Source organism: Canis lupus, chromosome 30 (genome assembly GCF_048164855.1).
Source record: "Canis lupus baileyi chromosome 30, mCanLup2.hap1, whole genome shotgun sequence".
Classification (NCBI taxonomy): Eukaryota; Metazoa; Chordata; class Mammalia; order Carnivora; family Canidae; genus Canis; species Canis lupus.
Genome location: NC_132867.1, coordinates 34,768,546 through 34,829,493, shown reverse-complemented (window position 1 = coordinate 34,829,493; position 60,948 = coordinate 34,768,546). Strand labels below are relative to the sequence as shown.

The following is a 60,948-nucleotide window of genomic DNA, read 5'->3' as shown; positions in this document are numbered from 1 at the left end:
GGTATTATAATAGTGTATGGGAACAGATGGTGGCTACACTTGTGAGCACAGCATGGTCAGGTGTTGAGTCCCCATAGTGTACATACACCTGAAGCTAAGCTAACATTGTGAGTCAACTGTCCTTAAATTAAAAAAAAAAAAAATGGCTGGGGTCCCCGGGTGGCTCAGTGAGTTAAGCATCTACCTTCAGCTCAGGTCATGATCTCAGGGTCCTGGGATTGAGCCCTGTGTTGGGCTCCCTGTTGAGCAGGGAGTCTGCTTCTCCCTCTCTCTCAAATAAATAAAATCTTTTTTTAAAAGATGACAATTTAAAGATTAGGTAAGTAATAGATACCTAGGTAGGTAGAGAGAGAGGTAGATGATAAACGGATGGATGGATAAAAAGCTTTCATGCAACAAGTAATAACCATTAAGTATTAAGATCGGTCAGGATCCAGTTAGCAACACAGAAACTACACCATTATTATAGGAGAGAGTGTTAATATAAGGGGCTAAACGGACATTGGACAACAGGACACTAGAAAAGTGGATGGTAGTAGGTAAAGGAAAGCGCCCATAATTACCCAGAACTTGTACACACATCGGGGTCCCTGGCATGGGGGAATGGAAGTTGCAGATGGATTTAGGGGACCATAAGATAGGGAGAGGATCTTGGAGTACCCCGGTGGGCTCAATGTAATCACAAGCATCTTTATAAGTGGAGGAGGAGGCAGGAGGGGAGAACCAGAGAACAGCTTGAGAGGGGCTTGGCTCGGTGTTGCTGCTGCTTTGAAGAGGAGCAAGGGGCCATGAGCTGAGGAATGCAGGTGGTCCCTTGAAGTTGGAATGGGTAAGAACATGGATTCTCCCCCAGAGCCTACAGAAGGAACCCACTCTACCAACACCTTAATTTTAGCCCAGGGAAACCGGTATTGAACTTCTAACCTCCAGAACTGTAAGATAACATCCTTGTGTTGTTTTAAGCCACTATGTTTGTGATAACTTGTTACAGCAGCCACAGGATGTTGATACAGGGACACTAGGTTAACGGGGAGAAAGTAATTGCATGAAACCGCTGTTCCCTGTTAGGTCTGGAAGCTTAGAGAACAGATCTGCCGAGCTGGGCTCAGACCTCTGCAGTGGGAGCCAGTACTCTAGCACCTCCAGAAGCCTGCGGGGCTGGCTCAGGCAATGCAGCCTGCAAGGGTGAGGGCCTGTAAGCCAATGCCACCAGGAGAGCAAGCCAAGGAAGGTACAAGTCTGCCCTTTTTCAGGCTCACAGTCTTCTCTGTGCCACTGCTAGCAGAAACTAAGTTTTCAAAGCATTAATGTAATAGTGAGCATCCTTGTCTTCTGATCTTGGGGAAAAGCTTTCCACCTTTTTCCATTGAATGTATTAATTGTGGGTTTGTCATATACAGTCTTTATGATGTTAAGTTATGCTCCTTTTAGCCAATCTACTGAGGGTTTTTATCATAAAATGATGTTGTAAAAAAAAATGATGTTGTATTTTGTCAAATGCTTTTCCTGCATCTATTCAGATGATCGTGTGATTTTTATCTTGCATTTTATTAATGTGATGTGTTACATTTATTGATTTCCATTTGTTGAACCATCCTTATGGCCTAGAGATGAATCCTATTTGGTCAATGTGTATAATCCTTCTTATGTGTTCTTGAATTCAGTTTGCTAGTGTTTTTTTGAGCATTTTTACACCTGTATTCATTAGGAATATTGGTCTAGAGTTTTCTTATCTGGCTTTGATAATGCTAGCTTCTTAGAATGAGTTTGGAAGTATTTCTTCCTTAATTTTTTTGGAGGAGTTTGAGAAGGATTGGCCTTAATTCTTCTTTGAATGTTTGGTAAAATTTGCCAGTGAAGCCACTGAGTCCTGGGGTTCCTGGAGTTTTCTGCGTTGAGAGTTTTGATTACTGATTTGGTCTCTTACCACTGCTATTCAATATAGCACTAGAAGTCCTAACTAGAATGATTTGGTAAGGCAAAGAAATAAAAGGCATCCACATTGAGAAGAAAAGAGTAAAACTCACTATATTTGCAGATTATATGATTCTGTATATAGAAAATCTCAAAGACTCAACCAAAAAATTGTTGGAACTGATCGGTGATTTCAGTAAATTTGCAGGATACAAAACGAACATACAGAAATCAATTACATTTCTATACACTTAGGGTGAATAGCCTAAAAAAAATAAAAACTATCCAAATCACAATAGCATCAAAAACAAAATAATAAATTTAAACAAGAAGTGAAAAATCCATACAACAAAAACTACAGGACTTTGCCAAAAGAAATAAACACAAGCAAATGGAAGGACCTCTCCTCACAGATCTTAAGAATTCATATTGTTAAAATGTTTATATTACCCATAGCCCTGTATAGATTCAATAGAATTCCCATCAAAAATACCAAAATACCAAATACCGATACTTCACAAATAGGAAAAACAATCCTAAAATTTGTATGGAATCACAAAATGCTCTGAATGGCCAAAGCCATCTTTAGGAAAAACAATGAAGCCAGAGGTTTCCTACTTTCTGATTTCAAACTATACTACAAAGCTACAGTAAAGAAATTGTGGTGCTGGCACAAAAATAGACACATAAATCAATATAATAGAATAGATCCCAGAAAGCCCATTAAACCCCTACTTATACAGTCAGTTAATATTTGACAAAGAAGCCAAGAGCACCCAGTGGTGAGAGGATAGTCTCTTCAACAACTGGTGTTGGGAAAAGTGGATGAACACACAGAGAGTGATAAAATTGAACCTATTATCTTGCACCACTCACAAAAATTAACTTGAAGTGCATCAAAGACTTAAACATAGGACTTGGTACTATAAAACTCCTAAAAGAAAATGGAGGGGAGGAGCTCCTTGGCATTGGTCTTGGCAATAATTTTTTTTGCCAGATATTTAGCATAAAGAAAAGCAAAAATCAACAAATGGGACACATCAAACTTAAACACTTCTGCACAGCAGAAGAAACAACAAAATTAAAAGGCAACCTACAGAATGGGAGAATTTTTACAAACCATAGATTTGGTTGATATCCAAAATCTAGGAAGAACGCATACAACTCAATAACAATCCACTTTAAAAGTGGGCAAAGGCAGCTCCAGCGGTTTGGCGCCGCCTTTGACCTGGGGTATGATCCTGGAAACCGGGGATCGAGTCCCACATCAGGCTCCCTGCATGGAGCCTGCTTCTCCCTCTGCCTGTGTCTCTGCCTCTCTCTCTCTCTCTCTTTGTCATTAATAAATAAATAAATCTTTTTTTTTTAAAAAGTAGGTAAAAGAATTAAATAGCCATTTTCTTTCCAAAAAGACACCCAAATAGGCAACAGGTACATGAGAAGATGCTCTGCATCATTAATTATGGAAACACAAATCAAAACCACCGTGAGATATTACCTCCCATCAAAAAGACAAGAAATAGCAAGTGCAGGTAAGGATGTAAAGAAAAGAGAACACTTGTGCTCTATTGCTAGAAATGTAAATTAGTGCAACCACTGTGGAAAACAATACGGAAAGTCCTCAAAAAATTAAACATAGAACTATAACATGATCCAGTAGTTCTATTTATGGGTGTTCAAAGAAAATGAACCTATGCACCAGCATGTTCATTGCAGCATCATTTACAAGAGCCAAGATATGGAAACAATCTACGTGATTATCAATGGACAAATGGGTTTTTTTTTTAATTTTTATTTATTTATGATAGTCACACAGAGAGAAAGAGAGAGAGGCAGAGACACAGGCAGAGGGAGAAGCAGGCTCCACGCACCAGGAGCCCGATGTGGGATTCGATCCCGGGTCTCCAGGATCGTGCCCTGGGCCAAAGGCAGGCGCCAAACCCCTGCGCCACCCAGGGATCCCCAAATGGGTTTTTTAAATGTGGTACATGTACACAATGGAATATTATTCAACCATGAGAGAAGAGGACATCCTACCATTTGCAACGACATGGATGGACCTTGAACACATTATGCTAAGTGAACTAAAGCAGACATAAAAAGGTAAATACTGTGTGATATCACTTATATGTGGAATTTCTAAAAACCACACTTATAAAAACAGATAGAATGGTGGTTACCAGTGGTGGACGTAGGGAGGGATGGGACAGATATCCTTTAAAGGTACAATGTTACAAGTAGTAAATAAGCCCTAGAGATATAATGCACAGTACAGTGAATATAGACAACAGTATTGTAGTGCAATCATCCAAGTTCCTAAGGGACTAGAATGTAATTACTTAACTAAAAAGAAAGAATACTTATGTAATGTGATAGAGGTGCTAATTATCACTCCAATGGCAACCATAATATATAAACATATCCAAAAAATGTTTCCAGAATCCCAGCCCCATAACCACAAAGCTCTAGATGCAACTTTTGGAGCAAAGAGACAACGCTGAGTAACTGGCACAGAAACTTAGAAGTGATTACTGAAAATTTACACTTCTGAAACCATCATAAAAATACATTTTTTTAAAATCCCAAGGAATGGATAAACTGTGGTACATGCATACAATGGGATATTATTCAATCATAAAAAGAAATGAGCTATCAAGCCATAAAAAGACATGGAGAAATCTTAAATGCATACCGCTAAGTCAAAGAAGCCAGTCTGAAAAGTCTACATACCGTATGATTCCAAGCATATGGCATTCTGGAAAAGGCAAAACCATAGAAACTGGAAAGCCATCAGTGGTTGCCAGGGACTGGTGTGGAGGGGAGGAGGGATGAATTGATGGAGCACAGGGGACTTTTAAGAGCAGTGACACCACTCTGTAGTGGTGGATACAGAGGATGTACCACACAGAGTGAATCCTAATGTAAACTATAGACTTTAGTTAATGATGTATCAATATTGTTCATCAGTTGTAACAAATGGAGCTCACAAGGGAAGATGTTAATAGTAGGGGAATCTAGACAGAGGGCAGAGGAGAGCAGGGGCTGAGGGTGGTATACCAGGACTCTGTACTTTCTGCACAATTTTTCTGCTAATCTAAAATTTTGGGGGAAAAAATAAAGATTATTAATTAAAAAAACACAAAATCTCAGGGAGTAAACTTGAGAAATCTACAGAATCCATACGAAAAAATTTTTTAACTCTCCTGAGAAAAATTAATGAAAATCTGAGTAAATAGAGAATTACCTCATGTTTTGGGGTGGAATGACTCAATATGGTAAGGATGTCTTTTTTCCTGAGATCATCTATAAATTTAATTCAATCTAATAAAAGCTTTATTTTTTTTAGAACTCGAAAAAACATGTTTTTAAATTCACCTGTAAGAATTAATACATGAGAACAGCCACATAATTTCTGAAGAGAAACAAGGAAGTTCATAACGTACAAGGAATTAAAACTATTTTAACCTATAGGAGACATCTCTTGTTCTTGCCATCCAGCATCCACTCACTCTTATCCTTCTCTTCTGGTGACACTGACCACTTTATTTTTATGCAACCAGGTTCCCTTATCTCAGCCCAAGTCTTTTGAGTGAAGTTGATTCCACCCTTGCATGGACTCATACTTTCTCAGAGATAGGAACATGACCAAGTCAATGCCAACAGGAGGCAAGGGGGCTTATGCTGCAGCCAGAGAGGGGTGTGGTGAACTTGGACGTGAGAAGACATGAGCCTGGTGTGACTGGCCAAACTGAGAACAAAGTCCACTGATGAGGGGGGAAAAAAGCATCTTGGAGACTGCTAGCACTCCTTTGTCTTTTTCAGTTCCTTGAATCGACATATTTCCCAGTCATGCAAACCAGTTTAAGATGGATTTTTCCATCACTGGCCACAGAAACACATCTTAATGTAGAACGCCATAGCAATTAAAACAGTATGGTACTGGCCCAGCAGTAGACAAATTCACAGATGGTTCATGGAACAAGAGAGAATATAGAAAAAGAACAATATATGGAAATGTGTTAATACAACTGGTTTCACATTAATTGGGGAAAGATAAATTACTTAAGCAATGATACTAAAGCAGCTGGGCAACCATTTGGAAAATAAGCTTGGCTTTCACCCTCACTTCTAATTACCAAAATAAGTCTTATATAGATGAAAGATTCCCTCCTTAAAAAAAAAAAGAAAGGCAACTATAAAACCTAGAGGGAAAGGAGTCTTTTTATAATCTTGAGGCAACCAAGGCCTTTCTAAGCAGAAAAGCAAAAAATGTAGTCAACTTTGAATTCTGCATTTATTAGATAAGGAAAAAAAACACTTCAAAAATCAAGGAAAACCATAAACTGGAAAAAATTACATATGTAAAGGAGCTCTGATAAGTCAACAAGAACAAAGAGGTGAAAAGAAAAATGAGGGGGAAGATATGAATACACATGATCAATAAAAGAAGTAATCAATGAAATTCAAATGAAAGCAAGTATGTTTCATCAGCTTACGAAAGATTTACCTTTGTGTTAAACTGGCACATACATGGTTGGCAGGAGTTTGACTCAGGACCATTTAGTAGACCTTTGACAATATGGACTATAATTTAACTCATGCGTGCCTTTTGGCTCCGTAATTTCTAGGCCTTATAAAAAAAAAATACTATCACATGTGAGCAGAACATAGCACAAGATACCCATTGTAGCATTGTTGTCATCAGCAAAACAGAAAAAGGAAGAAAAAGGATGACCCAAGCATATGTGGTTAGGGGAATGGGTAAGTAAAGCACGCTAAATCCACCAGGCAGCCATTAAAAGTTTTTCTCAGGGTCCCACATGGCTTCCACTTTGCCAAAACCATTGGTCAGTTTTCTGTCTTCCTCTAACTGTCCCAGCAGTCGTGTCCCATGGTGGATCACTCCCTCCCGGAGCCCTCTTTCCTAGGCCTGCAGACACCAGGTCACCTTGTCCCTCCCCACGCACAGCTTGCCCTAGTGCAGCCTCCTTGCTCTTCTTCCCTCCCAGACCCAAATCTTTCCTTGACTTTCTTCTCTTCCTTGCCAGGTGATTTCATCCAGTCCATGATTTCAAAATTTCGTTCATATGCCGCCCTCTCTCAAATCTGAATCTCCCTGGAGTTCCAGGTATGCACAATCCACTGCCTCCTCAATTTCTCTATGCAGAAGTCTCCTAGGTGTCTCAAACAACATGGTAGAAAGAGAAGGGATTTACCCCCCAGAAGTGCTGGGCTTGGGGTGGGGGGAATGATGTCTTTATCCTCTTAGTCTCTCAGTCCTAGAACTTACATGTTATTCTTGTTTCTATCTTCTTAAACAATTAGTAAGACACTGGGAAGATGCTACTAGTTGTGGACCTGTTATCCTTTCTACCATTTGTTCTTACTAACAGAGAACTCCAGTTTTGTTTGGGAGTAGTACTCAGATAAAGACATTTCTATTTCCTAGCATCCCTCACACCCAGATTTGGACCAATCAAATATAAGCAGCAGTTTCGAAGGCTTCTAGGAAGTCATTTTAGCAGCTTTTTATCAGTGCCTGAAATACAGATGTGATGCTGAAGGTGTGCAGCCACCTTGTCACCATGAGGCAGCATATATAACGTAGCCGATTTTTATGTTTCAATCTTCCAACTGTCTGCTATTCACTTTGTTATATATAGTGGGGTGTCTTTTTTAAACCCACACTTTGAAGTTCACTTGACCAATTATCGTTTGTCCAAAAGACTGATATTAGCTGTCATCATATTACTGCATTCCAAGTCTGGCTTCTGGCTCCTCCTAAATTGGAAATTAGCTACAAACAGACTTATCGATGTCCCCAAAGCTCCACAAACCATGGGATCCTCTCCTGTTTCCTTCACCTTCCTGAATGCTGGTCTGCTGCAGTGATTTTTTTTAAGGAAAAAAGAAAATTCATAAATCTAAGAGCTGTCCCGACTGTCCAACAGTTGACACCACCTCTGATCCCCAAGATGGAAAATGGGGAGGCAATAACAGACACATGCGGGAGAAACCTGGTTCTGGAGCTCATAAATATGCACGTCCAGGTAACAGTGAAATTAGCTGCAGGGTTTCATGTTTCAGAATGTCATTACAAATGGAGCCCACTTGTAAAAACACTCTTTCCACTGAGTATTAACACTGCCGGGGGAGGTGGGGGTCTCAGTTAATCCCTTGGACTTGTTACAAGTGAGTATGAAAAAGAACCTTTCAAATGGCATTTTATTGACTTTTAACATGCCGGTCACTGCCTTTTGGTTTTTTGCATTTCCATGGTCATTTCCTCTCTTTAACCTACTTTTTATCTCCAAGGTACATTTTTTTTTCTAAATAGACTAAAAAAGTCTGCAAAGGGCTAAATCCATAGCAGGATATAGGGGACATGTTGGCGGCAGAGCGGGAAATGTACTTGCCAGGGAATTGATAAAGCAATCTCTTCTGAGGTGTGATTTTGAGTTTGGAAAACAGCTCAAGTTTGTCTGGCAAGAGGAATAACATTGTGCAGGATGCTTTGATGCAGACACAGTCTCAGCAGGACAGCCTAGAAGGTGTTAGTGATACGCTGAGAGCTGCAGGCGGGGAGAGCCCACGGTTATATTTCACTCTCTCTTACTGGGACTTGTCAGGCCCTTAAACCACCTGGCTAATTCTTAGAAATCTCTCTCCCCTGAACCAGAGCTTTGGTTTCCACTTGATGTGGACACTTCCAAAAGGGGCTACCCATGGATAGCATAAGCCAGCTCAAGTTAAAACCGTAGATGACATTGGTGTGATTTGTTCAACAGATGTCTCTGTCCTTGTTTAAGACACAAAGACAATAGCCCTGTTTGCTCCCAACTGCAGGACATGGATGCATGGTACTCTCTCTAGTTTGAGTGTGGTAGAAGGGAAGCGGAAAGCCCGCAGGCAGCAGAGTCATGTCCTGTCTGCCTGGCAGGGTTCCGAGTCTCAGGCTGGACTCTGGGAACAGTAGCCCCTGGATCAGATGAACATTAAGATGCTAGGGCTTCAGTTTCCTCTTCCATAATGAGAGTCCGACGACAGCAGCTCTGAAGTCCCAGCCGGGTCTCAACCTTCCATCCCGGTGCAAGGGGTGGGGGCCAGGGGGGCTGCAAAGAGAAAAAAAGCAGAAGGGGATGTGGTGCAGGAAGCAGCTCCAGGGGCCCTTTAAGATACCCTGCATCTCTCTCCATGGATGAAAGATTTTCAAGCACAGAATCACTGGATCCAGACAGAGCCTCAGGCAGATCTTTGGAATAACCAAATCTGCACCGGGACCTGGGCCTTCCAGCATCCCCGAATCAGTGAGATCTGGAAGGAAGCCTCAGAAACCTGTTTGAGATACACATAATCTTCACCTTAGAATTCTTCAAGTGGAAAAAAAAAAGAATTCTTCAAATGGGAACCACACTAAGCAAACTGCACGGGTGATAGTGGGAACCAGTAGGGGCCATAAGACCATGCCCAAGCACCAGGGATGGGTGTGTAAGGGGGATGGAGGGGTGCATGGTGGCTGAAGGGTGGGCAGATGGGTTGGTGGTGAGTGGAAGAGGAGAGGTAGATGAATAGGTGAATGCACGGTGGTTATAGGGCAGGTAGATGGTGCTCAGATGGATGGATGTGGGATGGGATGTGGGTAGGTTGATGGTGGCGGGTGGATGAGTGAGAGGCTACTATAAAGAAGCTATTTTCAACAATTGCTTTTAGGGAGAAATGACCAGTGTTTAACAATGATTTACAATGATTCCAACAAACTCTCTGGCTCTAAAATAGAGTGAGAGGCAAGTGCTCCTTGTGGGTTTGATGTTTTCCAGCTTGCAGAGCTCACTCTTCACAGAATGTGGATCTTCAGCCAAGTTTTACCCTTTCCCGGCTGCCATTTGTACAGTCACACAACAGCGCCTGTCTTACCTTAATGGATAATTCACTCATTCAACAGTTGCGTGCTTGGTATCTAGCTTTTGCCAGGCATCGTGCAACATGTTGGTCCTTTTTTTCTTCTTCCTCCAAATAAAAGGGAAATGCTTACAGTCTAGGGAAAGCAGACAAAAGCATACGAATGAATTTATAATCATAAACTGATCAATGCTGTGAAGAAAATAAACATGGAGTAGTGAGGGAGAATGACAGAGAAAGAGGTTGGCGGAGACTACCTGAGGTTGGTGGAGACCACCTGAGGAGGAAAGACTGCTGCCTTCAGGCTGTAGCTTCAGAGAGCCAGTCAGAGGATTTAAAAATGCAAGGTATACAGATGGCCCATAAGCGCATGAAAAGATGCTCAGCACCATTAATCATTGGGAAATGCAAATCAAGATTACAGTGAGATAACACCCCACACCTAGTGGGATGGCTAAAATATGTTTAAAAAGGGAAACAAGTGTTGGTAAAGACATGGAGAAATTGGAACCCCACACACGTTGTGGGTAAGAAGGTAAGATAGTACAGGCTCTGAAGAAAAAGAGCTTGGTAAGCTTCTCAAAAGCTAAACACAGAATCACTATCTGTATTCATTTCTTAGGTCTGCCATACAAAGTACCGCAGAATGGTGGGGCTTAGACAACAAATACTTATTGTCTCTTGGTTCTAGAGGCTGAAAGTCCAAGACCGAGGTGTCGGCAGGGTTGGTTTTCCTGAGAGCTGTGAGGAAGAATCTGTTCCATGCCTTCTGGCTTCTGGAGACCTCTGGCATTCCTTGGCTTATGGATGGCATTGTCCTTGCATCCTCATATCTTCTTTCTGTGCATGACCAAATTACCCTGTTTTAATTTTTTTTTAATTTTTTACTCGATCCCAAGTCTCCAGGATCATGCCCCGGGCTGAAGGCGGTGTTAAACCGCTGAGCCACATGGGCTGCCCTAATTTTTTTTTTTTAATAAGGACATAGTCATGTTAGATTAAGACCCATCCTAATGATCTCATTTAAACTTATTTCTGTAAAAAACCCTATTTCCAAGTAAGATTCCATTTTGAGATACCAGGGGTTAAGTCTTGAACATTATCTTTTCCAGGGGACACAATTCAACCCATTTTACCACAAGACCCAGCAATTGCACTTCCAGAGATCTATCCTCAAAGAATTGAAAACAAGGACTCAAAGAGATGCTGTACACCAACATTCATAGTAGCATTAATCACAATATACAAAAAGTGGAAGCAACCTTATTGTTATCAATAAATGAATAGATACTTTTGGAATGAGGCTAGAGGGATCATGGATTCTCTTCTGGATCTTACAGCAATAGGACCAAACATAAATGATCATCTCTACAAATTAAAGAAATAAAAATAAATAAATGAATAGATAAATGTGGTATATCCAGACATGGGTCATTATTAGAATGGAGCAATAATCCACTCCAATGTGGAAAAACTTCAAAACCATTGTGGTCAGTGAAACAAGCCAGCCACAAAAAGATAGTTATTGTAGGGTTCCAGTTATATGAAATACCCGGAATAGGCAAATTTAGAGCAGAGCTTGGTAGAAATGCCCCTTGGTAGTGAGCCTGGTGGCAGCCTCCACCCCAGAAGAGGGATGGAAGAAGCTCAGTTAAGCCTGGAGACTGCTGGTGGTGATGGGTGGGAGTCCCAGGCCTGGCAGGGGGAAAGACCCAGCTCTTAGAGAAAGCAAGATGATTCTTTTTTTTCCTTTAATCAAAGTATAGTTGACGTATAATATTATACTAGTTTCAGGTGTATAACCTAGTGACTTGACAACTCTATACATCACACAATGCTTACCACAGCAAGTGAGGATACCACCTGTCACCATAGTTATTACAATATTATTGACTATAAAAAAAATAAAAGAAAAAAAAGAAAAAAAGAAAAAAAACAATATTATTGACTGTATTCTTTCTACTGAACCTCTCACCCCTGCAACTTATTTTTCTCATTTTCCTCTCTTTTTCCTTTTTTTTAGTTCAGCTGATACACAGCATTGCATTAGCTTCAGATATACAACATAGTGATTAGATAACTCTATACAGTGTGCTATGTTCACAAGCGTAGCTACCATCTATCCTGTCACATCACTATTACAGTAAGATTGACTGTATTCCTTATGCTGTGCCTTTTATTCTTGAGACTGATTCATTCCATAACTGGAAGGTTCTATCTCCCTCTCTCCTTCACACATTTTGCCTAACACCCCATTCCCTTCCCCTCTGGCAACCATCAGTTAGCTTGTTCTCTGTCATAGGTCTGATTCTGCTTTTTGTTTTATTCTTTTTTAAAAATTTGACTTATGAATGGAATCATATGGTATTTGTCTTTCTCTGTCTGACATATTTCACTTAGCATAATACCCACGAGATCCACCCATGTTGTCTCAAATGGCATGATCTCATCCTTTTATGGCTGTGTAATATTCCACCATATATATTATACCACATCTTCCTTATCCATTTGTCTATTGATGGACACAGGTTGTTTCCATATCCTGGCTGTTACAAATAACAATACAATAAATCTTTTCAAGTTAGTGGTTTTGGGGATCCCTGGGTGGCGCAGTGGTTTGGCGCCTGCCTTTGGCCCAGGACGCGATCCTGGAGACCCGGGATCGAATCCCACGTCGGGCTCCCGGTGCATGGAGCCTGCTTCTCCCTCTGCCTGTGTCTCTGCCTCTCTCTCTCTCTCTCTCTCTGTGTGTGTGATTATCATAAATAAATAAATTTAAAAACATTTTTTTAAAAAGTTAGTGGTTTTGTTTTCTTTGGGTCACAACCCAGCAGTGGAATTATTAGATGATAGTATATTTCAATTTTTTATTTTTTTTCAATTTTTAATTTTTAAAGAAACCTCCATACTGTTTTCCATAGTTGGCTGCGCCATTTTACATTTCCACCAACAATGCACTGTTCCTTTTTCTCCACATCTTCTCCAATACTTTTTATTTCTTATTTTGATTTTAGCCATTCTAACTGGTATAAGGTGATATCTCATTTGGTTTTAATTTGCATTTCCTTGATGATTAATGATGCTGAGCATCTTGTGTCTGTTGGTTATCAGTATGTCTTCTTGGGAAAATGTTTCTACAGGTTCTCTGCCCATTTTTTAATTGAATAATTTGTTCTTTGGTATTGAGTTGTATAAATTCCTTATATATTTTGGATGTTAACCTATTATCAGAGATATTATTTACAAATATCTTCTCCTGGGGCAGCCCGGTGGCTCAGCAGCTTGGCGCCACCTTCAGCCCAGGGCCTGATCCTGGAGACCTGGGATCGAGTCCCATGTCTGGCTCCCTGCATGGAGCCTGTTTCTCCCTCTGCCTGTGTCTCTGCCCCCACCTCTCTCTCTGTCTCTCATAAATAAATAAATAAATAAATAAATAAATAAATAAATAAATAAATAAATCTTTTAAAAAATATATCTTCTCCCATTCAATAGGTTGCCTCTTTGTGTAGCTATTGCCTTTGCTGTGCAAAAGTTCTCATTTTTGCATATTCTATTATTTTTGCCTTTGTTTCCCTTGCCTTGGGGGACCTAACTAGAAAATTGTTGACATTAAAGAAATTACTACTTGTGTCTTCTTTTAGGATTTTTATGGTTTCTGGACTCACATTTAGGTTTTTAATCCATCCCATGTTTGTGTATATGTTAGAAAATGATCTAATTTCATTCTTGTAACTGTCCAGTATGCCCAGTACTGTTTATCAAAGAGACTGTCTTTCCTCCATTATATTCATGTCTCCTTTGTCATAGATTGTCCATTTAAGATTGGGTTTCTTGTCTCTGTTCTGTTCTATTGATCTATGTATCTATTTTTGTGCCAGTACTATACTGCTTTGATTACTACAGCTTTATGGTGCATTTGAGATCTGGGATTGTGTTACCTCCAGATTCGTTCAGTTTTCTCAAGATTGCTTTGACAACTCGGCATCTTTGGTGATTCCATATAACTTAGCAGTATTCATTCTAGTTCTGTGAAAAAATGCTGTTGATGTTTTGATAGGGATTGCATTGTACCTGTAGATTGCTTTGAGTAAGACATTGTAACAATAAGATTTCTTCTACCCCATGATCATGGAATAACTTTCAATTTGTTTATGTCACCTTCATTTTCTTTTAGCAACGTTTCTGGTGGTCAAAGTACAAGCCTTTCGCCTCCTTGGTTAAGTTTATTCCTAGATACTTTATTCTTTTTGGTGCGTTTGTAAGTGAAATTATTTCCTTAGTTTCTCTTTCAGCTACTTTGTTACTAGTGTATAGAAATGCTACTAATTTCTGGGTAATAATTTTGTATCCAACTTAACTGAATTCTTTTATTCTAATCATTTTTTGGTGGAGTTCTTAGAGGTTTTTAAATATATAATATCAGGTCATGTGCAAAAAAAGGATCTCCAGGGACACCTGGGTGGTTCAGTGGTTGAGCTTCTGCCTTTGACTCAGGGCATGATCCTGGGGTCCTGGGATTGAGTCCTGCATTGCGTTCCCCACAGAGGGTCTGCTTCTTCCTCTGCCTGTGTCTCTGCCTCTGTGTGTCTCTCATGAATAAATAAATAAAGTCTTTAAATAAAAAAAAGGGGGATGCCTGAATGGCTCAGGGGTTGAGAGTCTGCCTTTGGCTCAAGTTGTGATCCTGGGGTCCTGGGATCGAGTTCCACATCAGGCTTCCTGTAGGGAGCTTGTTTCTCCCTCTGCCTATGACTCCACCTCTCTCTCTGTGTGTCTCTCATGCATAAATAAATAAAATCTTTTTAAAAAGTGAGTGATTTCTTCCTTAACAATTTGATTGGCTTTTTTTCTTATTTTTCTTTTTTTTTTTCTTATCTAATTGCTGTGGCTAGGACTTCCGATACTATGTTGAATAAATATGATGACAATCAACATCTTTGTCTAATTCCCGATCTTAAAGGAAAAGCTCTCAGGTTTTTTTTTAACCATTCAGTATAATGTTAGCTGTGAGTTTGTTGTATATGGTCTTTATTATGTTAAGGTATGTTCCCTCTAATCCCACTTTGTTTAAAGTTTTTTTATCATGAACAGATACTCAATTTTATCAAATGCTTTTTCTGCATCTATGGAGATGATCATATGATTTCGTCCTTTGTTTTATTAATGTAGTGTAGGACACTCATGATTGGTGAATACTGAACCATGCTTGTGTGCTAGAAATAGATTCCACTTGATCGTGATGTGAATAATCCTTTTAATGTATTGTTGAATGCATTTTGCTAATATTTTCTTGAGGATTTTTGCATCTATGTTCATCAGGGATATTGTCTGTGATTTTGCAGCATGGGAAGGGGAATTTTGTTTTGTTTTGTTTTGTTTTGTTTTGTTGGTAGTGTCTTTGTCTGGTTTTGATACTGGGTAATTCTGTCCTTGTAGAATATGTGTGGAAGCTTTTCTTGCTTCCTTTATTTTTTAAATGTATTTCTTAAAGATTTTGTTTATATATTTGATAGAGAGAGTGCGTAAGCAGGGGAGTAGCAGGCAGAGGGAGATGGAGAAGCAGGCTCCCTGCCAAGCAGAGAGCCCGATGCAGGTGTCCAGTCCCAGGACCCTGGAACCATGACCTGAGCCCAAGGCAGACGCATAACTGAGCTACTCAGGTGCCCCTCAATCTTCTTCAGTTTATTGAGATTTGTCTTGTGACCTAATGTGATGTATCCTGGAGACTATTCCATATCCACCTGAAAATAATGTGTATTCTGTTGGTTTGGGATGGAGTGTTCTATGTCTATCTGTTAAGTCATTCTGGTCTGATGTTTCATTCAAGGACACTACTTGTTTATCCGAAGAAGATGATCTACCTATCGGTGTAAGTGGGGTGTTAAAATCCCCTACTATTAATGCATCACCATCAATTTCTCCTTCTTTATCTGTTGATGTTTGCTTTAGGTGCTCCAGTATTGGATGCATATTTACAATTAATGTATCCTCTTGTTGGATTAATTCCTTTATCATTACATAATGTTCTTCTTTGTCTCTTATTACAATTTTTGCTTTAAAGTCTAATTTGTCTAATATAAATATTGCTACCCCAGGTGTTTTTTCCACTTCCACTTGCATGCAATGTCTTTTTCTATCCATTTACTTTCAGTCTGTATGTGTCTGTAGATCCTAAGGGCATCTTGTAGGCAACATATAGAAAGTTTTTTTTTTTTTAAGATTTCATTTCTTTATTCATGAGAAACACAGAGAGCTGAGAGAAAGAGTGGCAGAGACACAGGCAGAGGGAGAAGCAGGCTCCATGCAGGGAGCCCAACATGGGACTCGATCCCCAGTCTCCAGGATCACGCCCTGGGCCAAAGGCAGGTACTAAACCGCTGAGCCACCCAGGCTGCCCGAAAGTTTATTTTTTTAAACCAATTTTTCCAATCTATATATTTTTTGGAGCGTTTAGACCAGTTACATATAATTATTGATATTTATGTACTTATTGCCATTTTGTTCATTTTTGTCTGGTGGTTTTGTAGTTCTTCTTGTTCCTTTCTTCTCTTGTTCTCTTTTCTTGTGATTGAAGACTTTCTATAGTATTATGCTTGGCTTTCTTCTCTTTGTTATCTGCTATAGGTTTTGGTTTCTGGTGACCACGAGGTGCATATGTAACATCCTTATTACATAGCAGGTTACATTAAGTTGACAGTCACGTAAGTTCAAACATATTCTAAAACTATTTTTTACTCCCCCTTCCATATATATGTATGTATGCTGTCATATTTTATATATTTTATCCATAATTTTCTTCTAATTATGGCCCTTTTTACCACTTAAGGAAGTCCCTTTAACATTTCTTGTAATGCTGGTTTAGTGGTGATCCACTTTTTATTTTTTTATTTTTTTTAAATATTTTTTTAAATTTTTATTTATTTGTGATAGTCACAGAGAGAGAGAGAGAGAATGAGGCAGAGACACAAGCAGAGGGAGAAGCAGGCCCCATGCACCGGGAGCCCGACGTGGGATTCGATCCCGGGTCTCCAGGATCGCGCCCTGGGCCAAAGGCAGGCGCCAAACCGCTGCGCCACCCAGGGATCCCAGTGATCCACTTTTTAAATTTTTGTTTGGGAAGTTCTTTTTGTTTTAGATGATTCTCTTGGGTAGTTCTTTAAGGGTCATTAAGGTTGCTGAACTCAAATGCAGTTCTTTTTGTTTTGTTTGTTTTTATTAAACTCCAAAGATGCAATAGCTTCAGGAGTCATTGAATCAATTATTTTTTTCACCTATTTAAACCTTCTCCCACCCACCTCCCCTCTGGTAACCATCAGTTTGTCTCTATAGTTAAGAGTCTGTTTCTTGGCACCTCTCTTTTCCTTTGCTCATTTGTTTCATAAATTCCACATTATGAGTGAAATGATATGGTATTTCTTTCTCTGACTTATTTCACTTAACATAATACCTTCTAGGTCTTTCCATGTTGTTGCAAATAGCAAGATCCTATTCTTTTTATGGCTGAGTAGTATAATATATACTATCTCTTCTTTATCCATTCATCTATCAATGGACACTTGGGCTGCTTCTATAGTTTGACTATTGTAAACAATGCTGCAATAAACATAGGAGTGCATATATCCATTTAAATTAGTGTTTTTATATCTGGCAGGGGGAACACCCAGTAGTGCAATTACTGGATCATATGGTAGATCTATTTTTAATTTTTTGAGGAATCTCCATACTGTCTTCCACAGGGGCTGTACCAGTTTGCATTCCCACCAACTGTGCATTGAGGGTTCCTTTTTCTCCACATCCTCACCAACAATTGTTGTTTGTTAAAATACCTATACTACTATACCAAATACTACACTCTATACTATACTATCTACTATCTACTATATACTATATTAAAATTTTTATTTTAGCCATTCTTGTGTGAGATAATCTCATTGTGGTTTTGATTTGCATTTCCCTGATGATGAATGGTGCTGAGCATCTTTTCATGTGTCTGTTGATCATGGATGTCTTCTCTGGAGAAAAGTATCTGTTCATGTCTTCTGCCTATTTTGTAATTGATTATTTGTTGTTTGGGTATTGAGTTGTATAAGTTCTTCATATACTTTTGATACTAACCCTTTTTTGGGTGTGTCATTTGCAAACATCTCCCATTCAGTAGGTTGTCTTTTAGTTTGGTTGTTTCCTTTGCTGTGCAGAAGCTTTTTATTCTGATGTAGTCTCAACAGTTTATTTTTGCCTTTGTTTCCCTTGTCTTAAGAGACATACCTAGAAAGATGTTGTTATGGCTGATGTCAGGGAAACTACCTGTTTCTTTCTTCAAGGATTTTTATGGTTTCACGTCTCACATTTAGGTCTTTAATCCATTCTGAGTTTTTGTATAGAAGTGGTGCAATTTCATTCTTTTACTTGTAATTGTCCAGTTTCCCCAGAACCATTTATTGAAGAGATTGTATCTCCCCATTGAATAGTCATGTCTCCTTTGTTATAGATTAATTGATTATATAGGTGTGGGTTTATTTCTTGGCTCTCCATTCTGTTTTATTGATCTCTATTCTTGTGCCTGTACCATACTGTTTTGGTTACTACAGCTTTGTAATGAAATCTGAGATTATGACATCTTAGGTTTGTTCTTTCTCAGGATCACTTTGGCTGACCAGGGTCTTCTGTGGTTCCATACAAATTCAAGTATTATTTGTTCTAATTTTGTGAAAAATGCTATTGGTATTTGATAGGGATTACATTAAATTTGTAGATTGCTTAGGGTAGTATAGATATTTTAACAATATTTGTTCTGCTAACCTATAAGCATGGACTGTCTTTCCATTTCTTCAAGTTATCTTGAATTTCTTTCATCAGTGTCTTATAGTTTTCGGAGTAAAGGTCTTTCACTTCTTTGGTTAAGTTTATTTCTAGATATGCTATTGTTTTTTAGTGCAATTGTAAATGAGATTTTTTCTTCATTTCACTTTCTGCTGGTATGCCTGGGTGGCTCAGTGGTTGAGTGTCTACCTTTGGCTCAGGTTGTGATCCTGGGGTCCTGGGATCGAGTCTTACATTGGGCTCCCCACAGGGAGCCTGCTTCTCCTTCTGCCTGTGTCTCTGCCTCTCTCTGTGTGTCTCTCATGAATAAATAAAATCTTTAAAATATAAAAAAATTCACTTTCTGCTGCTTCATTATTAGTGTATAGGAATGCAAGATTTCTGTACATTGATTTTGTATCCAGCAACTTTACTGAGTTCATTTATCAGTTCTAGTAGTTTTTTGGTAGAGTCTTTGGGTTTTCTAGTAGTTTTTTGGTAGAGTCTTTGGGTTTTCTATATATAGTATGTCATCCACAAATGGTGAGAATTTTTCTTCTTCCTTTCCAATATGGATGCCTTTAATTTCTTTTTGTTGTCTAATTGCTATGGCTAGAGCATCCAGTATCATGTGGAATAACAGCGGTGAAAGTGAACATCTCTCTGTTTCAGGCCTTAGGGGAAAAGTTCTCAATTTTTCACCATGGAGTATGATGTTGCCTGTGGGTTTTTCACATAAGGCCTTTATCATGTTGAGGTATGTTCCCTCTAAACCTACTTTGTAGAGGGTTTTATCATGAATGGATGTTGTATTTTGTCAAATGCTTTTCCTGCACCTTTTGAAATGATCATACAGATTTTATCCTTTCTCTTATTGATGTGGCATATCATGTTGATTGTTTTGTGAATATTGAACCATGCTTACATCCTGGGGAAAAAATCCCACTTGTTTATGGTGCATGATTTTTTAAATGTATCATTGGATTTGGTTTGCTAATGTTTTGCTGAGGATTTTGCATCTATGTTCATCAGGGATATTGGCCTGTAGTTCTCTCTCTCCCTCTCTCTCTCTCTCTCTTTGTGGTGACTTAGTTTTTGGTATCAGGATGATACTGGCCTCATAGAATGAATTTGGAAAATTTCCTTCCTCTTCCATTTTTTGGAATAGTTCAAGAAGGGTGAGTATTAACTCTTCTTTAAATGTTTGGTAGACATCCCCTGAGAAGCTATCTGCTCCTGAGCTTTTGTTTGTTGGGAGTTTTTTTTTATTTTTTTAAGCAGTCTCTACACCCAATGTGGGGCCCAAACTCATGGCCCTGAGATCAAGGGTTGCATGCTCCAACTGAGCCAGTCAGGTGCCCCTGTTTGTTGGTAAATTTTTGATGACTGACTCAATTTTATTGCTGGTAATTGGCCTGTTCAAATTTTCTATTTTCTCCTGCTTTCGTTCTAGAAGGTTATATGCTTCTAGGAATTTATCTATTTCTTCTAAGTTGTTGAATTTATTGGCATATAGGTTTTCATAATATTCTTTTACAATTGTTTGTATTTCTCTGGTGTTGGTGGTTATTTCTCCTCTTTCATTAGTGATTTTACTTGGATCTTAAAACTTTTTTTTTTTAAGACTTTATTTATTTATTCATGATAGTCACACAGAGAGAGACGGAGAGGCAGAGACACAGACAGAGGGAGAAGCAGGCTCCATGCAGGGACCCCGACGTGGGATTCGATCCCAGGTCTCCAGGGATCCATGGCCCAGGGCATGGGCCAAAGGCAGGCGCCAAACCGCTGCGCCACCCAGAGATCCCATTGGATCTTCTTCCTTCTTCTCTTCCCCCTCCTCCTCCTTCTCTTCCCCTTTCCCTCCTTTGATGAGTCTGGCTCAATATTGTTAATCTTTTCAAAGAACTATCTCCTGGTTTCATTAATCTGTTCTATTGTGTTTCTGTTTCTGTATCATTTATTTGTGCTCTAATCTTTATTATATACTTCCTTTTGTGAGGTTTGGGTTTTGTTTGTTCTTTTTCTACCTCCTTTAAGTGTAAGATAGGTGGTTTGAGATTTTTTTCTTGCTTTTTGAGGTAGGCCTGTGTTGCCATAAACTTCTCTCTTAGAACCACTTTTGCTGCATCCCAAAGATTTTGGACCGTGTGTCTTCATTTTCATTTTTTCCCCATGTACCTTTTCATTTCTTTGATTTCTTGGTTGATTGAGAAATCTTCTCTCTCCTTTAATCCTGAATTGTAACCTTGCTAAGTAGTGTATTCTTAGCTGTTGGGTTTTTTGCCTTTTAGTACTTTCAGGCCAGAAGGAAGTGCAACGATCTATCCAAAGTTTCTTTTTTTTTTTTTTTTTTTTTTTAGGAGATCTATCCAAAGTTTCTGCGGAAAAATCAGTTGATAGCCTTCTAGGTTTTCACTTATACATAACTTTTTGCTTCTCTCTTGCTGCTTTTATTTTTTTTTCTCTTGCTGCTTTTAAAATTCTCTATCTTCAAACTTTGTTACGCATTGTGACATCTTAATTACTATGCTCAATTTTTAATGTAGTTTTATTATTTCTGTTCAGCTTGGGTGAGTTCTTCCAGATGTTGATTCATTCTTCCATATCCCCTAATTTACTGTTAATATGCTACAAGGAATTTTTTGTTTTAATTATCATATTCATCAACGCTGGTTATTTTTCATATTTATTATCTCTTTGTTGAAATTATGAGTTCTTCCACTCTTCTCTCCAGTCTTTGTCTTTATTATCATTGGTGAGCATCTTTATTATCATTACTTTGAACTCATTATCAAGAATATTGTTTTTCTCCATTTAATTTAGGGTTTTTTTTTGAAGTTTTTGTCTTGTTCTTTTATTTTTAGTATATTCCTCTCATTTCGTTTGACTGTATTCACGCCTGTGAATTGGGTAGAACAGCTACTTATCCTAACTTAAGGAATGGTCTTCTGTGTGGTCTTTCCCTGTGTAGACTACATGTGCCTGGTGACTTTGGCTGCCTGGTTAGAGCTGTGGCTTGTATGGGCTTGGACCTGGGGCATTCCATGCTGGGGCTTCCCTGGTGGGATGGCCCAGCTGAAGTGGGCTTGGGGCACGGTGGCCCTGGGGCTCTCTGTGCAGAAAGCACCCTGGAAGAGCAGCTAAAGTGCAAGCCAAGGGGTTGCAGGGCTCTCTTCATAGAAGGTGCACTGGTGCGGTAGCCAAAGCTATGGTGAGGCATAGGTCAGTGGGTCCTAGGACTCTCAGTGCAGGGCACATCCTGCTGTGGTAGCTGGATCCAAAGAAGGCATGAGCTAGGAGGTATTGGCACTCTGTGCCAGGAGTGCCCTAGTAAACTGTCTGGAGTCAAAGCTGTGTGCGCCTAGAGTGTTCTGGGGCACTTGGCACCTATGTCATTTTGGCACAATGGCTAGAGCTGTAGTGAGTGCTGACCTTGGGTGTCCCACACTGAGACCACATTGGTGGGATGGCTAGGGCTGATGTGGGCTGGGGCCTCAGGGCTCACTGAAGTGGTAGGCAGGCTAGTGCACCCAGACTCTGCTCCCATCCATGCTATTAAGTTGAAGGGGAAACAAACCATTATGCTCGCCAGTCCCTCTGATCCAGAGAGAGTTCCAGCAGCTCCCCTGCTGTTTGGCAGAGTTCTAGAGCTGGTTCCTCTTTATTCTAGTTGACCTTTTAAGCCATGACTTTTTTTTTTCTGAGCCTGGGTGCAGATGAAGGTCACTGCTCAAGGTCACTCTACTATCGGCTTCTCGGTGGTTTCTCGGATTCGCAATCCCTACCCTCTGCAATTCACAGGTTGGGGTGGGCTTGCCCTCCATTGCTGTGTCTCTGTCTTTTTTGCTGTTCTCTATGGTCTTTCTATCTTTTGTTGTGCAGAAACTATTCAGTCAGCCCTCAGTTCTTTTTCAGAGGAATTGCCATATAAATCAGTATAATTTTGGTGTGCCCATGGAAGAGTGAGTTCAAGATCTTCCTACATCACCATCTTGGACCAGAACTCCACAGGTGGGTCTTGTTTTTTTAATCCATTCTGTCACCTTATGTCTTTGAATTGGAGCATTTAGATCACTTACATTTAAAGTAATTATTGGAAGTATGTACTTACTGTCATTTTGTTGTTTTCTGGTTGTCTTTGTATGTTTTTTCTCTTTCTTCTCTTGCTCTCTTTCCTTGTGATTGAAGACTTTACCATAATGCTTAGATTCTTCTTTTTTTGTGTGTATGTGTTATAGATTTTAGTTTGTTGTTACCATGAGGTTCATATATAAAGTCCTAGGTGTATAACAGTTATTAAGTCAGCGGTCACTGAAGTTCAAATACATTCTAAAAGCACTATATTTTTCTTCCTTCTTCCCCTTCCATGTTTTATGTATACAACATCCTATTTTACTTATTTTGTGGATTCCTTAACTAACTTCTGCATCCTCTAATCTACTGCTGATTCCTTATGCATATTTTTTCATTTCAGTTATTGCGTTCTTCAACTCTGGTGGTTCTCTTTCATATTTCCATCTCTTTTTTGAAGTTCTCATTGAGTTCTTCCACTCTTCTCTCCAGTCTGGTGAGCATCTTTATAACCATGATTTTGAACTCTTTATAAGGTACATTGCTTACCTCTATTTTTTAGAAAAGATTTTACTTATTTATTTGAAGGAGAGAGAGTGCATAAACAGGGGTAGAATGAGAGGGAGAAGCAGACTCCCCACTGAGCAGGGAGCCCAAATGGGGGCTCGATCCCAGGACACCAAGATCATGACCTGAGCTGAAGGCAGATGCTTACCTGACTGAGTCACTCAGGCATCCCTACTTACCTCTATTTCATTGAATTCATTTTCTGGAGTTTGGTCTTATTTTGGAGCATATTATTCTGTGTCCTCATTTTGTTTGACTTTGTGTTTCTATGAATGAGGTAAAAGAACTACCTCTTTCTCTTGAAGGAGTTGGCCTTATGTAGGAACATCACCTGTGTAGATTGCATGTGTCAGCTGACTCTGCCTGGCTGGCTGGAGCTGTAGCAGACATGGGCTGGGAGTCCTGAGGCACTCTGCCCTGGGGCCACTGTGGTGATATGGCTGAAGCTGAAGCAGGTGCAGGCCAAGTCCCCAGATGCTCTGTATAGCAGGCACCCTGGCAGGATGGCTGGAGCGGAAGCAGGCACTGGTGGAAGGTGTCCTAGAGTATTCCATGCTGGGGCCACATTGGTGGGATCGCTGGAGATTGCACAGACACAGATGGAGAGGACCCTTGGGGGCCAACTGGAGCTGGTGTGGGCTAGGGGCCTGGGCTTCACTGAAGCAACAGACTGGCTAAAGTGCCCACATCCTGTGGACGTAGAGGTAGAATGTAAACATTTGGACTTGCAAGTACCTCTGACCCAGAGAGAGTTCCAACAGGTCTCCCACTTGGTGGATACCCTAGAGTTAGTGAATTCTTTTCCTTCATTTCTAGTCTCATTTCCCTTTAAGCTACTTTTTACCCCTGTCCCAGGGCAGGAAAATCTGCATGCAGGTCCCTCAGGTCTCTCCCTCCCCACTGTAGTTTTCAGCAACAGGGCTGGTGTTATTGTTAGTGTTTCCTGCCTCTCCTGCCTTTCTGTGAGGTCCTTCTATCCTCTGTTGTGCAGAGAAGCTGTAGAATCAGCTCTCAGGTTTCCTTCAGGAGGAATTGCTCTAAATGTAGTTGTAGATTCAGTGTGTCCATAGGATGAGCTGAGTTCAGGATCTTCCTCTGTCACCATCTTGGACACTCCCCAAATCTTAGATTTCCTAATCTTAGATTTCCTATCAGTGGTTTCCAAATTTAAAAACAAAACACTGAGATCCACTGAGTGGCTACTATATAGAAAGCTCTGCAATTCTCATTTCATCCTCACAGGGCTGAGGAGATAAGAGTTATCAGTCCTCTCACCTTTCCCAAGAGAGAAACTAAGGCACAGAGAGGCCACATCATTTGTCCAAGTCCACAGTTGTTCAGTGGCAGGGCCAGGACTCCAGTCCAGCTCTCTGGCCCATGGGTGCCCTCTTTTCAACAATGGAAACCCAGAAGATCCATCACAGCAGCGAGGGTGGAGGTCTTTGGCCAAACCAGGCAGCGCGATGGTGAGCTCAATCTCCCCCTTGACATCCACAATGTTCAAGGCCCTCCATGGGACATTCTCGGCTCCACGGAGCTACCCCAGGCCCTTCAATGAACAGTCCACCAGCTCTAAGTTCTGAAGGCCAATCCTAATTCCTCTAGCATCACGGAGCTGAACCCTGAAGACGGAATGCCCAGAGACATTTGTTTAGGAGTGTTTAGGAGTGTCTCGACCAAGGCTCTGTTTAGGAGTGTCTCAACCAAGGCTCTGTTTTCAATGATCCCATTTAGTTAAGTACAATATGACAACCCCACGCCACATCAGAAAATAAAACTGGTTGCACGGTTCCCCACCCTACTGATCAGATAAGCACAAGAAAGCAACCAGAAGGACAAAGGCAAATGCCATGTGTTGACCAGGCATGAGCCTGGTACATGAGCACACAGAAGTGGCTTCCAGGCCCGCCCTGTGAAGCTCTCAGCCAGCTTCCTCTGACACTCAGCTTGGTCTTGCATTTTGCACAGGCCTCTGGACGGCAGCTCATGTTTCTTCCATCTGCTTCATCATTGAGGAAACAGGAGCTCCTGAGTAGGTGAGAGTGCCGGCCTTGAAATAAGGCCAGTGACTCACAGTTGGAGCTGATACCAGACAGACCCGGTTTTGTCACTCGAGCCAGGCTTTTCTATGAAGCTGAAGCTGTCTTTACCTTCTCTGTTGAAGCAACTTCTACCACCAGGACAGCAGGGTGGTTTGGCAACTTATAGCTTGGGAGGTCCCACTGTTCATGAAGTATGTTTAGCCTAGAAAAGAAGACCCCAAATGGGGAGGTGGAAATTCTGAAATTCTGGGAAGAGGGAATGGGCTACTCTGTGGCTCATAGAACATAACCAGAGCTGGGGTTGAGGCCATAGATGAGCGATCTGGCTCCCCCACATAGATGAGCTCTCCATTGCTGGAAGAGTTCAAGCTGAGACTGGGTGAGGTGAAGCAGCAATGGGTGGTATCCCTGCATTAGGAAGAGAGTGGCTTAGATAAGCAGAACTGGGGGTGGTGGTAAAAGAGCTTGCACCTGGGGCTCTGTTTCCCTGGAAGTAGATTTGGTATCTACCATCTGTATAGATATCTACCCTTCTCAGGCTTCAGACCCTCTTCCTTCTGTAGGAAAGGTAAAGGGAAATCGGAGAGAGAGGACCAATCCTACCAGTCTGTGTGCCTCCAGCTCTGAAACTCAAATCCCTGAGGCTCCACCAACAATGGAGTTCTAGAATTTCCATCATCAGTAACTATAGTTACTAGAGACAGAGTCACTACAGTCCCCCCTCCATTTTATTGAGATATAACTGACCTATGACATTGTATTACTTTTAGGTGCACAACATAAGGATCTGGTAGATGAATGTATCATGGAATTTATTACCTCAGTGAGTTTTGTTAGCATCTATCATCACACATAGTTGGAATTTTTTTCTTATGATAACTTTTAAGATCTGTTCTCTTAGCAACTTTGAAATAAACAATACAGTGTTGTTAACTGTAGTCACCATGCTGTACATTAGTGCATCCCCAGGGCTTATTTAACAAGTAGGAGTATTTTCCTTTCAACCTACTTGCTTTATCTCCAACACGTTCAAGTGGGCCTGCCCCTCTGCTTCCCCTGTGTCAGTGTTCTGGTCCAGGGCCCCAAACCCTGCCTGGACTATTGCAGTAGTATCCTGATGGCAGTTCCCTCCACAATCCATCCTCCACATGGCACATAGAGGGCTCTTCCTAGAATGCAGGGAATCAGGTCACTGTAAAGCACCCCCTTTGCATTATGAATGCATTCAGACTCCTTTCCACGCTCCCCATCACATACCATCTCCTCACTGTGGGTCCACAAAGCTCTAGCCACAGGAGTGTCTATCTGTCCGCCCACTCCTCAATCTGCCTGGGCCTTCCCACCTCAGGGCTTCTCCAGCAGTTTCCTTCACCTGAAATGTGCATCCCACTGCTCCTCATATTTCAACTCTTGGCTTCAATATCATCCCTCATGTCAGTCAGTGTGAACATGCTTTGAAAAATATGTCTTCCTTCCCTTTACTCTGACCCTGTTTTTCTCCACTGCTGCTCCTTAGACCACCTCCATGGGGCAGGAACCAAGATCAAGCCAAGAAATCTTTCTTTCACTTTAGACCTTGGCCACACATCCCCTCACCCTCCTGTCTACTTTAGACCCCTCTCATGGGCTGTCTCCATCATCCCTGTGGGTTAGACATGACCCTGACCAACTCTCCTTACACAGGTGAGGCTCAGAAAAGCAAAGCTATGATCCAAGCCTGCCATGCTGACTGGGTTGCCAGGTGGAGAGTCTTCCTTTTCTTTACTAGTGAAAGGGAAGCCAGTGTTGATGATAGATGAACTCCACTTGACCTCCTGGAGTTTCTTCTTTGCCCAGATAACCCAGGTTGTGGTGATAGTTGTGTGGTCACATTCTCTAGGTAAAGATAGGATCCTGACACTGTAGTCAGGGAGTTTGAGCACAGACTTCAGAGCCAGATGGCTCCTCGCCAGCTCCTAGATGTATCTTCAAGCCCTGAGCAAATGTTTCCTGCTCTCTGTGCCTGTTTCCTCATGCCTCCTAGACCTAGTGTGAGGGTCCAGTGACCTACCACCCAGTCCCTTCGGGTGCCCACAGGCCATCGCCACACTGCCAGCACTCCACAAGTTCACACGTCCCAAAACATGAGGAAATCTGGGAGGGGGCCCCACTAGGCAGCTGTGGACAGCTCACAGGACTTGACATATTCCAACAATTTAAGGTAGCTTCTTCCTGGTTTGGGTTTAATCACCGTCCACTGTGAAACTGGTTTCCATTTCCCAGCCAAGCTTCCTCCCAGCGCCATCTCATGGAGTAGTACAGTGAGTTGAACTATGTCCCTCCACATTCCGTGCCCAGCTGGGACCTCAGAATGTGACTTTATTTGGAAATCTCCAGGTGGGACCATTCTGGATGAAGGCGTGACCTTCACAGGGACCACGTGAAGATGGAGGCAGGGGCTGGACTGGTGTGGTCCCAAGCCAAGAAATGCCTGAAGCCATGAGAAGCTGGACGACACAGGAAGGATCCTGTTCCAGACCCTTTGAGGGAACCAACTTCTTGATTCTGGATTTCTGGCCTTCACAACTGCGATAGTATACATTTCAGTTGTCTTAAGCCACCTTTAGAATTTGTGATGTCAGCCCTAGTGGACCAATACAACCGAGCTTCCAGTATTTTGTTTCATGCCTCAGCTTTGTGGATAGAATATTACTCTTCTGGGACCCCTGGATGGCTCAGCAGTTGAGTGTCTGCCTTTGGTTCAGGTTGTGATCCCGGAGTCCTGGGATCAGGCTTCCTGTGGGGTGCCTGCTTCTCCCTCTGTCTATATCTCTGTGTCTCTTGTGAATAAATGAATAAAATCTTTTTTTAAAAAAGAATATTACTCTTTTGTTATTGCTGTCAACATTAACTTCTAAGTACTGGCTGTCCTTTTTTTTTTAGGTTCATTTATTTATTTGAGAGAGAGAGAGCACAAGCAGGTGGGGCAAAGGGAGAGAATCTTAAGCAGAATCCCTGTTGAGCATGGGGCCCAATACGGGGCTCAATCTCATGACCCTGAGATCATGACCTGAACTGCAATCAAGAGTCAGACACTCAACTGACTGCACCACTCAGGTGTTGTACCTTTTAAAAATCTTGATTTAAATGTAATTTAGTTAACATATACTGTATTATTAGTTCCAGGGGTAGAATTTAGTGGTTCATCAGTTGTATATAACACTCAGGACTCTTTATATCACCCAATTACCCCAAACCCCTCCACCCACCCCCCCCTCCAGCAACCCTCAGTTTGTTTCCTAGAGTTTAGCATCGCTTATGGTTTGCTCCCCTCTCTATTTTCATCTTATTTTAGTCTTCCTTCCCTTCCCCTATGTTCATCGGTTTTGGTTCTTAAATTCTACATGTAAGTGAGATCACATGGTAATTTGTCTTTCCCTGATTGACCTATTTTGTTTAGCATAATACCCTCTAGTTCCAGCCATGTCATTGCAAATGGCAAGATTTCATTCGTTTTGATGGCTGAGTAATATTCCATTGTATTATATATATACCGCACCTTCTTTATCCATTCATCAGTCGATGGACATCCGGGCCCTTTCCACGGTCTGGCTATTGTGGGCAATGCTGCTATAAACATTTGGGTGCAGGTGTCCTTTTGAATCACTATGTTTATATCCTCTGGATAAATACCCAATAGTGTAATTGCTGAGTTGGAGGGTAGCTCTATTTTTAACTTTTGAGGAACCTCCTCCATACTGTTTTCCAGAGGGATTGCCCCAGTTTGCATTCCCACCAACAGTGTAAGAGGCTTCCCCTTTCTCCAAATCCTCACCAACATCTGTGGTTTCCTGAGTTGTTCGTTTTAGCCGTTCTGACTGGTGTGAGGTGGTATCTCATTGTGGTTTTGATGTGTATTTATACCAAGTGATGAGCATTTTTTCATGTGTCTGTGGTACATCTTCTTTGGAGAAATGTCTGTTCACGTCTTCTACCCATTTTTTGACTGGATTTTTTTGGGTTTGGGGTGTTGAGTTTGATAAGTTATTTCTAGATTTTGGATACTGGCCCTTTATTTGATATGTCATTTGCAAATGTCTTCTCCCACTCCATAGGTTGCCTTTTAGTTTTATTAACTGTTTCCTTCCTTTTTATCTTGATGAAGCCCCAATAGTTTATTTTTGCCTTTGTTTCTCTTGCTTTTGGAGATGTGTCTAGCAAGAAAGTACTGGCTGTCTTAAATGCTTGTTGGTAATCGTGTGTGTGTGAGAGAAAGCACCAGGGCATGCATGCACACCTCACTCAGCATCTCGTCATAGCTCTAGATGCAGTGTCACACGTAGGAGTCTTGTCAGTCTGGAAGAAGTGAATGACTTTCTCATTTGAAGTTTCTGCAGCTGTCACAGGCTCACTCACAGCTCGTATGCCCTATCCGAGGTTGGCTCCTCTGGACATCAGCCACGTCACGTTGGCCTGGCCTTCCCTAGGAGGTATCCCTAAGCCCATCTCCTGGGGAGCAAGGACTATAGCTCAAGGATCAGCTCATTTCCAGCCCATCCTACATGGCAGGTGCTCCTTTCTTGGAATTCAGTTTGAATTCTTCCACCCCAGAAAGGGAACTCCCTCCCCAGTTTAATGCGAGTTCTATGACACCTGCTTCTTATGGCAAAGTATCCAATTGTCAAGAAAGCTATTCGAGATGTTAATTTTATAGATTCCAGCATCAAAGGTCAACTAGGATGAGCAATGCAAGTTGGGGCCTCAGAGCTTTGGTTTTGGACCCAAACCCCCATAGCATACTCACCCACAGACAAGAGGTCTTATTTAGTGGCAAGAGGGATGGAGATTTGGAAAGAAGCGATAGTGGCTGATGTGTTTTGAGGCTCACCATGGGGAGGGTTACCCTGCATGCATTCCACCCATGGCTTCTCATTTAACTCGTGCTGCAGGTCCATCAGGCAGGGGGCTGGCATCTCATTTTACAGGTGAGAAAAACAAGGCTGAGAGAGATCAAGCAACCAACCCTTGGCCACAGAGCAAGTGGCATAGCCAGGATTCAAGCCCAGGCTGCCTGACCCCAGGGCCTGGGACCTTCAAACTGTACGATTACTGGGGATCCCCAGGTGGCTCAGGGGTTTATCACCTGCCTTTGACCGAGGGCGCGATCCTGGAGTCCTGGGATCGAGTCCCGCGTCAGGCTCCCTGCATGGAGCCTGCTTCTCCCTCTGCCTGTATCTCTGCCTCTCTCTCTGTGTCTATCATGAATTAAAAAAAAAACTCTACAATTACTGAGAACCTACATTCTGCTGGGTTTAGTTGCAACAAGTTAACTCACAAGTGACTGTGGTTGTTCCTGCTCACAGGAAAGCACTTCAATGCTGCTTCAGCAATTCCTGAATCGCTCTTTTAGAGGTCCTCAGAGTACCGTGTATTCTCATTTGTGGATTATGATGTTCTGATGGAGGGGAGCATCCCTCTAAATGTCTAGGAGATCAAATTAGCCATTGATAAGGGATCCAGACTCACCGCCATTCAGACTGCTGTAGTTGGTCAGTTGGCCAGGCCACATGTGTTCCCAGTTCCCAAATTTGGCTTGAGTGGTGGTTGTGATGGTTAATTTTATGTGTCAATTTGTAGGGTGGTTTTGGTTGAGATGAACAAATCAATAAACTTTCAGTGAACAGATTGCCCTCCATAAGGTGGGTGGGCCTCGTTCAATCAGTTGACGGCCTGAACAGCACAAAAAGACCAGTCTCCCCAAGCACACGGGAATTCTGCAGCAAAGTACCATCAGCTCCCCTGGATCTCCACCTGAGTGCCTTTGGAATGGAGCTGTAGCAACAGCTTTCCTGGCTCTCCAAACTCTTGGCTCCCCAAAATTTCCTGTGAGAAGGTAGAGCTCTCAGCTAAAGAGGAAGTTCTATATCTCACTCACTCAGTCCTGTCTTTTTTTTTTTTAGATTTTATTTATTTATTCATGAGAGAGGCAGAGACACAGGCAGAGGGAGAAGCAGGCTCCATGCAGGGAGGCTGATGTAACTCGATCCCAGGACTCCAGGATCACGCCCTGGGCCGAAGGCAGATGCTCAACCACTGAGCCACCCAGGTGTCCCCACTTAGTCCTTTCAACCACTAAATGGGGCAGACCCCTATTTTACAGATGAGACTGAGGTCAGGAAGAGGTGCAGAATGTGCCGAGTCATACAGCAATTTAGCAGCTTAGCAGAATCGAAACCCCACTTTTTCTGGCTCCAAAGTCCATGTCCTTCCTACCTCCTTGGCGACTCTCCTGCTGCTACACCCCTGCTTCACACCATCCCACACATCTGTAGAGAGAACCCTACACGATCATTGGCTTCCTGGCCTAAGTTCCCTTGCCACCATCAAGGACAACATCCTCCCTGGTTTTCCAAGCACCAGCATGTGACATAAGGCCTAGCATTAATATTATGTGCTGGTCTGTGACCTAAAACTGGAAGGGCCTTGGAGACACCTGGGTGGCTCAAGGTGTGATCCCAGGGTCCTGGGTTCGAGTCCTGCATTGGGCTCCCTGCAGGGAGCCTGCTTCTCCCTCTGCCTGTGCCTCTGCCTCTCTCTGTGCGTCTCTCATTAATAGATAGATGATGATAGATAGATAGATAGATAGATAGATAGATAGATAGATGATAGATAGATGATAAATAGATAGATGATAGATAAATCTTTAAAAAAACACAAAACCTGGAAGAGCCTTGAATGGCCTAAGTATAAGTACCCCCCACTCTGCTCCTGAGATTACATCCTGGAGCCAGACCACCCTCCTATCACCGCACGCCCCTGCACATCCCTGAGGCAGGCTCACAGGGAAGAGGAGGGTATATACACCAGGCTTCCCCTGCTGCGCTTCTCCTGGGTTTTGTACTTGAGCCTTTTCCACACTAGAACACACAGCTCCAGCGAACATGCCACTGTACAGTTGCGCTGCAGTTTAATGGGTCCCCTGTTGGTAGATGCTTAGATGATTTCCAGTCTTGTTTTCCATCTCAAAATCCTGCAAAAACTCCATGTGCATGCATCTTTGTATAGTTGTAAGGCACAGTGGATATTAGGTTTGTTGCTAATGTAGAAAAATGTCACCAAGACAGTATTTTTTTTTTTGGCTTAAAAATTTTTAAAAAGGAACCTTTTAAGCTTAGCTTCTTCAAGCTTATTATACTTGTGGCTGCATTTAACATAAACACCTTTTAAATCTAGCTATTTGTATATGAAGTTCTCACAGTGGGGTGGGGGCGCTCCGATTCAGTATATGATGTGGGTTTATAGAACTCTTTGCAATAACAAAATAGCATGTAATTAAATAAAAGTAATAAGCATGAAAAATGAATTGCAATAGATAATATTCTATAACAATGGGATTAAAAATCTTTTCATTAAAAATACATTAGTTCCGGGGCACCTGGGTGGCTCAGGGGTTGAGCATCTGCCTTCGGCTCAGGTCATGATCCCAGGGTCCTGGTATCGAGTCCCCACATCAGGGATCCCTGCAGGGAGCCTGCTTCTCCCTCTGCCTGTGTCTCTGCCTTCCTCTGTGTCTCTGATGAATAGATAAATTTTTAAAAATCTAAAAATAAAAACGCATTAGTGTCTAAATTTGACAGTGGAGAGAAGCACTAGCAATATCGCCCCCCCGTGGCATGTTCAAGTACTCAGTCATTAGGAACCCAAATTCATGGACCCCTGTTCAAAATGAGCCGGGCAGCCATGTGGCCCGCTAGCTTGGAGGTGGCTTCAATGGCATCAGTGCATTCCTGTGACCTCTGGTAGAAGCAGGTGACGCTGGAGTCGGGTGGCAAAGTCTTCTTTAAGCTTTGGCCTCCAGTTGAATAGCTGAACCCATAGTTTCTTTATAAAAATTCTCGAGTTCAAAGAGTCTCCACTGCCCTTCCCTGGGCGTCTCAGAGGTCACAGGCCTCCCCGCCGTAGCTCTCACCGCCCGTTGCATCTCCCCGGACAGTTTTTAAAAATGCAAGTGCCTGGCTGGGTGTCTCCCCAACCTGTGGAAGCCAATTCTGGGGTCTGGACAAAGCCTCGGTTTGAGTCAGTTTGGTTTGGTTTTGTAAAGCCCCACCGGTGCCTCGGTGCAGGGCCGGGAAGCACTGGTGGTGGTGGGTCCTTGACCTTGGCGGGGATGGGGCCAGAAGAGGGACCTTGTAGGGGAAAGAAGGTCTGGGGGGGGCTGCTGCCGACACCAACATGCTGCCAAGCATGCCTTCCTCCAGGGACCTGACCCAGGGCAGGGCAACCCGATGTGCTTCAAAGTCATGATCTGACACTAGAAATGCCCTTCCCAGCCCCCGTGCAATGACAGGAGGGGACATCAGGTCCTGTGGGGTATTAAGACACGAGGCCAGGGGTTCGCCCCCCACACAACCGCTACTAAGCACCTGCTACCACGGTTTTCAAAGGGGCAAGACCTCTGGCTTCCCAGGGTCTCTGAGCTACTCTAAGGGAGGGCAGCCCGGGGGCCCAGCGGTTTAGCGCCACCTTCGGCCCAGGGTGGGATCCTGGGGACCCGGGATCGAGTCCAGGTCAGGCTCCCTGCATGGAGCCTGCTCCTCCCTCTGCCTATGTCTCTGCCTCTCTCTGTGTGTGTCTCTCATGAATAAATAGATAAAATCTTAAAAAAAAAAAAAAAAAACTCTAAGGGAATAAACCAGGACACAGGTAGGGGCAGAGTATTCCGCTCCCCGAGCTGCCCTTGTTTGCTCTGAGGAAGGCAGGACTTGGGGGGCAGCGGCCGAGCCGAAGGAAGCACCTTCCCGGGCCACCAGCTCTGACAACTTTTTGTCCCAAGGGCCCAGGATGGGCTGAAAAGCAGGAAGTGGAAGACGAGGCTGCGTGACATGTGGCTCTGGCCTGGAGCTGGAGTCAGAGACCCCCTGGAACACAGCTGGCACCTCCCTTGTGACAAGCGGGCCGGGGTCCTGTCCCCCTCTGGGCCGGGCCACCCGAACCCCATCCCCAGGGCTCCAGGAGGAGCCCGAGACCCCCAGCTTGTCCGCGCGGCACACGGGTCCCGGCGCCGAGGTGACCCGGCTGCTGGAGGAGCTGGAAGGCCCGACTCGCCCGCTCCTTCCCCTGCCGAGCGGTCCCCACCCTGTCGCCCCCCCACCCCCCACCCCCGTCCTGTTTCATGCGCAGCCGCTCCACCCAGCTCTGCTCTTTCCCATAGTCCTCTCCTCTCACATGGACTTTCTGGTTGACGTGGGTCTGCCCCGACCGGATGGCGAGCTCCAGGAGGGGCTTTGTGTCTTTTGTCCCTCACGTTTGCTCTGCTACCTACCTGGGTGTTGGGGAGACGTTTCTTGAATGAACGCACGGACGGATGAGGGATGGCTGGACAGATGGACCCCCACGTGTCACCTTCTTCACCGTCTCCCGCCCCGATCTGCTGAGCCGTGCCCCCCAGGACCAGCTGTCAGGGGCTGAGGCCTGCGTCCAGGGCGCTCCGGCCAAGTCGGCGCCGAGCCCGGCCGGGACCTGGCCCACCCGAGGCAGGTGGAGCCCGGGAGCCGGGGCACATCGGCGGGGACAGCGCCTCCAGGGGCCCCAAATGGGAGCCCAGGTACCTGTTAACTTCAACCTGGGGGGGAGAGGGGCTGACCCCGCGTACCCTCCTGCCTCCCCTCCTCACCTTCTCCCCTCCCCAGGGGGGCAGAGTGAAAGTTTGTGGAGCTGTAAGGACCCTGCCTTAGGTGGGGTCATTTGTCCCAGGTCCGTCCCCCCTTAGAGGTGTCCGCGCAGCAGGGGGAGGCAGTGCTCTGAACTCTGGTGAGGTCACAAAGGGACCTTGCAGGCTCTTGAGACTGCAGGTGGGGGAGGGCCGGGTTGGTCATCCTCTGCCCTCCCCTCTCCCCACTTGGAAGGTTCCAGAACCAAGGACTCGGGACCCACTTGTTAAAATAGACACAACTGTGTTGCTAAGAAGCGTCCACGGAACCGTGAATGTGCGGGTGTGAGTGCTTCTGGCAAGGACCACAGATGTGGCCGCAGGACAAAAATGAGGGAGGGGACCCGATGTGACAGCTGCACCTGCCCCTGGGGGCACACGCTTCGTCTCCCTGCTGCAGCGCCCTTGCCCTGGTGGGCGCCCTGCGGGAGGCAGCTCCCCCACAACGGCGTGGGCTCAGGGGGCCACCAGACAGTCAGTGGCACTGAGGAACAGGCAGCTGCAGGGCCCCGGCGAGGAGGCCGGTTTGACAGGGACATGTCATGAGGGGATACCGCCTGGCCCTCAGGCCAGGCTCCTTTTGCACAGGCTTCCCTACTAAACTACCCGGATGGAAGCAGACCTTTTTAAAAAGATCAGGACCCGGAGGTAACATCACCTGGGTTTTTTTTTTTTTTCCCCAACGACTTATTTATTCAGGAGACAGAGACACAGGCAGAGGGAGAAGCAGGCTCTCCGCAGGGAGCCCAATGCAGGACTCGATCCCGGGACTCCAGGATTATACCCCGGGCTGCCGGCAGGCTGCGCCACCTGGGCATCCCCATCACATGGGCTTTTATGGATGATTCTGTGATTTATATTCAGTGACAGCTGACCGACAACTAGTGATGTCTATACCGCATACTCCAGGCTGAAGGTGCTCCCCACAGGATCACACCCTGGGCCAAAGGCAGACGCTCAACCGTTGAGCCACCCAGGGATCCCGAGAGCAGAGCTTCCTTATCAGGCTGCCAATCCACGATGATGATGAGAACAAGCAAGAAAAAGCTTTCCGTGGAAGTGATTTAACCAGAAAACATCATATGCAGGGAAAGCTCTTCGCACGATTTCCCAGGCTTGGCTGGGCATCTGAATTACGTGGAGCTGTAATTACGTGGAGACCATGCCCCAGTCCCTTTAGGCCGTCCCTCCGGGGGCGGGGGTGGAGGGTACCCAGGCACCAAGACTCAGCAGACAGCGAAGGCTGAGAATCACTGGTCAAAACAGATACCGTCTGACATTTTCAAGTATCTTCACACTGAACGTGACCCACCCCCGTATCCTCACGGCTGCGCATCCGTTCACCTTCTAGTTCTCTACACTGTAAATTAACCCCCGTGTGACACCTTCGCATCTAAAAGGGAGGCAAACTCTCTTCCTGGTTAACCAGGTTATGGACCGAGTGACACATTGATCCTTTTTCCAATTTCTTCCTTTGTTGCTGCCCAGAGTTCAAAGGGGGCACATTCATTCACTCCTCAGTCACTTCCCGTCGGATCTGACCAGGGCTCCTGAAAGCTGTGATCTCTCCGAGACTGGAGAGAAATCTAGGCTTGGGAGGGTCTCACTTGCAGGACTCACGGTGTTCATTATCCCAAAGTGACTGGCATCGAGCATCACGACATTCCTCGGTGGCACCCCCTCTCCGTGAGCAGCAGCCGCGGCGCTGCACGCGACCCCGTGGGGGCCTCCTGCAGCCAGCTGCCCTGTGTGCGCCCCGGCCCATGACGCTGCTTTACTCCCCGCAGGAAGGGAGACAGAAAAGGCACAGACAGAAATTGCTATGGAAAGTTCTTTTACTCTGAAAAATCAATCTGAAAAATAAATCTATTTGGATACCAAACTGTATCTCAACTCTCTCTCCCTAAGAGGAAAAAAAAAAAAAGGTCAAGGAAATAAATATGCCCAACAGCAACCAGGCTCCTCCTGATGGTAACAGGAGGGCGGAGGCTCACCCTGACCCGGTTTTCCTGCCTTATTCTCACTAAACTTTCCAGAACAAGCATTATTACCTTTAAAATCAGAAAGCAAAAGAACTCCTAAAAATCGACTACGGGGAAATAGACCTTCTCTGACACTGTTCTCCTCTTTCTATTCCTGCCTTAGAAGCGTCCACTTGCAACCTGTCTGTACTTCCGTGTATTTTCAAGGGAGAAGTCACTGCTTCATGCAAAATAAGGTTGAACTGCTCGTTTCAGAAACTCATCAAAAAAGAGGATTTAGTCCATGAAAATGTTCACATCTCCGAGGTAAAAATGTATGTTGAATGCAAGAGCAAACACAGTTCTGGAGAAAACCTGGTCCATGCGTATCTTTAGTTACAGAGATCAATTCACGAGTGTCTGTCGGGCTCCACCTAACGCCCCTGGTCTCCAGTGTGTCCGGCCCAGCCCCCCTCTCTGTGCACACGGGGCCCCTAGATGGGTCTCCTCAGGGGTCCAGCCCTTGGGCACTGCCTTCGTGTTCGTGGAGTCGAGGCCGCTTGAGCTCCGGAGGGCTGCCGCGAGGGTCTCTGGGCATCTCTGGAATGTGAACACACACACAGGCTGGCAAGTAAGCGAACACTTCTTTAAAATTAAGAGCTGATGTTTACAGGGCGCCTGGACGGTGCACCCGGGTAAGCGTCTGACTTTTGGTTTCGGCTCAGGCTGTGAGTTCAGGGTTGTGAGATCAAACCCTGTGTTCAGCGAGGGAGTCTGCTTAAGACTCACTCTGCCCCTCCAACTGCACACACACTCAAATAAATATTTTTTAAAGATTTTATATATTTATTCATGAGAGAGGCAGAGACACAGGAAGAGGGAAAAGCAGGCTCCCTGCAGGGACCCTGATGCGAGACTCGATCCCAGGACCCCAGGATCACACTGAGCCAGAGGCAGACGATCAACCACTGAGATACCCAGGCATCCCTCAAAAAATAATTTTTTTTTTTTTAAAAAAGAACTGATGTTGACAGAATGAACTGGACAAGAAGTGAACAGCCTGGCGATCTCACCTCTCACAGGGAACAGTGGGAACTGTCTGGTGACCTTTGAGAATGTCCCAAGTTGGTGGGTGGGGGACAGTGGGTGCCGCCATCCTACAATCCCAGGACAGCCCCACAACAAAGAACTCTGCAGCCCAGGTTGTCAGCAGTGCCCAGGGGGCTGAGCCCTGACCTACAGCACCTCCTGAACCCCCATACCCCTTTACCGTAGGTGCATGGGAAGGTGGCCTCCTCCTGAGTGCACATAGGCAGCCAGAGGGGCTGAATGAGGGTCTAGTAATATGCATCCCTGCTTTCTCAGAACAGACTTAAAAGTAGATAGTTAATTTCCAAAAAACACAAAAAAGATACTAGTAACAATATATTAAACTAGTAACAGTATATTAAACTAGTAACAGTATCACTCACCTGACTGAGTTTCTTCTGCCGAAGGGGTGGAAACTACACTGGTTGGTATAGAATTCGGTGGAGTATCTGTCTTTAAGGGTATTAAGTTTATCCTCCTTGATTAAAAAAAAAAAAAAAGTAAAGGGGTACAGGGCTCATTAGTGTCACAGGAATCATTTATGAGGATACTAAGTTTCACAACTACCCAAAGGAAACATTTCAAATTTCCAGCTGATCAGACCACGCAAGGTACTGATGTGCCCACTTACCTGGCAGCCCAAGACGATGTTCACGTACTAGGTTCAATCATCACATTTACAATAGTCAAACCTTAACTAGCCATCCAAAAGATTCAAGACCGGGGCAGCCCCGGTGGTGCAGCGGTTTAGCACCACCTTCAGTCCAGGGCATGATCCTGGAGACCTGGGATCGAGTCCCACGTCGGGCTCCCTGCATGGAGCCTGCTTCTCTCTCTGCCTGTGTCTCTGCCTCTCTCTCTCTCTCTCTCTTTCTGTGTCTCTCATGAATAAATAAATAAAATCTTTATAAATAAATAAATAAATAAATAAATAAATAAATAAATAAATAAATAAATAAATAAATAAAAGTTTCAAGACCTGTGTTAATCTCCAGTGGTATGCTGAAAAGCCATGGATGCTCCATCTATACAGCGAGCAGATGTGGTTCCTACTATGGAAAGCTCCAAAACAAATAGTTATTGAAAATTAAGATTCGTGGGGCACAAACACAAAAAATTAAGATTCGGGGATTCCTGGGTGGCGCAGTGGTTTGGCGCCTGCCTTTGGCCCAGGGCGCGATCCTGGAGACCCGGGATCGAATCCCACATCGGGCTCCCGGTGCATGGAGCCTGCTTCTCTCTCTGCCTATGTCTCTGCCTCTCTCTCTCTCTGTGACTATCATAAATAAAAAATTTTTTAAAAAATTAAGATTCGATTTTAAAGTTACAGATGCAAGACGACTGCAAGAAATTAAGAGGAGGGGCAGCCCAGGTGGCCCAGTGGTTTAGCACCTGCCTTCGGCCCAGGGCATGATCCTGGAGACCTGGGATCGAGTCCCATGTCGGGCTCCCTGCATGGAGCCTGCTTCTCCCTCTGCCTGTGTCTCTGCCTGTCTCTCTCTCTCTCATGAATAAATAAATAAAATCTTAAAAAAAAAAAAAAGAATTAAGAGGGAAAGACCTTCATACCGTAAGTATTTCAAAGAACACCTTCCCACTCCCTTCACCCACCAAAACAACAACAAAAGAAAAAGGTTGCTAATCTGCAGCACTCAGATTCCAGAAGAGCCTACCATGACCAGCACTGTCAGCTTCTGCTCCCTCCCCAGGCCACCTCCTCGGGTGGTCCAGCAGAAGGGTTAGGAGGAAGGAGGACTGGGGACAGGGCTGAGCAGGGCTTAGGAGGGAGGGGGCCTGGGGACAGGGCTGGGCAGGGGTTAGAAGGGAGGGGGCCTGGGGACAGGGCTGGGCAGGGGTTAGGAGGGAGGGGGCCTGGGGACAGGGCTGAGCAGAGTCTGTGGGGTGAGGTCCCCCAACACCCCCCAGCTCAGGGAAGAGCGCTGGTGGCAGCAGCCAACAAGGGCTGTGCTGGCAGCAGGGGCCACCGTGAGGTGAGGTCTCCATGTCACCTGGAGCCCAGTATCAGGCCAGACTTCCCATGAGCCAGTCAATGGATGTCATAAAAACCAAGAGGCTACTCTGGTTTCTTACTTATTGCTCAGTGCTTGAGACGATTCTGGGCAGGAGAATGTGGGTTGGGGGGGTGGGGGATGTGCTTCCTGCCTTAAGGGGTCTCTAAATCTAACACAAAACCAAACCAAACTCCTGCAACTGAATGTGACATCTTAGGACAGAAGAAGGGCTAAAGGGACGTCCAAGGAGGACCCCAGTGTCACCAAGAACACAGATGGCTAAGGCTTTACAGCGGAAGGGAACAGCACAGGGGTGCCAAGGGCCCTGACCTCCAGGGCTGGGCTAGGGATCAGGGCTCCCAGGGCAAGGCAGGGCCTGTGGGAAAGGCCCTGGGTGGGGGGGTGAGGGGGGTAGAATCAAGTGTGTGGTGCACAGGGCTCTGGACCCTGCCCAAGAGGTGGAAATGGGACCCACCAGAGGGCTTATAAGCAGGGAGCTGGCGCTCAGGTCCCATGTTTCCGAATCTCTCTGGCAGCAAGACGGGGTACCTGTCCCGTTACAGGTTGGGGGCTTCCCACTTCTATTTTGTTTTTTAATTGCAACGACGATTTCTTCTTCCGCCCAAAGTTCTTACCGGGGTGTGGTCTTGCTCCAGGCCTGCAGTGTGTTCAGGGTGACCCTCCGGGATGGGGGTGCTTTGGGGTTCTGAGTGCTGGGCTGCAGGGCCGCCTTCTCCTCGGAAGGTGCCGCTGGGGCTGGAGGCGGTCTTGCCTGAGGCGGGGGTGTGCAGGGACTGCTGGGGTCTTGGACTTTGCTGGTGGGGGTCCCCTCTGCCAGCCTGGGTCCTGGGGAGGACCCCTGGTGCGGCTGACTCTTGGTTTTCTTTGCCGTGTCGGGAGTTCTCATGCTTAAAACCGGCTTCTCTTTCAGAGGTATTCCAAGTTCATCCTTCTCAAATGTCACAAAAGAACAGTAGCCATCGGTGGAAGAAATGGCCAGGAAGGCGCCGTCGCTGGACCTTTGTTCCCCAAACAGGAGGAAAGGTTAGAAACGGTGCTAAGTCCAGGGGCCCATCTTCTGGCTCTTTATTAGTTGGAATGTGGAAGTTCACGCTTTGTGTGCTGCTCACTCCCACCCTTTCCTTCCCAGCCCCCAGCTCGACTTTCTCAGGCACTGGCACGTCTCGGGACTGTCCTCAAAGTCACCAAATTGAAGGTGCGAGGCCCCTTTTTCCACTAACATAAGAAGAAAATTAAAGGAAGATAAAAAGTTACAAAGAACAAGAAAGAGGGGATGGGTGGGCAGGCCCAGGCTGGGGGTGGGCAGGCCCCGGCCAGAGCTGGGCGCGAGCAGGTGGCGACCAGGGAATACCCAGGGGCAAAGAGGACTGCCGGCAGAAGGGCACGGGTCTGGACGGCAGGAGCTTGCGGATGGGGGCTTCCTGCCAGAGCGCCTGGCAAGCCCCCAGCAACCAGGGAACCCAGCGGGCACCTCCCAGCTTGAGAACCAGAGGAAACCCGAGGGCCTCTGAATGGCACCCTTTAGCTATTACTGTTACAATAGGAAGTGGTATCCTAGCAAACTAGAAATGCCTTTCCCTCTCACATTAATTCCTTTCAGAAGAAATTGGTAGGGGCCCTGGGGGGGTAGCTCAGTCGGTTAAGTGACCCTTGCTTTCTGCGCAGGTCACAATCTTAGGGTCCTCGGATCAAGGCCTGCACCAGGCTCCGTGCTCAGCAGGGAATCTGCTTGAGATTCTCCCTCTCTCTCTGCCACTCCCCCCACCTGTGCTCGCACACATTCTCTCAAATAAATATTTTTAAAAAAATTTTTTTAATTTGACATAGAGCACACAAGCCCGGGGGGGAGGGGCAGGGGGAGCAGGGGGAGCCTGCTTCTTCCCACTGAGCAGGGAGCCCAACACAGGGCTTGATCCCAGGACCCTGAGATCATGACCTGAGCTGAAGGCAGATGCTGAACCAACTGAGCCAACCAGGTGCCCCTCAAATAAATCTTAAAAAAAAAAAAAAAAAAAAAAAGAAAAGAAAAGAAAGAAAGAAATTGGTAAACACGGGCCACAAAAGCCATCCATAGCACTGAAATGCTCCCTGACTCAAGGGTCTACTCCAGGACACCACACACTGTGCCTCCTGCACCCTCAACACTGGCCACTCACCAAGAAACGTCACTCAGCGTGTGGTAATGTATGTTAGACACGTAGCCAAAAGGGAACGGCTGCTGGGTGTCGTACAAGAGCACCGAGTCTTCGGAAGCCACAGCAAACACTAAGCGGTAGGGCAGGTGCACCAGCTCCACACCCGGCTCCTGTGACGGTCTGTCTGCCCGGAGGCGGAAACAAAGGTCAGAAAACAAGAAGCAAATGCAAAGGTCCCAATGGAAACAAATTCCCCCCAAAAGTCCTCTCTTGGGAGACATAAATGACATCACGTTACTGAAGGCCACTTTGGTGCATGCTTCACTAGAGTCCAGTTCTAAGGAGAACCACACATGAATCAACAAGGGTATTGGGTCTTGATCCGAGAATCGTGGGAACCAGAAGGTCCCACAAGACAGGACGTGTGACACAGGTCAGGCTAAGGAGCTGCTTTCTGATAAGGAAAAACAAGGGTCACCGAGAAAAATGTCAAATGACATTTTAATGGTCCTTCACTTAACTATATACATTCACATAAAGGATGAAGAGGTTAAAAACTGCTGCTTCCAGCCATGGAGTCACAGGGACTGGATTTACCCTCCCACCTGAAGCAAAGGAAACACCAAACAGAATATGCCAAATGATGGTTTTCAAGGCCTCAGCCATCAGGCTCTGAGGACAGTGATCCCCGAGGGAGGGGAAGTAAAGAGGAAGTCCTCCATCTGCCTCAGCTTACTGCCTGAGCTTCTAGGCCTGGGAAAGGTAGAGGAAGCCCGGCAGCCCGCAGCAGCCAGACTGAGCTGACAGGATGGAGCTGGGAGCCGGAGGGCCCAGGTGGCTGGGGTTCACAGGCAGGTCTCCAGCGGAGCACTGATGGGTGCGAGCATGTGCGGAAACCACCAGGGCAGAGCAAGAACTACAGGAAAGGGAAAGCCATTCCTGAAGCTCGCTCCAGCGTGTGAAGCTCGCACAGCCTGAAGCTGTGCCCCAGGAGAGCAGGAAACCTAGCTCTCCTGGGGCACAGATTAGAGTACTTCAGGCTGCTTTGCTTCAGTAGTGGGGAAATGAGCTGTAGACCAAATGCTGCTGGTCCGGCCGAATGAAAGGCAGCAGCATGGTGCCTCCAAGGCACTTCACTGCATCTCACAATAAGCTCAAGAACATCTGTAGAAATATATCCAGCATCCACGAAAGGCACCGTCACGATGTCTGGCATCTAACAGAAAATTACCAGGCAAGCAAAGAAGAAAATGTGACCCATACGAGAGGGGAAGAAAAATCAGAGCCAATCCTTTGTACACAAAGACATTAAGAGTCATTACAAAAACTGTATTCCAGGGTGCCTGGGGGGCTCAGTTGGTTGAGCAACTGCCTTCAGCTCAGGTCATAATCCTGGGGCCCTGGGATCGAGTCCTGCATCGGTTCCCTGCTCAGTGGGGACTCTGCTTCTCCCTCTGCCTCTGCACTCCCACTGCTCATGCCCCGTCTCTCTCAAATAAAATCTTAAACTGTATTCTATCTACTCAAGAAACAAGAGGAAAGATGGAGCATGTTTAATAGAGACGCGGAATATGTAATGCAGAAAACTGAGGTACCAAGAGGGGAAAAAGCAAGCAGACAGATCACCAGCAAGCCAGGGAGTAACGTCAAATGGCCTAATGCAAGTGTAGGTGGCATCCTTGGTGAAGAAAAAAAATATTTGAAGCTATAATGGTAAAAATTCCCCAAATGTGATAACTGTAAACCTATAGGTCTAAGAGTTCAACAAACTCCGTGCACAAGAAATCAGAGGAAACCACACCAAGATGCATCATAATCCGACTGCTTAAAGCCATGGACAAGATCTATTTAGATGGAGGGGGAAAAAGAAACCCTAAAAAATGAAAATCCAATTCATATATAATTTTACAGCATAGGAAAAATGAATGGCATTCGACCTGCTTCGGTAGAAGAATAAAAGTACTTTTATTCCTTTAAAGTTTAAGTGAAAAAAGGGTATTCTGGACAAGGCAAAAAAAAATGGACACGTTTTTGATAACACTGTCTTTGCTCCAGCTTTTCCAAGTTAACTAAACTGAACCAAACCCACATACCTTTCCCCACAAGATAAAACCCCAATCACGACCCCACACCCCGGTGACCTACCTCAGAGAAAACAGAACACGACTACTGTGGTTCTGACGTACCTGTTTCCACCACTGGCCTCAACTCAAAGTAGACGGGACAGCAGCGAACAGCGAGCGTCGCCTTGCCAGGGCATGGAAGGTGAGCAATAGGCCTGCAAGATTGGTCATGACCTTCTTAGAAAGGGCACTGTTACTCACCACAAAGCAAAAAAGAAAGGGCAAACATCTCAACTCTTTCTTCAATTGCGTACCTTTTAAGATTTTTCCTGGAGAAAACATAAGTCGTATTTGTTACGTTTTCGCCAGATTCCACACACCCAGCTGGGGAAGCAGGGACAGGGAGAAAAGGCAAGATTTTATTAGACTGAAGAAGATAAACTCACGAGCATGCAACCCTGGCTTGTAAAATCTTTTCCCCGCTCGCTGTATGCCCTGGACAATGTTTTTGTGACTGAGGACAAATACAAATGGTCCCAGTCTGGGCTCAGCTCTTACTCCAGCTCTACCCACCTGTCACCTCCCCGCCCCACCCCCAGGTGACCCCACCACTCGGCATGGCTCCAGGCCTGGGGAGGAAGAACGGGAGCAGGGGGGCCTTGCTATGGGAGACCTCTGCCCTCTGCTCGGGAGGCCGGCCACTTCCTGCTGGAGAAACGCTCTCATTAGATCCCCAGGCTCTGTCCCTTGGATTTGAGTGTGGCTGCCAGCCAGAGCCTGTGACTCGTTTTTCCCACCTGCCTGGTGGAGCCAGGAGGCTGCAGGGGGGGACCCAGGCCTCTGCCACAGCCCCAGCCCCCTGCAGCGGCTCACCTTCCTCTAGAGAGAACCAACATTCGAGCTCTTCTACACGCACCCTGGGTTCGTCCTTAAAACCAGGCCAGACCCAGCCAGAGAAGGACCGTCAACCACAGCTGCCCTTGGACACCTCTTTCTTGATCCACACACACATGTAGCCTCACAAGTGACCTCCTCATCTCCACCAGATGGGGGCACGGGGCAGAGACCCCATCAGCACTCTTTCTACTCTCTCCCCACCCAGCCCACCCTCCCATCCCCACGTGACCCATTTGAACAAACCAGGGATCCTCTCCCCCATTCTTCCACACTCACACAACCATTGCAACCAGTTACAACTCAACTGCACATCGATTCATACAGTAGAGTCTCCCCGAGTAGACAGACTGTCTCCCTGAGACGGGGTCTTGTTTACGCCTCTCCTGATGTTGCTCGGCCCAGGTGCCTACTCACGAAAGCTAACCTGGGTGATGCATCCTCTTCCTGGCTGCCTGACAGTCACATGAAAATACCATAATCCATTCACCCGTCTTTCCATCAGTACTGTCTTTCCACAACCACAAACAACACTTGCAGTAAGCATGGTTGACAATGTACTTTTTCTATTACATTTTCATAAAGACCGAGTCTAGGATGAGGGGCAGATGGGCTGACGGGAATGTGCCTTTAATGGTGACCAGACTGTTTCCTGAAAAGGCTGTGAACAATTCACATTCCCACCAGCAGTACCCACACTCTGCTTGCCCATCAGCAGTAGATATTTTCATTTTTCTAGTCTGAAAAGAACAGAGAGGTACCTAATCGTAGGTCACTTTACTTTCTATTTCTCTATCATTGAGTCTCCGAACCTTTTCCTGTGTGTGAACACGCAGATCTGCTCTTCCACAAACTGCCTTTTTGTATATACATATTTTTTCTTCTGGATTTTTCTTTTTTTTTTTTCTCATCAATTTGGAAGAGCCCCTGTATATATATATACATAAGCTCTCTCTTGCCTATACAGTAAACAGTATTTTCCAGTTATTTTTCGGCAGGTTGTGCTTCCTGGGTCTTCACCATACGAAGATTCCCTAGTCTAACGCACTCAAAAAGGCCTATCGTTTAAGAGCTTCCGGGTTTCCAGTCTTAAGCTGGTCCCTGTCCTAGGACGTCCTCCTATGTTTTCACCTTTTATATTTAAGTATTAAATAACATGGAATTGATCTTTATACGTAAGTGAAGGATCCAATATCATTTTCTTCCAGGTAGCTGGACATTCCAGCACCATTCACTCAATAATTCATTCTTCCCACCGAAATACCACCCAAGTCAGACAGTAAATTCCTTTGATCTCAGGACTGATTCTGAATTTTCTGTTCTGGCCCACCCATTTGTTTATTCCTGTACTAATAACCATATTGATTTGCTAATAGTAGCGCCACAGGATCTGCTGACATTTGGTCAGGCAGACGGCTGCTCAAGTATTATTATTTTTCAGACTTTCAAAACTATTCTTGGAGTGCCTGGGTGGTTCAGTCGCTTAAGTGTCCGACTCTTGATGTTGGCTCAGGTCGTGATCTCAGGGTCGTGAGATTGAGCCCCACATGGGGCTCTGTGCTCAGCGAGGAGTCTGCCTGAAGATTCTCTCCTTCTGCCTCTCCCCCAGCTCACGCTGTCTCTAGCACTCTGAATCTCTAAACGGATAAATAAAATCTTAAAAAAAAAAAAGGGCAGCGGGGTGGCTCAGCAGTTTAGTGCCACCGTTGGCCCAGGGCATGATCCTGGAGACTTGGGATCCAGTCCCGCATCAGGCTCCCTGCATGGAGCCTGCTTCTCCCTCTGCCTGTGTCTCTGCCTCTCTCTCTCTCTGTGTCTCTCACAAATAAATGAACAAATTCTTAAAAAAATAATAAAAAAATTAAAATAATTTTTAAAAATAAAAATCTTAAAAAAAAAAAAAAAGGCACCCACCTGGTGTGAGAAGCAAAGATCCATCAGGGGTGAAACTAAGTCTACGAAAGAATGACTTCATGCTGTCGTCATGAAACATCCGGTAACTTCTTGCCTGCACCACACAAGTTTAAACATTAGTCCAAATCTTTACACTCACAAGAAAAGCTTACCAATTCCTTTTTATCTTACATAGTATCATTTACTACTCACATAATAATAGATTAAATAGATCACAAATCGAACAACCACTTAAGACTACAAGAGCAGGGCTGCCTGGGCGGCTCAGTCAGATAAGGGTTCATAAGGGTTCGACTCTTGATGTTGGCTCCGGTCATGATCTCAGGGTGGGGAGATCGAGCCCCGTATCTGGCTCTGTGTGCAGTGGGGAGTCTGCTGGAGATTCTCTCTCTCTCTGCCCCTCCCCACCCTCCCCAACTCTGTAAAATAAAAAAATCCTTAAAAAAAAATTATTCATGAGAGACAGAGAGGCAGAGACATAGGCAGAGGGAGAAGCAGGCTCCCTGCAGGGAGCCCGATGTGGGACTCAATCCCCATACCCTGGGATCATGAGCTGATCATGAGCCGAAGGCAGATGCTCAACAACTGAACCACCCAGGCATCCCATAAATAAATCTTTAAAAAAAAAAAAAAAGGCCTGCAAGAGTAATCCCTCATAAAGACCAACTGCCATTGTGTTAAAGAAAGCTGTGTGTGCTTACGAGTCTACGTGTGTGTGGAGGGCTCTACAGTTATCTTTGTAAAAAGCCTCTGTGACAACACAGCACACTGTCAACAGCGGTTTGTCTAGAGAATGAGACTGGGGGGGAAAGCCAGACGATGACTGGGCGCCCTTTGCTATCTGTGTCCATTTAGAACCTCCAAGCTAATGAACACTTCGTCTAGAGAAAACAGTCCGCTACTGAACTGATAATCCTCTTCTCAAACATGTCTTGAACACCTGTGTGGGACAGTTCTTGCTCCCACTCGCTTACACGTGATAAACGTTAAGCATTTAGGTCTCCAGGACCCAAAGACCCAGCATCACCGTCCTTACTGTGGGTGAGCTCTCCCGTGTGGCCAGCTCACGGCCCACCTGGCCTTGGCCGGCTGCCTGAGGACTGGGTTTGCACCGTATCCCTTCTTTGTTCCCTTCTGCCTAAGTGCCTGCGTCTGTCATCTTGATTCCTCTACGACCACTGGCCGGGTCTCTGCTGTCTGCTAGCAACATTCTCTCCATACCGGCCAAGATGGCATACTGCCTCCCACCAGGCAACCCGATGCTTGACCCACCTGCCTTCCTGTGGCACAGTGCCGGGGTCCCCCGAGGTCAGAAGTTCTCGACCCTCACTACACCTCAGAATCCCAGACACCCTGCCCACTTCAAGTCAAGTGAATCACATCTAGGGGGACGGGGACCTATGTGTCTTCATGCTTCCGGGTGACTCCACAGTGAGCCAGGGTTGAACAAACACCTCCATCCACCATCAGTGGCTCTCCCCTGGCCCCCAGATGTCCCCAGTTCCACACAGATCAGCCCAACGGCCTAACCGAGCCTCGACTGGATCTGAGGAAGCACTTGGTAGCTCAAGGGTCATGGGCCTGAGACCAGTGGTTCAGCCGTAAGATGCAGAGGTGCTCGTGACTTTCTAAGTCTCAACTGAAGCACAGCTTAAAGTAGCTCAAATATTTGATACCTCTCCTTCAGCCCCTACTCCAGACAGCATTTTTGAGACGTTAAAAGCCACACGTTTCTTCTGGGTGCTGTATACCCTCAGGATCCTAAAGGAAGAAGAAGAATCTGAGTGACCTCTTCTGGTGAATGAAGTGTTCCACACAGAAGCAATCTAGCATCAAAACCGAAGACCCACTAAACAGTGTCAGCCTGTAAGACCACTTACAGTGACTGTCACACTGTCACACGTTAACTAATTATGACAGAAGCAAACCACCCAAGGGAGGTCACTAGTGAAAGTGAGGAAAGAGGTCATAACTTCATTTTTTTAGTGAATATTCCAATTTGTCAAGGAAGATGTACTTTAGGCCTGGCCTTTTCAGGCCTCGGACACTGGGCCCAGGGACAATTTGTAGGACCGCAGTGACTTTTATTTTGTGTCAAATGGTCTCGCCTCCAGGGATTTGCAAGAGTAAGGTAAACAGCAGCAGATAAATTTGGTTGTTGCTAATTCATATTATTCCCACTTAGCTAATCAGATCGTTTCAACTCCTGATTGCCTGAATAAAACACACAGATCAGAAAATAAGTGCACATACAATTTAGCAGTGTTTATTTTCCATAGCATCTCCTAACTCTTCCACATTGCTGGGCCATCTGAAATCAGAGGTGATTAAAAGTAGTCGGATAAATACTCAAAAGGGCTACTTCAACTGATGAATAAAATATCTAGCACCTCTGATTTTTAGTTCTTTGTTCCAAGAACACAATGAAATACATGACACCAGTAAACACAGCAGTAAAACCTCCTTTCAAAAAAGGCAAAACAGGGGCGCCTGGGTGGTTTAGTCCATTAGGTGTCTCTTCAGCTCAGGTCATGATCTCAAGGTTGGGATTGAGCCCCACATCGGGCTCCCTGTTCAGTGGGGAGTCTGCTTCTCCCTCTGCCCTTCCCTCTGCTCATGCTCCTGCTCTCGCTCTCTCTCTCTCAAGTAAAGAAATTTTTAAAAATATATATGTCTTTTTTTTAAAAGAAAATATTCTATGTCTACATTAATATAAGTAGAGTCATTAAAATCACTGCAGTAGTGAATTATAATCAGAAAACGAAACGGGAGTGTTTCGCTGGCTGGCTCATCCAGTGGAGCATACGACTCGATCTCAGGGTTTGTGAGTTTCAACCTAGCGCAGGGTGTAGACATTACTTAAAAATAATTCTTGGGATCCCTGGGTGGCGCAGCGGTTTGGCGCCTGCCTTTGGCCCAGGGCGCGATCCTGGAGACCCGGGATCGAATCCCATGTCGGGCTCCCGGTGCATGGAGCCTGCTTCTCCCTCTGCCTGTGTCTCTGCCTCTCTCTCTCTCTCTCTGTGTGTGTGTGACTATCATAAATAAATAAAAATTAAAAAAAAAAGAAGTCTTTAAAAAAATAATAATAATAATTCTTAAAAAAGAAAGAAGAAAAAAAAAAAAAAAGAAAGAAAGAAGAAAAAAATATCGAACCCTACTGCTAAGTACCCCTTCTTGCATAAGTCATATTTACAAAACACCTTTTCTTTAAAAACTGCCCACGAAATTCAAATGTAATTCAAAGCTCTCTATGCATTCATTCACCCATTCAATAAAGATTTACTAAGCACTGAATATAAGGCGCCTACCCTAGTTAGTTTCCAATTTCTTGTTATGGCCTAAGAATAATAGTAAAAACCAAATGCTTTATATGAAACCAAGAACACAGATAGATGGATGGATAGATGAATCAAACCTAGACTTTGCCTTATTATTAGTTAAATGGTGATGAAAACAGCTTTGCAGAAAATTTCAAGCCAACAGAGAAGACGACAGACGCACCTGTCACAGCTCAGGGTAGCAACATACTGACCCAAGGGGTCCCAGGTTACTCCTTGGACATAACTTTTATGTTCATTAAAGATGGAGAGCTTTTGTCCTGTGAACAAAGCACACAACAGCATTGCCAGAACCTACTCAAGCACAAGTGGAGTAAACGAAGCATTGCGCCCTTTATACCACTGCACTGTGTTGCAGCCGGTGACGGAGCCTCTGCTCTGCAGTCTGTGTCAGGCTCTGGGAAGAGAGAGAGGACCCCACACAGTCCCTACCCTCAAGGAGCCCGCAGCTTCGGGGGAGACACACACCCATCAGCGGGCAGCACAGTATACAGACGGGCGGCTGGTGAGGGTCAAGAAGGGGACCGGCCGAGTTGAGCTATCCGGGTGGGCAGGATGCAGGGGATCATGAAGCAGCAGGTACTGTAAGCAGATCTGGGGGGCCAGCAGCTTAGGCACGTGGAGCAATGTGTCAGGGAGACTTCTAGAGGGTTACAAACAAGGCCAAAATGGCAAGACATGGAGGACAGGAGGTATATGACCGCGAGCCTTGTGTACAAGGAAAAGGTTCTAGGAATTCATGGTGTGGCCGAGACAGACACCCAGATGGAAAGGAACTGGCATGATGAAGATGAAACTGAGGTTCAGGGCACCTGGGTGGCTCAGTGGTTGTGCATCTGCCTTCGGTTCAGGGCGTGATCCCAGGGTCCCTGGGATCGAGTCCCACATCAGGCTCCCTGCAGGGTGCCTGCTTCTTCCTCTGCCTGTGTCTTTGCCTCTCTCTGTGTCTCTTGTGAATAAATAATTAAAATCTTTAAGTAAAAAAATAAAAATAAAAAAAAAATAAAAAAAAATAAAATCTTTAAGTAAAATAAAATAAACCAGTAATGCACAAAGATTACCTGGATAAAAAGAGGAGGGAGGCATGAAGCCCTGGCCATTCAAAAAAACAAAAACAAAAAAAGCCCCCTAAACCCTCTCCTCTGAAAAGGGATCTACACTCGCTCACTCACCTCCCCCTATTTCTCCTCCTCCTCTCAGCCCTCTGCAGTCTGGTTCTGCTCCCCTCCAAGAGTTGCCCCTGACCCTGTGACCCACCCGATGTCCATGATGTGCAGTAGGTGTGCTTTGGGCTAACTTCCCCCCACCCCCAGCCTTCCTGCAAGTCTTTTTGGGGAGTCTGGGATATTAAGGTGGGTGATGACATCTCTCCAAACATCCTCTGAGATTTACCAGAGAGGCTTTTAACCCACAACTGCAGTCACCCAGCCGGTGCGTGAGTGTGTGGGGGTCTCTGAAGGACTTCGTAATCGACCTGCCCGGGGACTCTAGCGGCTATGTGCAGGGCCCTTGCACCTGCTGCTCCCACTGGCCTGAGCCTCTTCCCCAGAGTAACCCCCATGCCTTGCTTCCCTGAGTCGTGCTCCTTGAGCTTGGAGATGCCTCCCAGCGCTATCCTACTGACGCCACACTGGTCTGGGTCACAGAGTGGATAACCAGAGGTGCAGCCAGCACAGGGGGAGGCCTACTCCACCCCGACTCCCTCCCAGGGCTCTCGAGCTGGGGAGGATCAGCAGCCTGCACACCACACAGGAGCAGGGCAAGCCTCTTGCCTGGGAGGAAACATCAAGGTCGAGTAATGGTCTGTAGAGGGGCAAAAACAGGCTGGCATTAGCCACTAACTTGCTTTTGGCCTTTTGCTGCCATTTTTAGAACTTTCCACATGTCTACTATCTTCCTAATCAGAGAATAAGTTCTGTGAATGAGGGAGGCACCTTGGCCATCCTTGATCTCAGACAGGCACCTGATCCTACCTATCCCAACATGGAGCATTCAAGGGCCCATCGATTACGACAACGTGCTAAATGTGCAAGATCCTGAGTTCCACGAAGGCAGGCATGAGCCCTGCCCCCAGCATGTCTGCACCCCCACGCAGACGGGATGGACCTTGCTTGGGCACCAGGGCTAAGCCGCTTCCACTCTGACTGGGACCCTAAAATAGAGTTGGATCCACAACACATGGGCATCCTCAAGTGCTGAGCCAGACACCTTATTCCAATTCACTAGGAAACTCTTCCTATGTCTTTAAAGATAAAGCATGTTAGACTTTTTAGCCACGTGGAATATTCCTTCCCCCTGACAATAAGAGAAACGTGTCAGCTACCTTTACTGACGTCCCATATGATGGCCGTGTTATCCACAGAGGCAGAAGCCATTAAATTCCCGTCAGCTGCCCAGCAAATGTCATACACATCTTCTAAGTGGCCCCTGGAATCCGAAGAGGAGGGGAAAAGCAAATCTCGTCTTAATGAGAGAAAAAGGCATAAAAAGTCTACAGGCAACCTCAGAGACCATGGATTAGGATTTCAGAAATTTCCACTGGAACTACATTACCCGCAGCTACGATCTGCTACACCTTCAGGGGGTAGTCGTATCTTTATAATGAATTCAATCTAAGGAAAATTTTACAGCAGAAATAAAACCCATTTTGGGGCACTTGGGTGGCTCAGTGGGTTAAGTGTCAGACTCTGGGGTTTGGGCTCAGGTCAGGATCTCAGGGTCGTGAGATCGAGCCCTGCGCTGGGCTCCAAGCTGGGTGTGCAGCCTGCTTGAGATTCTCCTTCTCTTTTACCACCCACTCCCTCTCTAAAAAAAGAAAGATAAGTAAAGAAAAGAAAAAAGAACTCTTGTGAGTTCAAGACCCAATGCATGTAGTTGAATCCATTTAGAGATGTCAGATAAAGCACTCGTCTAGCCCCTCCCCAAGTTACCTCAGGGTTTTCACAACAGTCCAATTCTCCTTATTCAGCTGAGCCTCATCCTCATCCTGGAAAGCAACCTGTTCTGGCTCCTTGTTGTCATTCACCTTCCACAACAGAATGACAGCATCTGCGGAGCAATTTGGTTACAGATGAGCCATGGTTTTTGCAGGCTCCCTCCTTTCTGGGCTGCTACGGTGTTAAAACCCTAGTTACGGGCAGCCCGGGTGGCTCAGCAGTTTAGCACCGCCTTCAGTCCAGGGCGTGATCCTGGAGACCCGGGATCGAGTCCCATGTCGGGTTCCTTGCAGGGAACCTACTTTTCCCTCTCCCTGTGTCTCTGCCTCTCTCTCTCTCTCTCTCTCTCATGAATGAATAAATAAAATCTTAAAAAAAAAAAAACCAAACCCTAGTTACATTGTCCAACAGATACTGTGGTCACAATGAGTGACTTGTAAGAATCTGGACAATCTGCCTTCTAATCTAAAACTCCAAAATCAAACTGATACCCGATCAGAGCTATACAAAGGCCTATTAAACAGAAGGGTCCCCAGGCCAGCAAAATACCGCTGCAGAGCAGCTGACTATGTTAACACATCCTAAGGCATAACCCAGGAGCAGCTGAATAGGCGGAAACAAAGAGCCACCAAGCAAGGACTGGCAAATCGTTCCCAGCTATGTCCGCAGGCCTTAGCATCTAGACTCCTCAGCTACCCCATCTGTAAAATGCATACCTACCTCACGGACTATCTAGAGTCTAGAGTATTGTCTACTCTGTCTAGAGTATTCGATAAGTTAATATGTATGAAGCACAACATGATGCCTAGCACACAGTGAGCCCACGGACACATCAGATATCTCAGCCTGTTGTCATCAATTGTCTGGGGGCTCTAACTCCCTGTGCTGGGACCCCAACTCACCACACAAGTCGGAGCCCCGTGCAGCTTCGCTCTGAGTGCCAGCAGGACAGTGACTGAGCTGGCTGTATGGGCACAAGTGTGCTCACGCTAAGCTGTAATCCTGGGAGCTGGGTGAAGAGATCAGCCTCGACATTGACAGGTGGACACTCTCCACTGCTAACAGCAGGTTTCTGACCCTCTAGGGCCAAAGGACTTGGCAAAACGAGAGCTCCCCTGTGCAACCTCACAGAAGATAGCCTGCCAGCCTCCCCCAGTGACGCTCCCCACCTTCCATCTCTCTGTGCCACACACTCTGGACATTGTGGCACTGGACTTAACCAGATCTCTTTCTTCCTTCTGCAAACAAAAACCTGTGATGTGTTTTATTTTGTACTAACTTCTAGACTGTTTCGGTGTCAAAACACAGTAAAAAAGATTTACTTTTTTTTGTAGTAGTTTAATGCCATTTAAACACAAGCAGAAAATATGAATCATTCTACTTCCACCAAGCAAACATAAATTAGAGGGCCATTCAGATAATACTCCGTCAGGTGAATTAATTAATTACACAGAGGGGATCCCTGGGTGGCTCAGCAGTTTAGCCCCTGCCTTCAGGCCAGGCTGTGATCCTGGGGTCCCAGGATCGAGTCCCACATCAGGCTCCCTGCATGGAGCCTGCTTCTCCCTCTGCCTGTGTCCCTGCCTCTCTCTTTCTCTCTCTCTCTCTAGACAATACTCTAGACTCTGTGTCTCTCATGAATAAATAAGTAAAATCTGTAAAGAAATTAATCACACAAAGACATGGGAAAGACTATGATCACTTGGATACTAAACCAGCAATCAAACAAGGCCAGGAGGGCTGCATTGGGACTTTGACAAAATGGTAAGCACCTTCCTACTGGTCCCTACGAGTGGGGTGGAGGAGCGGCCATTTATAAACAGCTCTGCTCAGGTTAAGCTTTTGGTCCTCCATCCCCTCAAGCTCCTCAGAACGCTATTTTACTGAACTATCTAAATGATGGATTGAGGGTGCCTGGATAGCTTAGTCTGTTAAGTGTCTGCTTTCAGCTTAGGTCATGACCCCAGAGTCCTGGGATCCAGTCCGACATCATCCGGAAACTTGCTTCTTCTTCTACCCCTCCCCCCTGCTCATCAACTCCCTCTCTCTCTCTCAAAAATTTTTTTTAAAAAAATAAATAAATGACGGATCAAGAGGTCAAGTGACCTCAAAAATCAAAAAGCGTACCTAGCTCAGATCTCACTATTTAACACGAGACAGAACGGTATCTGGTTTCTAAGGAATTGTGAAGGATAATACTAATACTCACCATCTCCTCCTGATGCTAAAATTTCCCCATTTGGAGAAAAACGCACGACATTGACAGCTTTGGTATGGCGAGCAAGGTTGGACAAAAATTCAACAATGGCCTTTCCATCGGGTCCTTTTTCCACCTTCCAGATCTGTTGATAACCAAAACGTTCATTCCGAGACACACAGAGTGAACACCTACCACACTGTTAAACACTATAAACACTTACCAAAACAATACCAGGCTAGTTTTTGGGAAGGAAATAGCTTTTCTTTGGATACACGTAAAATGGAATTTCCATCTGATATGTCGACAGTCCCACGACTTGCTACCCTCCCTCCTACCTCTTTCTGGGGCCAAGTGTTCCCACTAGGAACTGGCTCAGGATTTTTTTTTTATATATATATACAAAATTTATTTATTTATTTATTTATTTATTATAGTCACACAGAGAGAGAGAGAGGCAGACACATAGGCAGAGGGAGAAGCAGGCTCCATGCACCGGGAGCCCGATGTGGGATTCAATCCCGGGTCTCCAGGATCGCGCCCTGGGCCAAAGGCAGGCGCTAAACCGCTGCGCCACCCGGGGGATCCCTGGCTCTGGATTCTAAACCGATCTGCATCGGAGGCACCTGGGTGGCTCAGTTGGTTGAGCACCTGCCTTTGGCTCAGGTTGTGATCCCAGCCTGCTTCTCCCTCTCTCTCTGCGTCTCTCATGAATAAATACATAAAATCTTTAAAAAAAAAATAAAAATAAAAATAGGGCAGCCCGGGTGGCTCAGCGGTTTAGCGCTGCCTTGAGCCCAGGGCCTGACCCTGGAGTCCCAGGATCGAGTCCCACGTCGGGCTCCTTGCATGGAGCCTCCCTCTCCCTCTCTCCCTCTCTCATGAATAATTAAATAAAATCTTAAAAAATAATAATAATAATCAAATAAGGAGCATGCAGTGTATCCATCTAGGAAGCACTGGCCAAGGAATAAAGCTTTCTTGTGCCCTCACGGTTCAGTCGCGGGCCTGAGAACCGGTCTGCAGCCTGGGCTCGGGGGCAGGGCGGCCTGAGTCTGCAGACACAGGTTTTGAGCACAGGAAGGGAGGCCCTAGGGCGCTTCAGCGGGGCCTCCCCGGCCCGCCCCGGCCGCTCACCCTGACGGCGGTGTCCACGCCCGCCGACGCCAGCCTGTGGATCCTGCCCGCCGCGCCGTGCTGGAAGTCCAGGCTGTACACCGGCTCCTTGTTGTGCCAGGCTATTTCGCAAGTGATGACTTTCATGCTGCCGGGTCTGGAAGGGGCCGAAACAAATCCGCCCCCGAAGGCGGAGGAAACGCTGAAAGCCGTCGGGGATGAAGGGAGTGTTAGCGGGGGGCAGGCGCGGGGGGCCCGCTCGGCAGTCAGGGCGCCGGGGACCGGGACGGGGACGGGTGGCAGCGTCGCCCTCTCCCCGAACCCCTCCGCAAGGGCACCTGGGCCGGGGAGCCGGGGAGCCGGGGAGCCGGGCCGAGGGAATCCCGGGCCCCGCCCTGCTGCGCAGCCGCCCCGCTCCGTGGGCCCGGGGCGCTCCCGGGGAGCCAGGCGCCGCCCGGGCAGGGGCTGGGGCTGCGGCCGCCGCGGGGAGGGGCTCCCGGAGCGCTCGGGAAGCCGAGACCGGGCCCGGCCGGGAGGAGGCCGCACGGCGCCGCCCGAACGCGCGCCGCCCCGCAGCTCCGCCCGGCCCCCGCCGCCCGCCCTCAGCGAGACCCTCTCGCCGCCCGTGCGGCCCCAACGGGAGGCCGGGGGCCGCGGGAGCCAGCGCCCGGGAGCAGTACCTGCAGGGCCGCGGTCGCTCGGCTGCGCCTCCAGCTCCCGCCGCCGCTTGCGCTTCTTCCCGCGCGCCACAGGCCCCGCCTCCGCGAGGGCGGGACTTGCGCGGGGCCCGCCCCTTTGTGGGAGGGGCTATCCTCCCGCCCCGCCCCCTTGTGGGCGGGGTCACTCGGCGCTCCGCCCCCTGCCCCGGCCCGCGGGTGCTCGGAATCCCCGCCGACTCCCGCCGATATAATTACGTGCACGACCGAGGCCTCGCGGGGAGGAGTGGATGAGTTCATCGACCCATTCATTCAATCATTTCTTCCCTTCTCCATGAGTTCTTTCAGCAGACATTTACTGGGCATCTGCAGGATGCTGGACCCTATTCCGGTGCTGGATAATAGGGTTTTTTTTAATTTATTATTATTTTTTTTAATAGGGTTTTTTTTTAAAGATTTTTTTTTTTATTCATTCAGGATGAGACACACACACACACACACACACACACACAGAGGACACAGGCAGAGGGAGAAGGAGAAGCAGGCTCCCTGCAAGGATGCCTGATGTGGGACTCGATCCTGGGTCCCCAGGATCACGCCCTGGGCCAAAGGCAGGTGCTAAACCGCTGAGCCACCCGGGCTGCCCTCCGGTGCTGGATATGCAGTGAGACTTACCCTCCGGGAGTTCACAATCCAGTAGAAGGAAGAGTGGTCCTATCACCCAGGTGGGGAGGCTGGAACTCTGAGACCCGCCGATGACCATCCCTTCTGTCACAGGTGCTCTTTCACAGCGAGTGTCTGTGACCTGCATCAGGCCCCGTCGCCCTCTCTGGAGTTCCAAGCATCAGTAAAACACAGAGAGTGTTTACGGGCCTCCTGTAGTCAGGTACATTTTTTAAATGTAACTTTAAAAAAAAAAGTGTGGAGGGAAAAAGGGAGTGTGGAAGGAACAACGTGCTCTCTACAGTTCCGAGGGCGCGCTTATTTTGGATTTGAAGGCTCAAGGCAAGTTTGAAGAGAAGAGGGCATTTAAAATGGGCTTGGGGGGTATCTGGGTGGCTCAGTGGTTGAGTGTCTGCCTTCGGCTCAGGTCGTGATCCCAGGGTCCTGGAATCAAGTCCCGCATCAGATTTCCCACAAGAAGCCTGCTTCTCCCTCTGCTTATGTCTCTGCCTCTCTGTGTTTCTCATGAATAAATAAAATCTTTTTTTTTTTTTTAAGGGGCTTCGGGTAATAGAGTTTTGGATGAGCAGCTCTGGGAAATGGGAATTTAAGCTAAAGAAACTCACAATTGACAACAGAGGCACAAAGGGGGAGCAGTGGGATCCGTGATGGGAAAGGGTGGATGGGGGCAAAAGCCCAGAAGCATTCAGATGTGAATGAGCAGGTCCAATGGATATATGTGTCTCAAAGGCAATTTTCTCATTCTAAATTAACTGGAATCCAGTATATGTTAATCTGAGAGCTTGGTTAAGACAAAATGACAGATGGACTCTCTTCTTGTGCTAACAGCAGGTTTCTGGGGCTTCAAGACCAAGGGACTTTGTAAAACAAGTGCTGCTCTGTGCAACCTTGAAGAAGAGAGCCTGCCAGCCTCCCTGGTGGCTCTCCCACTTCCCACCTCTCCCCTCTTCTCCCTCCCTCCCTCCCCTTCCGCCCCCCTCCCTGGGCATCACTGACCTTGAATTTAACCAGGTTTATTCTTCCTTTTGCAAACAAAAATTGAGAATTTTGTTTCTTATATATACTGGCTTTTAGAACGTTTTGGAAAGTTCATGCTATGGGGTCATTCTATACCTGGATTGCTTACATTATACTGCAATGAGCAGATAGGGTCATAAACACTTGTTAGAAACACAATTTAACATTTTCAAGTAAGGTTGTAAATCAGAAGGCAGAACTAGATGCAACAGGATTTTAGAAGTGGGATAATTTTCCAAATGGGACAATTTATCTGTGAGCTTCTCGGAAGGCCAGGAAACAAATACCTTGGGATGCATAGCTTTTACTTGATAAAAGGAACATTTAGGCTCATCTGAGGAACCAGCTCTTCTTTTTTTTTTTTTTTTTTTTTTTTTTTAGGAAAAAGAATGACATGGATTCTTATATAAATGCTGGTTGATGCTCTTAGCCAATTTTATGAAAGGTATAGAAGTTGTCTATAAATGGATGTCTCATATTGAAGGGAATGACTGGAGTCTCCTTAAGCCTGACTTCTACAAGGAAGCTAAGATAATGTGATCCAGATACGTAGCTTTTAGATCTTCTCTCTTAAATCATGGCTAAGACTTTGGACTGGGAATGACTAATGTAGATAATCTGGCTGTTTTAAAAGTACAGATTCCTGGCCCTACATAGGCCCACTGATTCAGAGTATCCAGCAGGAGGCGCTCCTGGTAGGGAGGCTGCATTTTCTCAAGATCCCAGGTGAGTGATAATCAGTCTGGTCTGGAACCAAGGGTTCAATGTCTCTGATAACCACCAGGTGTCTCCACATTTCTGACAAACGCTGTTGATTCTCAGATGACTCCTCTGACCATCTCCTTTGAGTGCCAGGATTCTAAACTATAGATTAAAAAAAATAATAAAAAAAAAAGACACAGGTTTAGATACTAAATATACATGAAGGAGTTGGCTTTCTTGGTGAAAATCTGGGGGGCTTGATGTCAGTGCCTGCCTGGGGAGCCACATGGTGGCCCAAAGTGAGGATCAAAAATTAAAAAAAAAAAAAAAAAGTTGTCAAGTTTTCAAAAAAGAAGTACGGAAGGAAAGTGTTTGCTGGAGGAGACCTCAGAGATTTGCACCAAGTTCTACTGCAAGTGATTCCAGCCTAGATGTTTCAACAATCAATGAACTTTACTTTGGGCCTCAAGCACTGATTTTAGCACAACTGCATCACTCTAAAGGGACCACGGGTATTTGGTTTCCTGAGAACTTTTTTATAGTGAAAATTAATATAAAGGGGCTAACTCTTAATCTGACTGCGAAAACAAAGATTTCTCTGAATGCACTTTACTATTAGTTTCCTTTTCTAAGTGTGAATACTCTGGAATAATCTGAAGTCAGAATATGTTCTAATAAAACATTATTAAAGGATAGGAAGGTGGGATCCCTGGGTGGCGCAGCGGTTTGGCGCCTGCCTTTGGCCCAGGGCGCGATCCTGGAGACCCGGGATGGAATCCCACATTGGGCTCCCGGTGCATGAAGCCTGCCTGTGTCTCTGCCTCTCTCTCTTTCTCTCTCTGTGACTATCATAAATAAATAAAAAATTTAAAAAAAAAGGATAGGAAGGAAGAGTGTCCTAAAGATTTAACGACAGGAATTGAAAGTTCAATACAGGGTTAGGAAAAGATATTGAGCAAATTTTATCAGAATAAAAAGAGGAAAAATAGGAGAAAAGGAAAATTAGAAATTGAATGCACAGGACTTAGTGGAGCACACTGCTGGCACAAATGAAAAATGATAGATTGTTGTGGACTAAATGTTTGTGTCTCCCCCTCACCCCAAATTCGTACATTGCATGCAGCCTTAATCCCTGACCAGACGGTATCTATGGGTGGGGTTTAAGGAAGTAATTAGGTATGGATGAGGTCATGGGGATGGAGCCCATCATGGGATTGGTACCCTTAC

The 60,948-nt window shown here is 45.6% G+C and overlaps 1 protein-coding gene and 2 long non-coding RNA genes across 6 annotated transcripts; 1 reads left to right on the top strand and 2 right to left on the bottom strand.

Annotated features, from left to right (window-relative positions):
- Positions 1–6,148: 6,148 nt before the first annotated feature.
- LOC140621640 (uncharacterized) lies at positions 6,149–35,195 on the bottom strand. 3 transcript variants are annotated; one of them, XR_012021393.1, is made up of 5 exons: positions 34,597–35,195; positions 25,404–25,497; positions 10,071–10,653; positions 9,829–9,949; positions 6,149–9,026 (listed from the first exon to the last, which is right to left on the bottom strand). It is a non-coding gene; the product is annotated as an uncharacterized lncRNA (long non-coding RNA). The 3 variants fall into 3 exon arrangements; XR_012021391.1 differs by lacking the exon at positions 25,404–25,497 and having other exon boundaries at positions 6,185–9,026; positions 34,597–35,187; XR_012021392.1 differs by lacking the exon at positions 25,404–25,497 and having other exon boundaries at positions 6,188–9,026; positions 10,454–10,653; positions 34,597–35,170.
- Positions 35,196–35,652: 457 nt separating this feature from the next.
- Positions 35,653–41,855, top strand: LOC140621641 (uncharacterized). The gene is made up of 4 exons (XR_012021394.1): positions 35,653–37,575; positions 40,977–41,089; positions 41,196–41,261; positions 41,732–41,855. It is a non-coding gene; the product is annotated as an uncharacterized lncRNA (long non-coding RNA).
- On the bottom strand, positions 36,801–57,474 carry CHAF1B (chromatin assembly factor 1 subunit B). 2 transcript variants are annotated; one of them, XM_072806910.1, is made up of 14 exons: positions 57,343–57,474; positions 56,684–56,819; positions 55,559–55,691; positions 53,344–53,461; positions 52,737–52,840; positions 50,577–50,673; positions 48,749–48,833; positions 47,073–47,166; positions 44,579–44,648; positions 44,388–44,479; positions 42,223–42,385; positions 40,681–41,064; positions 38,417–38,511; positions 36,801–37,544 (listed from the first exon to the last, which is right to left on the bottom strand). In XM_072806910.1, exons 2-14 carry the CDS (start codon positions 56,807–56,809, stop codon positions 37,453–37,455), a joined length of 1,653 nt encoding a protein of 550 aa, XP_072663011.1. In that variant the 5' UTR covers positions 56,810–56,819; positions 57,343–57,474; the 3' UTR covers positions 36,801–37,452. The 2 variants fall into 2 exon arrangements, with proteins under 2 accessions (XP_072663011.1, XP_072663012.1); XM_072806911.1 differs by having other exon boundaries at positions 56,684–56,864; positions 57,343–57,449.
- Between the last annotated feature and the right edge of the window lie 3,474 nt (positions 57,475–60,948).

Excerpts from the sequence above, each read along its gene's own strand:
- CHAF1B (XM_072806910.1), bottom strand. The coding sequence starts at position 56,809 with ATGAAAGTCATCACTTGCGAAATAGCCTGGCACAACAAGGAGCCGGTG. Across the intron at positions 42,386-44,387 it reads GAGGCCAGTGGTGGAAACAG|ACAGACCGTCACAGGAGCCG; the intron begins GTACGTCAGAAC and ends GCCTCCGGGCAG. Across the intron at positions 41,065-42,222 it reads ACGCTGAGTGACGTTTCTTG|GTCCAGCGACGGCGCCTTCC; the intron begins GTGAGTGGCCAG and ends TGGGGAACAAAG.